Genomic DNA, 72,089 nt, shown 5'->3' with positions numbered 1-72,089 from the left:
GTGGGGTAAATTAGATACTATTAAAATGATGATTGTGCCCCATGTCCTCTATACATTATCCATGCTACCTTTTCGGATTCCTGCTTCGTATTTTTCACAGATTAATACTATATGTACAACGTTTTTATGGAATAAAAAAACACCCCCGCATTGCCCTTATTAAACTCAAACGTCCCAAAACAGAAGGTGGTGTGCGTTTTCCTGATTTCAAATCATATCATTCTGCATTTTTAATCAATCAATTTTTTGCTTTAACTTATGAATTTGCTGTTATTCCCATCCCTCGTTCGATTGTATTTGAGCGTTCCCTATTAAAAGATTTTTCTTTTCGTCATATAATATATATGTCTAATTGCAACTTCATATCAGATAATCCTATTTTAAAATACTCCCGACAATTAGTAAATAATATTTTTTCTGATGGCCTAGATTCATATGAATATTTTTTGTCCTCCACTATTTGGTATAATAAATTTATCAAATATAAAAGTAAATAATTTTATTACAAACATTGGAAGGAGAAGGGAATTATTTTTATTCATCAACTAGTTAAGCATAATTCTGTTATTCCCTTCCATGTATTACAATTACAATACAATTTACCTGATTCATTTTTTAATGAGTATCATTTATATCAACAGCTTTGCAGGCTTATGTATCTTCCAACAATTTCCCTTTAGCTTCTCCTTTACACACGCCACCCTCTCCGTTATATAGTATTTCTCAGGTGCTTAGGTCTAAGGCAGCATTCATTTATGAGATACTGTCATCACCTGTTACTGAACGACTTAAATCCCATGTCGAAATACTCTGGGAAACAGTCTTATCGTTGTCTCCCTATCACTGCTTGGAATACATTATGGCTCAAGTTATTTAAGACTTCTATTGCCCCACGCATTTCTCAATCCCTTTACTATATTTATAATAGAGCAGTTATTACCCCTATTTATATTTCCAAGTGTTCCTCTACTTCCTCGTTCCTATGTTGGTCTAGTTCGAATTCCACTGGGACTTTAATTCATCAAATTTAGGAATGTTCGAAAGTACTACAGTTCTGGAAATCTATTTGGTCTAAATTTATGACAATATTTCAATGTAATATTCCATTAACAATACAAAATGTTTTTCTAGGTTCCTCCTCAACAGATCTTGATGTTCCTAATCATATTACTTTGCTGTTTGATTTGTTTATTGCTCTAGCATTTAAAGTGATTTTGTCCTGTTGGAAAGATAACTCTAAATTCTCACTATTAACTTGGTGGAACTATATTTGTGATGAACCCAGAATTATTACTGTTTCATCTATTTCTCTTTCTCAGAAAATTACATCTGACCTTCTTTGGGTACCTTTTGCTTCTTATCTCTCTACACATGCACCTGCATCTTAATTTCTTACTTTTTCTAAATTTCTAACTCTTTTTTCTTTTTTTTTCTTTTCTCTTCTTTTTCTCTCTTTCTTCTCTTCTTCTCTCCAATAGCTCTTTCTTTCCTCTTATTTTCTTCTCTTTATTTTTCACCCCTGTTTTTTCTTCTTTTTTCTTGAATTATTTGCTCTTGTTCTTTTTCCTATATATTAATTGTTATATTTTATTCATAATGTGTTTATTTGACTAATAAGTGTTCCTCTTTTTCTGAAAATTCAATAAAAAACATATTAAAATAAATAAATAAATAACTTACCTTTCCATTGTGCATCAACTAATTTGTATAGGGCTATGAGCATTTGAAATAGCAGAACTGTATTGTCTGCTTATTGTAAAATTAGATTTATCTGGCTGTAAAAGTGGACATGAATGCTCTTGCTTGATCCAGGGATGATTTCAGGTCAGCTAAATATAAATTAAATAGCAGTGGGGAGAAGATCCAGCTGTGCTTTAGGCCCTTGTTTGTAAAAATCGTAACCCAAGTTGCACATTTTGATGATACTTTGATTTTAACCCAAATATCAGAGTATAGGTCAATAATTGTTTTCAAAAGGGATGACTGAATGCCCCACTTCTGCAGTTCTGCCCATATAATTACTCTTATTATGCTGTTTGAATGCAGTAGTAAAATCAGTGAAAGTCGTATGCAGTAGTTTATCCTTTATCACCAGGGTTTCATCGATCAGTGTTGCTGGACAGAAAGAAGAGGTTGTCTTCAATCATACAACATTTTTGAAACCCCATCTAAAATTAGGGGATCAGTTATTTTTCTAAAGCCCATTTTTCCAATTTTTTTAATTTTGACCTCCACACCTAGAAGCACAATTAGTCTGAAATTCTCTGATGAGCTATAGTCTCCCTTATTGTGGATTAGAAATAACAAAGACCCTCTCCAGCTTTCTGGAATGCTATTTCCAGAAATGCGTCAATTATATAGAGGGGTTAGGATCTTAGCCCACATCACTGGAGTAACTGATGCCATAAGACTTTTCGGGCCCGGAGCTCCACTTTTCTTAGTTAGTCTGCCTTTGAATTAAAATGGCTTAGATCATTCGGGACCTCCATGACGGGTTGCTTTCCCTCTTTTAAAGTCAAGCCGTAGTTTGGATTGTTACCCACATTGCGCTTTCTGTACTTTCCCGGCTAACTGCAGTGATATTAACTGTGGCTAATTGGGATATGCAAGCTGAAATTTCATTGATTGTACTCCAGAGGTTGGGGGTTCTTGGCCCTAGATGCAGTGTGAATTCTGAACCACATACTTTCATCTTCAATTCACTTTTTTGCCACAGCTTTTTGCTGTATCAAAATCTCCTTGTTTTGATGGACTTAAATGCAGTGGTTCTTAATGTCTTGTTCACCTATACTTCCAGTTGTTTTATTTCTTTTCCAAGAGGAAAGGTAGCGTTTAATCCTTTCTGAAGGGTTGATTGTCATGATATGGCCTTGGAGGCTTCCTGTATCATTACATTTGACCTGCATCCACCTATTGAGAGAACTGATTGGCAATTCAGCCTGGGCTGGAAGATATTCCAAATGTTGCTCAAGTCAGGTGGAGTTAGTATCAACATGATCAGTCTGCCACCTAATCCTTTTGATTGATTCCAACTTGTCTTATTCACCAATAAGTTTCTGATAGGGCTGACATGTGGCTTGTAGTTCAGGAAGGACTCTAACATTTCATGGTCACTCGAAATACTGGGCATCACTTTAAAGTCACCTAATCTGGCAGACGTTTCCAATAGATATTCACAGATAGTCGAGTGTTGCAAGTCTATGTGGTGAGTATATGAAGCTGGTTGATCATTTGGCAACCTGCCATTCAGTAATCGCAGCCCCAGATCTTTACTGAGTTACCCATTTCTTGCCATGTGTATCCTTTCTTTGGAATTGCATAATTTTTTGGGCAGAACTTACAATAGCAATTGTCAAGTGCCTGCCATGTAAAACTGGTTGCTAAATCCAATAGGAAGATAATAAAGTCTCCAACAATTAACCCTATTGTATTTTCATGGTCTCTCTTTAATGTGCTTACTGTTGATATTCAGTTGTCAGTGCTCTCTTTTGATTTCTTGATGCTGGGATGAATGTGTATGCTACTAATTATTAGAGAGGGGGTGTTTTACCTCATATTCCTATTAGCTATTTTATTTTCTTGAAAATATGATCGCCCTTGCCAGAGCCAATTGTGGTCCTGTCTGCTGCCAATCTGTTTTTGACGTAAATCGATGTCCCACCTGATGGCTGGCCACTGAGATGTATTGGGATGGCTGGAGACCAGGGGCCAGAGGCCATGTTTCCTGGAGCCAGATGATGTCATTTTTTGATGAATAGGCAATGGCCTCTTTTATTCTCTGAAAAGCTCATTCCTCTGATGGTTTAACCCCAGACCATTACTGGGCCAGTTTCTGTTAGGTTTGACCAGTTAGGGCCATTGATATCGAGAACCTTGAAGCCCAATCTGTTATTTTTGATTTACTGATTGTGCACCTTCTTTTACTTTGGCAGCAAAGGCTTTAACTGTAATTATGCTCGAAACTGTAGGAGTTTTTTCTGCTGGACAGTGAATTGCTTGCGGCTATACTCCATAGAGCTACTCCCGTCATGGCCTTATAGATGTGTACACTCTGCCTCGCACACAAGACTTCAAAACTGTGCTCCACAAATCCTTTCTAAAGTATCGAGGTGTAATCAATGACTTTGTCATCACCGTCCATTTATACAGATTCAAAAGACAAAGCAACAAAGATGTTCACTTCAGCATGTGCTCCATGGTGATCTGAGAAGAGAGCAAGGCTAAATTTGCAGAACTGACTGAAACATATCTCTTTAGATTGTTGCCTCTATAAAAGTATTTATGATAGACTCAATCTGAAGACCATAAAGACCATCCTACTTGAACTATGTTCATTCTATCCATGTTGTTTGAATTTTACCAGACATGTCCCTAGGCTGATGCAGTTTAACAAACCTAGCTTGCAATGGTAGTCCTCTAAACATCTACACATTAGGATACCACTGTCAAGCCAGACCTACCTACAAGTCCCATCTACCAATGCCATCTCATCCTGAATCTGCTCAGAGTTGGCTTACAAATGTAAACAACGTGTTACAAACAAACTAAATAAAGTAATTAAGAAAATGCTCATACCAAAGGTGTTCTTTACAAATAATATTAACATAACATATTAAACAGCTGTTTTTAGTGTATTGCTTATATGAATATTTAGTGCATTGTGTTAGTCTCTGTATTATTCAAAGGAAGCTAACAATATGTTGTCAATTGTGTAAACTATAGTCACTTCTGGTATAGAAATTTTGGTTATCGTTCATAATTTACAATAATGGTCAAGGAAAGCTCGTCAAATCTCACGCTATGCATGATGCTAAAGCAACATTGAAACACAAGGTGACAGATGCATTGGCCATCACCCAAGCAGCATTCCAAGTCATCAAATTTCTTAGGCCATTATGCTCTTTTAGACAGCCAAAACCATATTGAGATCAACCTTGGTCCGACTCTGCTAGGAACAGTTCAGTCTAAAGGTCATGCTACATCTGAACAGCCCCACAAGAAACTCCAGAGCAGTTTTACCTTCCACAGGCCTATCTAGTGAGGTGCATTATGGATTCTGAAGCACAGCAAGTATGTCACCCTCCACTTACAGTGTCATATTAAAGAAATAAATGAAGGATGAATTCCTTTTAAAAGTCTCACTCACCATCAAACACTATAGGCACATTCAAGTCCATTGTATTTTGCCCACTGTTGCACAGAGAGCAACAATATGCAAATCCGTATTGGTTCACTTGGAGCAGATCAACATTGATTTGGATATTGTTTGAGGCCTTCTGTAGTTTTGAAGTTGGTGGGGAATGGCCTGGCTTGCAACCCAAGTTAATGGCGGTAGATACCTCACGGGGCTTATTTATGAGAGGCTTCTTTTTCTGACACCTCAGCAACGGAAAACTCTCAACCATATCTATGAGGACACACAAAGCCACTTTGCATGGCCTCGTAGATATGGAGAGATACAGAGCAACACAAGTCGATGCGTTGCTGTACGCTGGTCTATGGAGGCGTTCTATGGGCGTTGCAGTGGGTTTTCCACGCAATACCCATGGATTTTGATGCTGTCCCACATTTACTTAATCACTCCCCCAGATTTACTTAATCATATAAACCTTAGGCAGCACCATACGCCTGCCCAGAGCAAATGAAAGAAGGAGAAATATTTTTATTTCTCTTCATTTTTTTCCTTTTTCCATGAGTGCTGCATTCTGTAGCAGACATAGAAAGAGTAAAACGTCCCTCTGGATTGTTTTTGTGCTGGAAGGTGCCCTTTCCTGCACAAAAACAATCCTGCATGCAAAGCAGACACACTTGCACTATGGTGAAAGGGTGCCTAGGCAGCAAATTGTGCACCAGCGCAGGGGGAAAAGACAGGAATGCACAGTATTTCTTAAAGACAAAGCATGTCTGCCCTTTCACATCGGCCTAAGGCAACACAGCAAAAGGACTTGTGGTGCTGCCATTTCCCCGTAAATGAGGGCCTCGGTTTTTGGTAAATGAATCATCCACAAGGTTCCTGTTTTTAGCCTTGCAGATTAATTAAAGTATCTGCCAGAAGAGCAATATGTCAATGTAAGATAAACTATTTATCTTCTTCTTACCAAAATAATTCTGTGTCTATTGACAGTATTAAAATCTCTGACACATCTCATGTTGCAGGGCATCCCATGTGTTGACTGTTTGCAGTGGCGTAGGAGAAGCGTAGGCCTAGCCATCGAGGGCCTTGCAACCCTACACACCTTGGCCACCCTTGAGGAAGTCGCAGGTGATCCACTTGACACATTCAATTCCTCACACACTGCTGAAATATCAGATCTCCTAGGATAGATGTTGCTGAAATTGCCTCTACTGACTTTAAAGCTAAATCTAAGCATGTCCCCATCACAGTTAAAGATAATACCAATATTTTCAGCGACTTGGTAGCTCAAGATTTCCTTGAACTTCTTAAAAAAAAATAGAAGTAGCAATATGACCAAAATCCAATGGGAGGCGGTCTCTAAACTTGTCATAAAGCGCTCCGATAAACGAGGCAATGTGATTCTTATGACTAGGACCATGCATACAAAAGAAGCATACCGCCAACTCAGTGACTCAACATGCTATGGAAGGGTTCACAAAAAATATCTCATTGACCTTAAAAACATGTATATGGGCAAACTTCAAATTTGGAAGGAGAAAGGTTTACTTTCATAGGATGAGACACATTTTCTAAAAAATGACACACCCACCACACCTACCCTGTACCTCCTCCCTAAGGTCCACAAAAACCAAAGTGACTCACCAGGCAGACCTATCGTGTCCTCAAAGAACAGCCTCCTAGAAAATACCAGCAGTTATGTTGACCACTTTCTCTTCCCCTATGTGAGGAACCGTTCATCTTATCTCAGGGACACTGAGCATTTTTTACAAAAGATTAGAGATGTTAACATGGGGAGTGATCACTGGCTGGTATGTTTCGATGTGGAGGCTTTGTACACAAGCATTAGACATGATAATGGCATCAAGGCATGTCAGCACCTTTTAAAGCAATGCAGAGCAGAATTTTTAAAACACACTATTATGCTCTTGTTCATGATAACAATATGCTTAAAAGAGAATGTTTTCATTTTTGAAAAGGAACATTACAAACAGCTGCAAGGAACTTCAATGGGCACCTGCTTCACTCCCAGCTATGCCAATCTCATGGTAGGCTGGTGGGAGAAGCAGTTGCTCTGGAATGACCAGACAGAACACTGGATATTTAATGTGTTCACCCCTCCCTCCTTTCCCTTTTCTAAAAACACTCGCTCACCCCTCGTTTTCGTGTGTATGTTTTTTTATTCTATGTACAAACACAATGCCTTTCTTTGGAATAGTGCATGGAATTATTTAGTCTCTTGAAAACTTGGCTTTATCTTCATGACAGTTGTAACATAAATGTTGTCGGATCCATGGTTACCATGTTACTAATTTTTGGTACTTTGCTAACTTTACAGAATTGATGCTGTGAATCACCTTGACCTACACGTTGGCAATAAACTAATAAGAGCACCGGAGTTTTTCAGACGTCCAATCCAGCTCCTAGTCACTACTTGCACTGATCGGGGTACTTTATCTGCATCACTACAAATGATCAAGGTTGACAATAGCCACGAGGAATTTCCTCTAGTCACTATATGGATTAGCAACTAGGGCACTAGTCCCATTATTTTTATAAATAGAGCTGACAAACAGTAAGGGCACTGGTCCCTTTATTTCTTTAACTGAACTGTACTTTGCTATCGATTTTATTTCACTTCATTTTCCATCTATTCATCACAAACTGCTCTTGAGACTATAATATGCAACATGTCTTAACCTTATTCTGACTGCTAAACAGCTGCGTCTGTTTTCCCTTTTTTTTATCACAACACATGTGCTGTAACATTTCTTTAATGCTCATGAATAACTTTACGTGCACGTACATTTAAAAACAAACACAATGTTACTAAGACCACGGACATGGTCAAAACGCATCATCCTAGTTTGCTGTACTGATAATAAACTGCTTCAACTGACAGTGATGTCATTTGACATGTCATCAGTGATGTCACTGATCATGTCATGAATGATGTAATATATGACATCATCAGCAGTGCATTGCGGGGGTGTGAGTTATAGTTAGTGAAATGTCCAACTAACTATAACGTCCCTGAAACCTATGGTTTTTTCAGTGAATTTCGACGTTTTTTTAAATGCCAATTTCCAACTATAACGTGCCTGAAACCTACGTTTTTTTTAGTGAATTTCAAAGGTTTTTTAAATGCTAATTTCTAACTATAATGTGCCTGAAACCTGTGTTTTTTTTGGTGAATTTCAAAGGTTTTTTAAATGCTAATTTCTAACTATAACATAGCAGCCGCGTTGGCAGAGTGGTGGAAAAAGGTGAGTGTGGCGTTCAAACACCTTTTAGCAATCCCACTGTGTGGGATTCAGCAGATGTAACAGGAGAAATAGTTAGCCCCCAACGTCAACCTTGGGGGCCAACTACCTCTTTTATTACATCCAGTAAGTCCCACACAGCAGGATTGCTAACTTGTTATATCCGGCCCACCCCGTCACATGACTGGGAAAGATAATGTGAATTTACAGAAAATATGCTCTCAGTTTAGCTTATAGATCACCATCCAAACCTCTGTGGGAAAACCATGAGAAAATAGTTTTCTCTCAAACAAGATTCATGATATCCCAGCAGAAGGCTTTTTCACATGGTAAAATCACCTTAGAACACACCACAATTCCTAAAATGAGTATGGTACCATCAACAAATGATTTATAATGTAACTAAAGTCTTAAAACCTTCTATTAGCTGCAATGCTTTTTAATGATGGGCTATCATGTATATTGGTCCCAAGATGGCTGCCAACACTTCTTGGATGAAGTGCTGACAGCCAATCAGATCTCACAATGAGATATGTGGTTAAGCTCCGCCCAGATATATATGTGATTTTACTTTTGATTTTCTCAGGAACTACTGAATGGATTTACACCATTTAACCAAAAGGCATGACTCTGAACGAAGGGCTACCTTTTTGCCAAAATTGGTGTAATTCCGTTTAGCAGTTCGGGCTGTAGCTGCGATTAAAGGTTCCTATGGAAAATTGCATGGGAAAACACGTTTTGGGCCCCCCCTTTTTTCTTGATCCCCACTTGACGAATCACCCCGAGACTCTCCGGATAGGAGCGTACCGGAGTTCCCTACCAGTTTTGAACATTTCGCGAAGATTCATCAACCGGCGCCAAAGTTATTCCAAATAGAATGTTGCGGATTTCCTATGGATAATAGGTCCTAACTATAACTACCTACTGGCGACCGCCAGTAGGTAAGATATATATATATATATAAATATATATTACCTACTGGCGGTCGCCAGTAGGTAGTTATAGTTAGGACCATGTTTCCATAGGAAAACCTCAACATTCTATTTTGAATAACTTTGGCGCCGGTCGACGAATCCTTGTGAATTTTTCAAAATAGGTGGGGCGCTATGCTCCGCTCCTACCCTGAAAGTCTCGGGGGGATTCGTCAAGCGGGGGCTGAGAAAAAAGGGGGGTCCCAAAACGCGTTTTCCCCATGCATTTTTCCATAGGACCTTTAGACAGGGCTACAGCCCGAACGGCTGAACAGAATTACTAGAAATTTGGCAGAGAGGTAGTCCCCAGGTCAAGGAAGTGCCTTTTGTAGGTTTGGTGTAAATCTGTTCAGTAGATTATGAGAAAATAGCCTTTAAATCAATATATATATATCTAAGCGCGCTCCGTGCGCGCTGGGTGCGCGCACCTCGCCGTGCGCGAGCGCAATTCTGATTGGTTGTTAGATCTTAGTAAACATTCGAATCGGTGGAAATCAGGAAGCGGCGGCCGCCATTTTGTCTATCGCATAAAGAGGGGGTGATAAACAAAGGGGGAGAACTTGAAAAGGGGGCAGAGTGGGTAGAAATAGACCCAGTAGGCATTGTAAGGGGGTCAAAGTAGGACCTTGTAGGGCAAAAAAAAAGATTAATATTTTGTTAAAAAATATCGCCGAGTGCGCGCACCCAGCGCGCACCCGAAAAAAAACTTAATAAAACAAATTTAAAAAAAATCGCATTTAAGTGTTTAGATATAAGGTGGCTCTAAAAAGAGCCCTTGTGTTTATTGTTTGTTTTTTGGTACCTACAAGTAAGTACCGATGCAGAGTCTGAGGTTCAAGAGGAAGACTCTGTTGCCTTCATCAGTGAAGTGCACACCATCTCCTCTATAAATGTCTTGCATGTCGTAACGCAAGTTGTTGTTGTAAATGGAACCCATACCATAGTCTCTGAGGAAAGCAGAAATAGATTTGTTGACGTGCTTCCTTGCTTTGTCAATCTGCGGACAAAATTGGTTGGACCAGTTCCACTTTTGCCTTTGGCATATGTTAGAATATACAAAGGCAGTTTGTGGAAAAAGCGACATCAATTGCACAAAGGTGTCCTTAATAAGCATTTCCAGACCTACCCCAGTTAAAGTGCCTAGATCATTACCACCACAGTGCACAATAATAAGGTTAGGCTGTGGGAGATGTTGAAAGGTTTTCACCAAAGGCATTAATTGGTGCCACTTTAACCCTCTCTGACCAATCCATTTGATGTCTACATTTGGCAAAGCAAGGTCTCTCACCATACCTCTTTTCTCTGCAAATTTTTCACTCCAGAAGACATAGCTGTGTCCTACAATCCACACTGTGAACATCTTCAAAGGAGATCTGGATGCACTCAGGAGGTGTAATTCAGTAGAATGGTAAAAAGAAATGAAAGAGTTTGGAAATGGAGGCATACATATTTTTTTATAAAAAAAAAGAACTGATTGGCTGTTTCATACCATTCTACACTAAAAACTAGGCTGTATGTGTAAAATAATAGAAGCATGTTTTGTATTGGTACAGAAAAATGTGTTACCAAAGAACAGTACTATGGATTTGCTGTAAGGTTTGAAAAGTCAAGCACTCTTGCTCTGTGGAATTGAAACATTGTGTGGCGAACTTCTGACCTAACTCCACACAGCAGTGTTCCATGAGCTGTTGCTATGGTAGCAGGCAGAAGTCAAGTTGGGGGAAGGGTACTAGGCAGAAGTCAAGTAGGGGGAAGGGTACTTTTGGAAAAGGGTTGGTTTTCAACCAATAGAAATGTGTGATTACATTTGAAAAAAAGGGGGAAGCAGTGAGATTTGAAATTAACATGTATATGTGTGGAAAAAGAGAGGGAAAGTTTGCCATTATCTGGTTCTGCTGAGAGGAGAGAGGTGTAGAGAACAGAGGTCCTGGCTCTGATAATCTGCTGTATGAGTGCCACATTTCTATCACAACTAACTAATTTTGGTTAGAGTTTGAGAGGAGATGTATATGGTAAATTAAGAAATGAATAATAGAAATGTAATTCTTTTTGTTGAAGTTGTGTTTATTATTTTCTGTTTTGGGAGAAATTTAAATGTGAGGAACATGTAAAATAATATGGACTATGTTTTCACGATAAATTAAGGTGTATTGGTCTGGACATGGGCTTTTTAAAAAATCTGAAAAGTGGATTTATAATGTGTCAGTCTGTAAAAGTGAATATTACTTGTCAAAAAAAAAGAGCAGTAAGTGTGCTTTCAAATTGGCAAAGAAATATCGTTTTGTGACTAATGTGAAAACATGACTCTGTGTGCAAAGAGGAATTACAGGCAGAGATTTATTGCGTTTTGCTCTGGTGATTTCACAGTTGCATTAGTAGGAAAAAGGGGGAACCATTTTTTGGTGCAGAAGCAGACTCTTAGCACACACCCAGCTCCTTTCCATGTATAATCATGCACAGTATTCACAAGCGAGTGGGGTTTGAGGTTTCAGTCTGTAATGCAAATACATTCAGCATCACTAAGGCTGGTTGCCCTTGCTGGAGTGTAGGCAGTCACCCAGCATACACATGGTGGTGGTCTGAAAAAGCAGTCTGGACATGGGCTTTTTAAAAAATCTGAAAAGTGGATTCATAATGTGTCAGTCTGTAAAAGTGATTATTACTTGTCAAAAAAAAAGAGCAGTAAGTGTGCTTTCAAATTGGCAAAGAAATTTCGTTTTGTGACTAATGTGAAAACATGACTCTGTGTGCAAATAGGAATTACAGGCAGAGATTTATTGCGTTTTGCTCTGGTGATTTCACAGTTGCATTAGTAGGAAAAAGGGGGAACCATTTTTTGGTGAGGAAGAAGACTCTTAGCACACACCCAGCTCCTTTCCATGTATAATCATGCACAGTATTCACAAGCGAGTGGGGTTTGAGGTTTCAGTCTGTAATGCAAATACATTCAGCATCACTAAGGCTGGTTGCCCTTGCTGGAGTGTAGGCAGTCACCCAGCATACACATGGTGGTGGTCTGAAAAAGCAGTCTGGACATGGGCTTTTTAAAAAATCTGAAAAGTGGATTCATAATGTGTCAGTCTGTAAAAGTGATTATTACTTGTCAAAAAAAAAGAGCAGTAAGTGTGCTTTCAAATTGGCAAAGAAATTTCGTTTTGTGACTAATGTGAAAACATGACTCTGTGTGCAAATAGGAATTACAGGCAGAGATTTATTGTGTTTTGTTCTGGTGATTTCACAGTTGCATTAGTAGGAAAAAGGGGGAGCGTTTTTTTGGTGCAGAAGCAGACTCTTAGCACACACCCAGCTCCTTTCCATGTATAATCATGCACAGTATTCACAAGCGAGTGGGGTTTGAGGTTTCAGTCTGTAATGCAAATACATTCAGCATCACTAATGCTGGTTGCCCTTGCTGGAGTGTAGGCAGTCACCCAGCATACACATGGTGGTGGTCTGAAAAAGCAGTCTGGACATGGGCTTTTTAAAAAATCTGAAAAGTGGATTCATAATGTGTCAGTCTGTAAAAGTGATTATTACTTGTAAAAAAAAAAGAGCAGTAAGTGTGCTTTCAAATTGGCAAAGAAATTTCGTTTTGTGACTAATGTGAAAACATGACTCTGTGTGCAAATAGGAATTACAGGCAGAGATTTATTGCGTTTTGCTCTGGTGATTTCACAGTTGCATTAGTAGGAAAAAGGGGGAACCATTTTTTGGTGCAGAAGCAGACTCTTAGCACACACCCAGCTCCTTTCCATGTATAATCATGCACAGTATTAACAAGCGAGTGGGGTTTGAGGTTTCAGTCTGTAATGCAAATACATTCAGCATCACTAAGGCTGGTTGCCCTTGCTGGAGTGTAGGCAGTCACCCAGCATACACGTGGTGGTGGTCTGAAAAAGCAGTCTGGACATGGGCTTTTTAAAAAATCTGAAAAGTGGATTCATAATGTGTCAGTCTGTAAAAGTGATTATTACTTGTCAAAAAAAAAAGAGCAGTAAGTGTGCTTTCAAATTGGCAAAGAAATTTCGTTTTGTGACTAATGTGAAAACATGACTCTGTGTGCAAATAGGAATTACAGGCAGAGATTTATTGCGTTTTGCTCTGGTGATTTCACAGTTGCATTAGTAGGAAAAAGGGGGAGCGATTTTTTGGTGCAGAAGCAGACTCTTAGCACACACCCAGCTCCTTTCCATGTATAATCATGCACAGTATTCACAAGCGAGTGGGGTTTGAGGTTTCAGTCTGTAATGCAAATACATTCAGCATCACTAAGGCTGGTTGCCCTTGCTGGAGTGTAGGCAGTCACCCAGCATACACATGGTGGTGGTCTGAAAAAGCAGTCTGGACATGGGCTTTTTAAAAAATCTGAAAAGTGGATTCATAATGTGTCAGTCTGTAAAAGTGATTATTACTTGTCAAAAAAAAAGAGCAGTAAGTGTGCTTTCAAATTGGCAAAGAAATTTCGTTTTGTGACTAATGTGAAAACATGACTCTGTGTGCAAATAGGAATTACAGGCAGAGATTTATTGCGTTTTGCTCTGGTGATTTCACAGTTGCATTAGTAGGAAAAAGGGGGAGCGTTTTTTTGGTGCAGAAGCAGACTCTTAGCACACACCCAGCTCCTTTCCATGTATAATCATGCACAGTATTCACAAGCGAGTGGGGTTTAGGTTTCAGTCTGTAATGCAAATACATTCAGCATCACTAAGGCTGGTTGCCCTTGCTGGAGTGTAGGCAGTCACCCAGCATACACATGGTGGTGGTCTGAAAAAGCAGTCTGGACATGGGCTTTTTAAAAAATCTGAAAAGTGGATTCATAATGTGTCAGTCTGTAAAAGTGATTATTACTTGTCAAAAAAAAAGAGCAGTAAGTGTGCTTTGAAATTGGCAAAGAAATTTCGTTTTGTGACTAATGTGAAAACATGACTCTGTGTGCAAATAGGAATTACAGGCAGAGATTTATTGCGTTTTGTTCTGGTGATTTCACAGTTGCATTAGTAGGAAAAAGGGGGAGCGTTTTTTTGGTGCAGAAGCAGACTCTTAGCACACACCCAGCTCCTTTCCATGTATAATCATGCACAGTATTCACAAGCGAGTGGGGTTTGAGGTTTCAGTCTGTAATGCAAATACATTCAGCATCACTAAGGCTGGTTGCCCTTGCTGGAGTGTAGGCAGTCACCCAGCATACACATGGTGGTGGTCTGAAAAAGCAGTCTGGACATGGGCTTTTTAAAAATCTGAAAAGTGGATTCATAATGTGTCAGTCTGTAAAAGTGATTATTACTTGTCAAAAAAAAAGAGCAGTAAGTGTGCTTTGAAATTGGCAAAGAAATTGCGTTTTGGGACTAATGTGAAAACATGACTCTGTGTGCAAATAGGAATTACAGGCAGAGATTTATTGCGTTTTGCTCTGGTGATTTCACAGTTGCATTAGTAGGAAAAAGGGGGAGCGATTTTTTGGTGCAGAAGCAGACTCTTAGCACACACCCAGCTCCTTTCCATGTATAATCATGCACAGTATTCACAAGCGAGAGGGGTTTGAGGTTTCAGTCTGTAATGCAAATACATTCAGCATCACTAAGGCTGGTTGCCCAAGCTGGAGTGTAGGCAGTCACCCAGCTAACACATGGTGGTGGTCTGAAAAAGCAGTCTGGACATGGGCTTTTTAAAAAATCTGAAAAGTGGATTCATAATGTGTCAGTCTGTAAAAGTGATTATTACTTGTCAACAAAAAAGAGCAGTAAGTGTGCTTTGAAATTGGCAAAGAAATTTCGTTTTGTGACTAATGTGAAAACATGACTCTGTGTGCAAATAGGAATTACAGGCAGAGATTTATTGCGTTTTGCTCTGGTGATTTCACAGTTGCATTAGTATGAAAAAGGGGGAGCGTTTTTTTGGTGCAGAAGCAGACTCTTAGCACACACCCAGCTCCTTTCCATGTATAATCATGCACAGTATTCACAAGCGAGTGCGGTTTGAGGTTTCAGTCTGTAATGCAAATACATTCAGCATCACTAAGGCTGGTTGCCCTTGCTGGAGTGTAGGCAGTCACCCAGCATACATATGGTGGTGGTCTAAAAAAGCAGTCTGGACATGGGCTTTTTAAAAAATCTGAAAAGTGGATTCATAATGTGTCAGTCTGTAAAAGTGATTATTACTTGTCAAAAAAAAAGAGCAGTAAGTGTGCTTTTAAATTGGCAAAGAAATTTCGTTGTGTGACTAATGTGAAAAGAAATGTAGTAATATATTTAAATGAAATAAAGGATTTTTTTTTTAGTTTTTTTCAGGTATTGCTGAAGAGCAGTGAACAAAATTTAAGATGCCTACAAAATCCAGAGTTAAAAAAACCCAGAAAAAAAACGTATATTTGAAGACAACTGGAGGACCAAAGTTAGTAGAAGATGCTCATGTTGGGAAAAAGAAAAAATCTTCTGGTAAGCAGAAAAAACAATTTCTTAAAAATATATTCAAAAGAAGGAAAAATGTACAAAATGTCTGTACTGGAAAGAATGTTATGAAACGAAAAGGACAGGAAAAAATTGAGAATTTAGTTAATGCAAATATACCTTCTGCAACTGAAAAGATTTACATAAACAGAAAAACAGCGTTTAAAGAGATACGTAGAAAAATGTTTCAGAGAAGAGTTATGTCCAATTTGATAAAGGATGTGAAGAAATATAAGCAAAAGAGTACGTTTTATAAAAGAAAAAAAGAAATTGAAGTCATTGCAGCAAAGGCATTAGAATTAAAAAGGAAACTATTCATTTTAATTTTGAATAGGATGCGTACATTAGACAAAATGGTTAATGTACTGAAATCACATAGCAAAAGGAAAAGAGTAGTGAACAGAACAAACTTTTGTAAAGTGTTTTTAGGAAAGTGGATGCATAGTTCAAGTAGTGAACCTTTTTTTAATGAAGAGAGCTATTTTCAAAGTAATAGTTTGCTGCATGCAGTTGACACCAGAGGTCGTGGTTACGAAGTGACAAATGGTTGCATAATGGAGAAGGAGATAATGGTTCCAAGAGATGAGGTACAAGTGATGGCGGATGAGGCTATGGGGAGACGTCCTAAAGCCCCAGTGTACACTTGGAATTGTAGTAGTATTTGCACTGTGCGTCAGGAATCTATTGACAAATTTCGTGAGTTTCTAAGAGAATATAGTAAAAAAAGTATAAAACAGAAGATTAAGGTGCTTCAAAGTCTGGATCCATGCAGAGTGAGAGAGAATACTGGTTTGCAGGGTCATTCTCTGGCTTGTCTATCTAGAAAAGTGTGTAATAGTGTTTTCCATCATTTTAGGATGCTGGCTGTTCATCATACTGAAATGAGAAAGTTTGTGAGACGGTTGTATTTTGCAAAAAGTCCAGCAATAAAGTTAAATGAATTGAATAGGGCTCTGTTCCGAGGAACGGTATCAGATGTAGAGAAGGTTGTTGATGAAATTCAGTTTTGTTACTTTGGTCCTGAACAAAACAGTGCAGAGAAGGACACAGTAAATGAGGAAGAAGTGGAAGAGAATGTAGAACCCTCTGTAAGTAACACATTTAATGATCACATAACAAAATTTGCAATAATCTCTAATGAAAGACCAAATTTTACTTGTATTTGTTGCCGCAGAACTCATTATAGAAAACAAACTAGGAATGTTGATCTCTACAGAAAGAGTGAAAATGAAGATAATTATAAGTGGAAGGATTTTGCCACATATATATTTCTTGAAAATTGTTTTGATTTGGGTGAAGATCAGCGTATTTGTAAATACTGTTACAACAAGTTAGAGGAAAATAGAATGCCGACCAGAGCTGTACATAATAATTTAGAATTGGATGCTATTCCTGCTGAACTTTCTGAATTAAATACATATGAGTCTATACTCGTTCAATGTGTTCATCCGTTCCAGACCATAGTACGTATGGAGCCCAAAACTGGTAAATTAACTCCTTCAGATTTACTGAGAGGTTTAAAAGGTAGAGTGGTGTATTTGCCCTTGGATTTGAAAAAAAATATGGAAACTATTGATGCGGATACTTTGGAAACTGAACCATTAATTATTCTGGTTAATGGTGTACCTACAAAGAATAAGAAGATTTGGCAGGAGCTGGTAGATGTGCGGAAAGTACAAAGAGCAAATTTGTATTTGAAAAGGAATAACAAATGGTATGAATCAATTTATATAGAAGAAGAAGAAGAAGAAGAAGATTTACAAGAAGACACAGAAACACCAACTGGACAAATTGAAAAAGTGGACAAGTCAAAGGAAGAAGAAATATATGAACATTTTAGCATACATCCTCTCCATTCAAAAGAAGTTATGGGAGACAATATTGATCTGTTTCAGATGAAGAAAGCAAAAGGAACTCCCGTGAGTGTATGGGAGGAGAGCTTGGAAGCTCGATGTTTTCCCCAGCTGTTTCCTAAAGGAAAAGGAGGACGATACGATGAACGTCCGGAACAGATTCCAGCTTCTGAGTATCGGACTACAAGACTATATGCTGAAGATCCCAGATTTCGACAAAGTATTCCTTATTTGTTCCATCTTTTATTTGAAAGCGACTTGTCTGCACTGTCTTATGCAGTAAATCACATTTTAAAAAGTGGAGTACATTTACAAAATGTGTCTGCTAAGGATTTTATGGAGAAAGTGCAGCACCGAGATGATCATTTGGAAACACAACTGATCAATCTGATGGCTTGTCAGCGTGGGACAAATGAATATTGGTACCGACGCCATGGTGAATTAAAATGCATGTTACGGAATTTAGGAACACCAACATGGTTCCTTACCCTAAGCTGTGCCGAGTACGCTTGGGATGATTTACTGGATTTTCTACGAGAGGCAAATTCAAACATTAAAAACATCGAATACAAGACAGCAGGAGAACTGTGCTCATTGGATCCAGTTAATGTTTGCAGATATTTCAATCATAGATTTGAGGCTATGATGTCCTTCATCTGCAATAAAAAAAATCCACCTCTTGGAGAAGTTGTAGATTTCTTTTGGAGAAAAGAGTACCAGGCAAGAGGTGCTCCTCATATTCATATGCTGTTGTGGATCAAGGATGCCCCAAAGTTTGGAACAGATGCTGATGAAGCAGTGTTATCTTACATTGAAGAATATGCAACATGTGCTATACCAAAAAGCACAGAAGAGAAAAAGTTAAAGGAGCAAGTTTTACGTTTCCAAAGTCATCGGTGTGGAAAGTACTGTCGACGGAAATACAAGAGCAAAGATAAATACTACACTAAATGTCGATTTGGATTTCCTAGACCTGTTCTTTCAAATGGAAGAGTAAACAGTTTTATGTCAGCTGTGAGACATACTATCACAAGAAAATCACCTAAGAATACCTACAACCTAAAAAGAAAAGAAGAATCAAAAAATATAAATGACTACAACCCAGTCATTTTATCCATGTGGAACGCTAACATGGATATACAGTATGTAGCTGACAATTCCATTGCTGTTGCTCGATATGTAACGTCTTACATTACGAAATCAGAAAAAACAGAATTGAAGGAAATGTGGGAAGAGATTTCTCACGAGAAGACTGTCAATAAGAAGCTGTACAGTTTCAGTTTGAAGATGTTATCGCATCGAGAAATTGGATCCTACGAATGTTCAGATAGGTTATCTTCTGCAAGTCTCTACTCGAAATCAAGAAGAATAATTTGGGCAAGTTTAGGCCTTGCAGCAATGAGAAATCGGGTACTGAAATCTGTTGGAGAAATTGAATATTTGGCCGAGAATGACCCACAAAGTACAGATATTTTGAAATCAAACATGTTGGACACATATTATCCAAAAAGAAGTCAACATCTGGAGAACATGTGTCTCTATGAAGTGCTGCAGAACTACATTTATTCACGGAAAGCCGCAGAAGACATCAACAATGGAAAATATAAAGTGATTGGTGAGGAAGGATGTTTGGTGAAGCAAACAAAAGGAAGTTTGATAAATCACAGGAAGCTGAGTTGCGACACTACTGACAAAAAGGTATTTTACTACTTGGCTCTTTTACAGCTGTTTAAACCATGGCGTTCAGAGGACGAACTACTGGGAGAATTTCAAAGCTATGAAGATTCTTTTAATGCTTGCAAAGACAGCATACAATGCAGTACATTCACAACTTATCTGCAAATGTTAAATGAAGAAATTGAACAGGAAACTACAATTGCAGCAGAAGTAGCTAGAGACAGTTCTCAAGACAGCCAAAGTTCAGGAACACTCAGTCAAGATCCTCTAGGACAACCAATCGTTGAAAATGAAGCATCAATAGCCATGAATGAAGTGGAAACGGCTATGAATCAAGCTCAAGAAGAATTTATAGACTTACAAAATTTGGAAAGACAACTGAATGAAGAGCAGCAACAAATTTATGAAGAGATCAGAAGCAAAATTGATCACGGATTTCAACATGAAAAAAAAGAGTGCTCATGCACATCATTTCATCCAATCAGGATGTATGTAAGCGGACAAGCTGGAACTGGGAAAAGTTTCCTTATAAAAGTCATCAGAAGCTACCTACAGCAAAAAACGGATTCTACTTTGTCTTGTGTGGTTACTGCTCCAACTGGGTTAGCAGCATATAACATAAAAGGAATCACTTTACATCGTTTGCTAATGTTACCAGTGGAGCATGAGAACAAAATACAATACAACAAGCTAACTGGAGAAGCATCCTTGGAAGTTTCAAGAGTATTGAAGAAGATGAAAGTTCTCATTATTGATGAGGTGAGCATGGTATCAAACTTAATGCTTGCCTTTGTGCATTTAAGAATGCAGCAAATTTTGAAGACAGACTATGACATGTTATTTGGTAGAAAACACGTCATAGTTTTTGGAGATCTTTTGCAACTTACTCCAGTTAAAGGACAACCAGTGTTTAATACTGTCACACATGAAGACACGAAGAAGTCATTGGGAAGCATCGGTAATACAAATATTTGGTCCTTCTTTGAGTACAAGGAACTTACTACTAATATGAGGCAAGCAAACGATGAAGAATATGGAAGTATTCTGAAAGATATCAGAATTGGACTACTCACTGAAGCTGGCACAAAAGCATTACAGAGTCGGCTGCTACATAATTTATTTCCAAAGGAAGAAATAGTTACAGAGAAGATATACAAGAACATTGCAGAAAACAAAAGTGTCATCTGCTTAATGCCAACTCTACGTGAATGCTCAATATTCAATGAGGAGCTTTTGAAATTGGAAAAGGAGGAGATCAGGAAATTGGAAGCAGTTGACAAAATTGAGGATGGAAGAATTACTGTCACAGTAACAGGCACACTGAAAAATAAATTGAATTCACTAGAGAAGAACATTTCCAAAACAGCTGGATTAGAAAAAAATCTATATGTTTGCATGAACTGTAGAGTATTTTTAAGGAGAAATTTGGATGTTGAAAAAGGTTTAGTTAATGGAGCTATGGGAAGAGTTGTGGGTTTTATTAATTATCAGAAAAAAGATGGAATTGAATGTTTAAAAATAAAATTTGATCAGATAGAAGAAGTTAAAGATATTTGTCGTTGTTCAGTTCGTTTCATGCTTGTGAAAGACTTATATGTACGTAGAAAGCAGTTTCCATTTTCTCTAGCATATGCTGTAACTATTCACAAGTCTCAAGGATTGACTGTGGATTGTGCATTTGTGAACATTGGTTCAACTGTGTTCAAAGAAGGTATGGCTTATGTAGCTTTGTCACGAGTGAAAACATTATCTGGTTTATTCATGATAGACTTTGATGATTCAAAAGTTAGTGCTGATACAAACTGTGTAAAGGAGTATAATAGATTAAGAAGAACCTATGCTCCTCATTTAGGTCAGTATCCTGTGTTGGAGAAACATGTAGTTTCTCGTAAAAGGAGAAATGAGAATATCTGTAATGAAGATGTAGAGAGGAGGAAAAAAAAGAGGAGTGATGTAATTGCAAGCAAAAAGAAAAAGGAAAATGAAGAACAGGTTGTAGGATGTCATTTTGAAAATAGCTCTGGTGTCAACTGCTACGCTAATGTAGTGCTGAATGTTGCATTTTATCTTGAAAGTTTGCAAGAGCAGATAATAGTAAATCAGGGAAAAAGATTCTGTTCTGAGCTGAGTCTCCTTTTTCATAAGCTGAGTAATGATAAAAGTCAAATAGAAAGTGCTACTGAAATTAGAAAACTTTTAGATGTATGTTCAGGACGAACACAGTTTTCTCAAAATGAACAGCAAGATGCACATGAATTTTTGATGTATTTTCTTCAAGTACTGGAAGAAGAAGAAGTTGCAATTGATATTTTATTTGGTCTCTCTTATAAATGGGAACATACTTGTGAAAACTGTTATAATATATGTGGCTCTAATGTTGATAATGAAAGGTTTATTTATTTGACATTACCAGAGAGTAAAACAGTCACTTTTGCTAAATTAGTTAAAGATGCTAATCATAGCATGCAATGCGGTGAGTGTCAATCTGACATGTTTTCAACATTAATTTTAAAGGAATACGGACAGTATGTAATTTTAATGATGCAACGATGTAGAGCTGATGGTTCAAAATTGGATACTTTAATAAAGAAGTTTACAGGACAGCAATTATCAATTTCAGGAAAAACTTTTGTAACTGTTGCAATAATTTTCCATGAAGGACCTACTGTTACTTCTGGACATTACACAGTTTATCTTAAATGTGAGAAAGGCTGGACACTGTGTAATGATTCCCAATTGGTTTTTAAGCAATGTTTGCCTTTTGATTTAGCAAATTCCTATCTAATCTTCCTGAAACCTAAATTTTAGAGAGACTTGGCAAAATCTGGACAAAACAATTTTACCATTTTATTGGATTACCATTTGGCCTAATGGAAAGATAACCAATTGTAATGTGGACTTTTATAATTTTTTATGAAACTTTCAAAAACCAAAAATTTAGATAAAATTGGTAACATCTGCACAATTCAAATTTTGGAATGTTATTGGAGTGCCATTGGAAATTTTTTCAAAAAAGAATTTTAAAATTACTATTTGGCCATGCGGAAAAGTAACCAATTCTATTGTGGACCTATTAAAATATTAATAAATCTTTCGGGAACCAAAATGTTACAGAGAATCGGTGAGATCTGTACAAATTTAACTTTAGAATTTTATTGGATTACCATTGGGAATTTAATCGAAAAAGAATTTTAAAATTACTATTTGGCCTAAAGGAAATGGAATCAGATGTATTGTGGAGTTATATGAGATATAATATTGTGATTATACTTCTGAAACAAAAATATCAGACGGTATTTTAAATAAATAAGTATTGTTTTTAGATGATATTTTTTTAGAATATTATGCATTTCTATAATGTTAAGTTTAAGTGAGAAGAGATTCTGGGCTTTTTTAATACAATCTTTGAGATTGTTATTTTTTTTTTGCCCGCTGTTAAATGATGAATGCAATTGCTTTCACAATTTATAGTGAAATGCAATATATTCTGAAAACAGCAAAAAAAAGGCAAATTTTTTTTTTGATAAATATGTAAATATGTGTACTGTATTATAAAATGTTTTAAAAAATATTAATACTTTTTTCTTTTTTTTCAGATTGATATAGAAAATTTACGAAAACTAGAACCATTTTTAAAGCAATTTTTTAGAAAAATAAATGAAAAAATATTTTTTTGAGTGGGTATGGTAAGTCACCAATATCATGGTTCCTTTTTTTCTACTTCTCTACAATCACATTTTCAATTTTTAATTGTAGTCTCTCAAAAAAAAACAAAAAAAAACCTTGGGTGCGCGCAGGGTGCGCGCACCTCAAAAAAATTTCAAAAAAATTTCTAAAAAAAAAATTTCTTTGGTTAAGTTTATAAGTGGCTCTTAAAAGAGCCCTTGAGTTAATGGAGGGAAACAGGAAGAGAAAAACGCAAAAAAAGAAAAAACATCTATGGCCTAGTGCACGGATGCGCATCAAATTTTCTCTGAAGGAGATCAAGACTGGTCTCCCCCACAGAAATAAGAGAACCGCAATCAGTGCACCGTGTAGACAACCTCGCCAAACAAGGTGGACCAACAAGAGGTATAGAAACAGGTGAAGGCACCATCGCAGCTGAAGTGCTCCCCTGAGCTGCCGAAGATGTGCTCGGCTGAGCTGCTGCTGATGTCGTCGGCTGAGCAGGTGGAGGGTTTTCTCCAGAAGCTCGACGATAAGTTACTGGATGCATTTTGTAAACATGTCTCAACATAGTGTGAATGCTAAAAGAATATTTCTTGTTAGGATTCCCGCGAGATAAGACTTTTTTATAAAGTACACATGTAACTTTCGGTGCATTTACCTTTTTCTCACCATCTGGAAAAGAGAAAAACTGCCATATAAAGCTGTCTTTCTGCTTCCTGTTCCTCTGCCTCTCAAGAGTGTCCTGGTCACTGTCTGAAGTAGGTTGCTGTTCAGCCATTGTCTCTCAACAACAGAATAGCTCATTCTCCAAAGGAATCAGAACTAATAATGAGGGGAGTAGGTGTGGTTTGGGAAGAATCTGGAACAGAAAGTACTTCAAACCAATCAAAAGTGATGATTCTTGATCACATGACTTGCCATGAGGGGATTGGGTGTGGTATTGAAACAATTAGAAACTGAAAGTAATGATAACCAATAAGAAATATTGTTTTATTATGTATAAACCCGAGGTGCGCGCACTGCGCAAGCTCCGATCGCGCACCCCGTGATGACGTATGCACGAACGCGTAAACGCGCAGGTGCATACGTCATATGCGCGTACCTAGCGCGCATACGTTGAACACGCGTATACGCGACCGTTATTGCGCATAATTTTAGCGTATGCGGAAGTAAACCGCGTCGAGCGCGTAGGACGCATGCGTACGTACGTACGCATACGTACTGGGTGCGCGCTCCCAGCGCGCACCATGAAGTATATTTGCGCACGTAAATAACGTACGCCGGAATTCATAAAAAACTTACGAAATAGTACTAGGAGCGCGCTCAGAGCGCGCACCCCAAGAATTTATAAAAAAAAAAAAAGTGGACATAAAATAATTTAAAAAATTAAAAAAAAAAATATATATCCTAATTGAATTTTTTAAAAAAATAATTTATAAAAAAATACAGATAATATATAAATGAATATATAGTAATTTTATTTTAATAAAAAAAAATATCTTTAATTAAAAATACATAACTTAGCATATAAAAAACCATACAAATTCACTGAAAAAACCAAAGGTTTCAAAAACGTTATAGTTAGGGATTAGCATTTAAAAAACCTTGCAAATTCACTGAAAAAACCATAGGTTTCACACACGTTATAGTTAGGAATTTGCATTTAAAAAACCTTGCAAATTCAATGAAAAAACCAAAGGTTTCACACATGTTATAGTTAGCTGCACATTTCACTCGTAAAAAACCAAAGAAATTCCCCCGTTATAGTTAGTTCAGCTAACTATAACTCGCGCGCCCGCAATGCACTGCTGATGACGTCACATATTACATCACTCATGACATGGTCAGTGACATCACTCATGACATCACTGATGACATCTCAAATGACATCACTGATGACATCACTGATGACATCATCCTTGTGTAAGAGTGACAGACCACCTCTTCCCCTAATATAACCTTTGATACAAACACTTAAAAACAATGGACATACCAATACCGGTTACAACAACCTATACAGTAATTCTAAGATCCACATACACATCCACTCATTCACCAACAGCCCTATACAGTCACTCATACATGTACTCACTCATCATATGTACTCATACACCTATACACCCTGTTACACATTGCCACTCATCCATAGAGTTACTCACACACATAGTCACTCATGCTAATAAAGAATCAAACATCCATTTACTTGCATATACAGTTATACACACCACCACACTTACTTCTACGGAAACTTACACATACTTAGTCTTTTAAACAATCACTTAACAAAACACATACTTATTCATACAGGAACTCTTTCAATCTCTCACTCTCACATATACTCGCTTATATACACCAATAGTCACATATACTAGTTTAAAACATATGTAGTTACTCATAGAGACACTATTGAGACAGTCATTCACTCACTAACACACCCATGCACACACTCATGCACCCATAGAGTCCTGCACACATGCTGTCTTCAACACATACAAAGACTGAGTCATTCATTCATGCACCTATGCACTACGTAATACCCCCCACCAAACCATACAGACATCAGACACTGATACTCAGAAAACCAACAAATAACCTATATAGACACTCATGTAGCTACTCACCAACCCATGCAGCCACTTATACACAAAGAGAGAGACTGATACAGATATTTAAATATTTAAACATTACTCACTAAGCCATGTATTCACTATGATACACTTAATCAGTCAGTTACACAATCAATTTTTCAAAAACAAATCATCCATTTAGACACTTATATACCCATTTATTCTTCCATCGACCTTGAGATATACATATATAAAACATATTTAATTTTCAGAAAAACACACATTCACTGGATGATGTCATCAGTGATGTCATCAGTGATGTCATTTGAGATGTCATCAGTGATGTCATGAGTGATGTCAGTGACCATGTCATGAGTGATGTAATATGTGACGTCATCAGCAGTGCATTGCGGGCGCGCGAGTTATAGTTAGCTGAACTAACTATAACGGGGGAATTTCATTGGTTTTTTACGAGTGAAATGTCCAGCTAACTATAACATGTGTGAAACCTTTGGTTTTTTCATTGAATTTGCAAGGTTTTTTAAATGCTAATTCCTAACTATAACGTGTGTGAAACCTATGGTTTTTTCAGTGAATATATATATAGATAGATAGATATCCAAATCTCAATAACGAAATAACATGCGCTCTCAGTAGAAATCGGTAAACACACAGATACTGGTTTGAAGTGTTTATTTCACACAACGCGTTTCAGCAGACAGCCTTGTTCACATGTGAATGTGTATCCAATAGCAGTCTTTAAATATCATTTACACCATTACCGAGTACATAGTCTAAATAGACAAAGGGCTTACACAGGCTACTCCAATTCGTTTTCATCTGACGACCATCTTGGAGAAGAGAATTACAACCAAAGATTAACGCCCAAATACGTAACAGTTGAAATAAGTCTTACTCTATACAGTGTAATACTGAAACATAGAAATTTATATATGTCTCATCCTGTCTGGCAACGATGATGCGCTAAGACAATTGCCCTTTACACATGGAATATACATTACATGCTGAAAGAATGCGGCCGCCATCTTGGAATGGTACGATCATTATAGATGGTGTGCACATATATATTTTGACAGAACAATTTTTTCTTATCTGGGGGGCTGCTTACTATGCATTGCTTGTATTGCTGTTCCTTAGTGATGATTTTTTTAAAACACAATCAAACCCAGTTTGAGTTCACTTTTTTAAACTTTCACAGACTGCATAAAATATAAAAGCATGCTCATTTCTTTTTGGTGATTTCTACATCACAAACATTAATTATCTGTCAAGGACACCATTATATTGTTTTTAACTGAGTTGTTTTTACTGCTTTAGTTTCCTTGTTTCATAATTTCTCTTCATGTATATAATGCGCAATTTGTGAGGAAGGCAATCCAACTTGCGACAAGCTACCAGCAGTCAGCATAGGATTCCTCACAGAAACCAGAGTTTACTGATAGTTGCAAAATTATTTTAAACATGTGGGAGTTCAACCACAAATTATACCATATCAGAGGCTTCTCATCATGGATTCTGAACCTGATTTCCCACAGTCTCCATGGTTCCCTCCCTCCACTTGTGGAAAATGCCAGGGCAACTATTGAAGTTTTACATTTCAAGGTGCACATCACTTAATCATAAGACTTAGGTTATTCAATCAATAACTGAAGTGCTTGAGGGATCCCTTATGAAATATAAAGTAAAAATTCCCCCATGTATTTTCAGGTGTCTTCTTTAATTGATTTGCTAGTTTGAAGCATCCCTTCAAGAGAACTATGGGCCAGATGTATGTGGCTAAATACCAGTCGGTAACGGCGAAATTCGGTAAATTTCAGCGTTACCGACTGGTATTTAGCCATGTGCGATGTAGGTAAGGAATCGGTAAATAAGGAATCGGTAAATACCGATTCCTTATTGCTCTTGCATTTAAGGAATCGGTAATATCGATTCCTTAAATGCAATGTAGAAAGCTCTGAAAACAAAGCACCTCAGCCTTAAGGAATCGCTAGTTACCACCAACTTCAAGTTGGTGGTAAGTAGCGATTTCCTTACAAAAAGCACTTTTTTGCTTTTTTTAATGTGGCAGTGCCACACATCTATGCCCTTAAGGCATGTATGTGCGCCACATGTGCACACATGCACATTTCAGGGGTGCACCCTGGCACCCTTGAAATACCTCCCGCTATTAACAATTCGGTAATACCGAATCGCTAATAGTGAATGTCTTCACATTCTTTCCTATGGGCCACCAAGCCCATAGAAACGAATGGGTAGGTATTCCTTATTACCGGATCTCAATTACCGATTCGGTAATAAGGAATATTAAGGATTCAGTAATTTTTTACCGAATCTTTACCTACATAGGAAATACCGATTTCTTAATACCGAATCAGTAAAATTCGGTATTAAGGAATCGGTATTTCACATATTTTGAATGGAACATCATTCCCTAAACTTAAATCAAAACAGTGGATGAGACAAAGACTGAATTTCAGAAACAAGGTTTCTCTGAAGGAATCCTGCCTAATGAACATTGCTGAGGCCAGTCCTCTAAGGGGATTGACTCTACCAGGTGTGTGCATGGGCAATATGAGAATGCAGAGTATGCATGATCCGGAGGTATCTATAGTTTTGCGTGGCCATTAGCTGGTAGTTGCTACTTACGCATGATCACTAGTTGCCCAGCCTCGAGATTCCAATTGTGTCCCGACTTTAGGTTGACCACCTCCTTAAGTGTTTCCCTATAGAGTTTTTCTCTGTGAGGGTATCTTTCCATTCTAGGCATGTTGTTGCTTCTCTCCATATGGAGACCACTGTGTCTGTGTGGAATGACAGCGTCCCCAGGGGTGGGGACCTGTTCAAGAGTATGGGATAGCCCCTGGCATCCATGGCATGCCTATCTGCCCTGAGTCCTGGCTCATCTTGGAGTACAAACATCCAGGCATTAACAGTTCCTAGTTGCACAACCCAGTAGTACTTTTTAATATCAGGCACAGCTATTCCTCCAGCATGGATCTCCGTGTAAGATTTTGAAGTGCTAAGAATGGAGAGTCACCTCTCCAGTGGTGCAGCCTCAGTTTCATATCCAGTTTATGGAAGAATTTGGCTGGTATTCTGTAGAGGTGTTCTGCAGGACGTATAAGATTCTGTGCAAAGCCATAATTTTAAACAGGGCCACTCTTCCCGGCAGCTGCAATGTCTGCAGGTTTTTAATTTTTTGTCTGTGGTAACAAAGCAAGGGGATAGAGAGAATGAATTAGTAAAGCTTGTTCCAGGTCATTGTGGCTAGAGAGGGGAAGGGGTGATCCCCTCTTTTGAAGCGGTGTTTCCAAAGCAGCTGACTGAGCAGGAGATAGGTGGATCAGGGGTGTCTGGATGGATCCTGGAAGGTCATTCAATTACTAAGGCAGAGGTCGGTCAAGGTGATTATGAGCCTTGTAAATATGACGGAGAAGTATGAAAAGAGCACAATTGTGGACGTAAAGCAAATGGAGGCTTTGAAGATGATTCAAGACTAAGGCACAATGAGGAAGATTAAGTTCTAGCCTGGATGTCATGTTCTGAACAAACTGTAGCCACTTGAGAAGATGGGCTCAGAAACCCACATAGAGGGCATTACAGTAATTTGGCCTCCTTGTAATAGGTACTAGAGTGGCTACCCTGAGTCCAGTGGCAATCACTTGAATATTTTCAGAGCATCACATAGATGCTGAAACAGCAGGAGGAGACCTCTATCATCTGGTTGTTCACTGTAAGCCAGCTGGCAACAATAATGCCTTGGTCCCTAGTGAATGGAGTCCACTGAGGAAGTGGCCATTCATCTACAGGCCACCAGGTGTTAGACCAGAGAGTTGTGACTGCTGGAATAGGGCTACTTCAATTGTGTCAATGTTAAGGTTGAGGCAATTACTGTTCATCTATTCAGCTACCCTTATCATAAAAAGTAAAGATGGCCTGGATATTTTAAATGTCCAGCTCAATAGCCATTAAATAGAAAGACCTTAGAAGTAGGGTTTAAATAGGTGCAGTGAGATGAGATAGCATGCACAAGAGTAAATGTAGCTATGTTCTGCATACAACTAAAAGTGAAATGTTTGATGGACAAGCAAACTATTTAGAAAACTGCTGACACACTTGCCAACAACAGGCAATCAATTATCTTTGTGCTTGGCACTGAATATTAATAAAACTGCTAGTAAAACAAATGACCATTTTTGCTTGTCACACTGCTTAAACTCACTGATTGCAGATGGTGATTTTCCTTAAGTGTTGTAAGCCCTGGTGTAGTGTCAAGTCCAGATTGTGTTACCTCTGCCTACATTGGGCTATGGACACCACTGTCTTCACTTTGAAGGCAGGCTGCTTCCTGAAATTAGAATTATCCAATGTATCATTTCTGCAACACACTGACTTCCACTACCTTCACAGACACACTTCAGGGGGTCTACCTTGTTTGAGGAGCAAACCATCTCTTCATCCCAAGGATCTTTGGAGGTGCTGTTAGGGGAGTATCATGACCACAAGGTCCTAGACGTCTGAAATCCAGAATTGCAAAGTAATGAATGAATGAATGAATGAAAGATTTGTAAAGTGCATACCTCTGCCCGGAGTTGTCTTGGCGCTGAGAGACAAAAAGGCGTTACAGATTCTGGTGTTCTGGTAATAGGTCATGACACCCCATGGCAAGAGCACATCTTCTATTTTTGTGCAAAGAGCCACATTTTCAGAGATTTTTTGAAAACGGATAATGACGGGGCAGTTTTGAGTTCGGTGGGGGCTGGCATGGTTCACGAGTGGCTGGGCGGGTGTTGGGGGGCGGGCTTGAGGCAGGTGGGGGAGAAACAATGCGCAATTTAAAAAAATATATATAATAAAAAAAACACTTAACTTGCAGCGCAGAACCCGCTTTCCTGCTGTCCTCATTAGCCTGAGACACACGAAGCACAGCCAGCTCCCCTAACCAATCACAATGCTGCAATGCAACGTTGTGCTTGGTAATCACCCAGGCTTCCCTGGCCAATCACAATGCTGCAATGCAGCATTGTGATTGGTTTTGCACGTCCTAGTTCAATGCTCAACCAGGACATGGGGGCCTGGGCTTGTTCTCCGCACAGACTGTAATGAAGCCTGCATGGAGAACTTGGAAAGTGCACCTGACTGTTTCGGGTGGCCCAAGAGGGCTGACCAAACAGTCATTTCACACTTAGGAGTGGGAAAACCACTCCTCCCCTGCACTGTTCCGAGAGCAGAGCAGCCCACCCACCCGCAAAGCAGCAGGTTTCCTTTACTTTGCCGTGCACTGCTTAAAACCAGTGGGGCAACACTCCTCCACCGTAGCGGAGGAGACACACCTGTTCAAGGTCCAATGGTAGGCTATTCCAGAGTAGGGTTTTGGTCGTAAAAAAGCTTTTTCCACCCCAGGTTGTTTTTCTGAAAGAGAGGACTACTAAATTCCTAGCTGAACCTGACTGCCAGGTCCTCCCTGGGATATACCACCTCAATTAACCTTGAAAAGTAATGGACCTTGGTCTTTGGTCTTACAGTTATTTCTAGGTTATAACCTTTTCTCTGTTTCAATATGGACATTTAAAGTCAATTTAACAACTACACTGCTCTCTTTGATTTAACTGTTATGGCTTTAGAGTTTAATTTGCCATTGGATACATTTTAAAATGATACTTGACTCCTTATTTGTGTATTATGTTTGTATATTGAATATCCCTTTTGATTTTTTTCTTCACCCCTCCTAATCCTAATTAAAAAATAAAAAGAATACATTAAAGCTGCCCATGTATTCCCCTGTCAATATTTACCTCTTAGTTTGTGTACCCCTTAGAGGTCATGTCTCCAGGTTTACATCCAACCTTGATGGCTTAATCTTTGCATCCATGGAGATACATGTTCTAGTCCACCATCAGGGATCACATCCCACTGCGCTACAGCACATGGAGAAATGGTTTATAAACCTGCCGTGAACAAGGCACTGAGAATATTCTTTCTTATTAAAGGTGAATTTTTGCTCTTCTGTGTATAGTTTAACTTTACTTAAATAAAGTCCCTCCTGGTGTATCATCTCTAGCTGAGTGTCCTCCTCTCTTCTATGTGTACATGGAGTTGTTCAGTGCAGGCATCACCATTTTCATGGATTCCCTTGGCAGGGCTTGCTCGGGGAACTAAACACATTATGTTGTTTGCCTAAAGGTAAGGAGATCAGCTGTGGAAGACATACGATGTATATAGTCGCTGTTGTTTGTTTACTTTAATTTGCTTTTCTTTAGGTGTTTCGAGGTAGGATTAGTCATTTTGTTTAGTCGTTTTCACCCATTGATTGTTTGTACTGAACGTTACCTACGCTGCACATGTCTCGTACATATGGTCCAATCAGCCATAAGGTAATTTCACTTTAAACCTCAAAGCCTTTAGATCAGATTAAGAGGGAGAGGTTGGTGTGAAACTGAGAGCAGTTTATAAAGCATTGCTCAATTTACCACCCACCTTGTGCTGTCAGTAGGACATGCCCAACAGAGATTTTATATGTGCCCTCTGTAGCACCTGACTGGGTAAGGAAGCTACCAACCCTAGGCCTTATTTAGGAGACCTTGTGACACTTTTGAGCCAATGTTGCGTCACTTTTGGTGACGCACTGTTGGCGTAAAAATGTGCCAAGGTGCGCCCTATTTACAAAGTGACACATTTAAGCAGACTTTGTAAAGTCCTGCGCTACATTATACCTGCATCAGGTTTAATGTATGCAGGGTGAGCATTACCCTGTAAAAAGAGTTGTAGAACTGGTGCAGTCAAATCTTTCAGATTTCACTGCGCCACTTCTAGGACACCACTGCGTCAAAATCTCACACCTACCCCACAACAGGCATAAGACTGATGCAAGCACATTTAACATGGGACTTGCCTATGTGTAATGACACATTGCTATAATTGCATCACTTTTGCGACACACTCCAGCAGTGCATTATTACTGACGTATCTGTAACTCCTTGCAACATGGAGCGCCGTACATTAAACACAAGGAGGGCGCAGTGAAAACTGTTGCATTGCTATTTTCACGCAGCGATGCAACAGTTTTCATAAATGAGGCCCATATTTTTTAACATATAAAGCGAGCACTGGGAGTTAGGCCCAGGGACAAATATCAAATATCGAGGTCTGTGGGCGCTAAGTTTAACTCCGGGGTACTTGTGGTAAAAACTCATGCATTGTAGCGCATCTGCTGTGTTGCATTGCATACAGTGGCGTAGCAAGCACTTTGGCCGCCCGCGGCGGTCCCCATGTTTGCCACCCCGCTGCAGCCGAATCAAAGAGTGGGAGGGGGTTGTGCTGGCGGTATTTGTTCTATTTGCCGTCCCTCGGCGGCAGATTGAAGAGTGGGGGTGATTGCCGCCCCAAGAACCGGCAGGTAAGAGCGAGGGAGGCTGCTGTCCCAAAACTCGTGCCGCCCGGGGCGCACCCCCCCCTTGCTACGCCATTGATTGCATAAGAGTAACAGAGCAGGACAGGGCCATGTCTACTAAGATATCCTGCTCTCCTAGAGCAGCTGCACTCTCAGGCTGCCTAGCACCATGCACACACCTTTGCGCCCCAGTGCAAAGCGTATGTGCATCATGTCTAGCATTGGATTTGTTGTGAAAAGGTAGCTTTCCAGTACAAAATACCATTACAAAGGACTATGCCTACTCAAACATTAAACCTTTTCCCGCTTTTGATGTGTGCAGCACACAAGCAAAGTCACAAACGTGTGCAGAAATAAAAACATTTCTCCTTTTAAGACCTGCCTCAAAGAGGAATTAATTTTGTTTCAAAAGCCTGCCTACCAGTGTTTATAAATAGATTTAATCATCAAAAGGCAAGGGGAGTTATGTAGGAATGCCCGCTAACAACACATAGAAGGTCATTTACTGTGAAGTGTGCATTATTTCAGGCATTGTTTCAGTGTAAAACAGGTTTTGTGGAGGAAAGTGCATCTAATGCAAGCATTTTGTACTTGGTTTGCGTCACTTTTCTGCTGCAGCCTGGTGCAAAATGAAAGTACACCTACCTCACCCTTTGGGCTGACTGGTATCATAAGTAGTTGAAGAGCTGGGTGGCACTTTTTTCCGTAATAGATGTTGGTAAATGGTTGCCTGTCAAAGGAAACACATTTGAAACCTAACATAACAAATCACAAAACAACATTTAAAACAGAATGAAACGTAATACTGCAGCAAAATACAACAAAATCACGTTACAATAATGCACATAGCGAAAAAACAACACAACAAAATGCACAAACTTTCTTGTCACAAAGTACCACTCAGGGCATCCCTGGTGCCAGCAGCAGTCAAACACGTTTAGTGATCTGCCGCCTTGTGTTCACCTACAACGGGAGGGGTGCTAATAACTCTAGGCTTGCCTTTCAATCACTGCTTCCCTGCATCCCTGCAGTTTGACATGCCTGAGGAAGCAAGGGTGACCATCTTTTAGTAAAGAAAACACAAGCATTAGCCAGTCTTTATCTTCTGACACTTGCAACTGTACTGATGGGTCGATTCATGTCATACTAGTGAGGCTGACGACAGAACACACATGTTGAGAAGAGCCGTGCACGGGTTTGAGGAACTCATGCCAACAGCTCGCCAGCAGGAGAGGTGAAGCAGGTTATCAGGTGTCAGTGGTAGAGGATGGTGCTGACACTTCTGACTCACAGTAATCCCCCAACACATCACGATGCGTATTTTACACGATTGAAATAAGGGATGCTCACAAGGGCGGCCGCAAGCATGACCTGGAAGATGTGTTCACTTTCAAAGAACTTTCCTGGCCATGCTAAAGTCTATGAGCACACGGCTCTTTGAGATATTCTCAAGAATGCATGATCATATAGAACTGGTACCTTAAAGAATGGCGTCCTTAACCAATCAGAGGGGACACCTTGAGAAATGAAAACTGAGAAATTGAACATAGGTTTAAAAAAACAGGGATACGTCATAACCTAGCAGGAAGAAAGTTCTTTGCAAATCAAATGTGGTGTCTAAAAAGATTAGTCGCACATTTAACTGATCTCATAATTGAAGCACCAGTGAGCTAGAATCCTTCATTTTTTGTTTATGAATTAATTTATTTCCCACCTTCACTTACCTTATGTGGTTTGTCTTCATACATCACAGTACATTACAAAGAAACGATAAATAACCACAGTTTAACAGTTTAAAAGTAGAAGACAAACCCTCGGGAAGTTAGCCACATTTTCTTTGTGAGTGTACATGTGACACCCAAACGAAAGATCTTTCAAAGAAATCTGATTGGATAACGGAGGTGCGGCATTAGAACTATTTCAGTCAAGTGGGAGCTTGTGCAGTGCCCCTTCCCTCACTCGCCTTCCACTCATTCTGCACCCCCCTCTCACTAATCCCTTTCCAAGGTGGCTTTGTCTCCTTGGATCTCCACCCCTCTCCTTCCACCACACTCGCTCCTGCAAACAGCTGGGGCTGTGGATGCTTCATCGTGTCCGACGTGTGGTCCAGGGTCCCAGCCCCAGCTTTAATGCAGTGTGTGGCTTCTGCTGGTCAGCCAGTGAGCACACCAGGTCCAGCAGCAGGATGAGGTGTTCTGTGGATGTGAAGTGGTCACAGTGTCATTATCTATGCAGTGATGCATTGCTCAGGATGGAGGTGGCGGTAGGCCCAAACTTCATGATGGACTGTGGGTTCTGCACTCACCACCCCGGGCATGGCTGCTCACTTTAGCCTCACTGAAGAAGATCTGGAAGCAGCTGCCACAGAGTCTCCTGCTGGTGGACATCTGCACGATTTCCAGCAGGCATTGCCACTCTGGACACAGGTTGTGGCCAAGGTGGGCGTGGACCTGTGCATGGGGGGTGGACGAGAGAAAGGTGAGGGGGGTTATTCTGAGGCCATCATTCCAAGGGCCTCACTGTATGAATATGGTAATAATGAGCGCCTGTGACAAAGTACAATCCAGTGTGGCTTTACCTCCCTATTCCAGTCCAGAGTTTGCAAAATGACCCATGAAGACGTGAGTTGCTGACATTTGTGAAAGTGCAGTTTCTGTTTTCCCCTTAAATCGAACGTATGTGCTTCCTGCTTTCTACTTGTTTACGGTGATACCGGATAGATTGAGAGGTAAAGCTATCAGCAGTGCAGCAGGTGCAGTGGCACCGGAGCAAGGAGAGTGAGGAGCCTACTGCACCCCAATTATAGCTTTATTTTATTACCAAAGTGGTGGCAGGGTGGTGTTTTTCTTGCACACATAAGGGCCCATGAGTACACATCTGCACCACTGGACAGATGTGCACAAACCTTTGTGCCTACACGTCTATTTTGTTAAAGGTCTTTCGAACATATTTGCTAGGAAACTTTCTGAGCGCGATATTAAGCAAAGAAAGCTAACGCCGCACTCTGACAGCTTCCAAATGCAGGGATGCACCATATTCACAAGAATACGGTGCCCCCCTGCCTTTCTCTTAGCACTGGTGCTAAGTGTAGCCACCTAATGCCAACACAGGCGCTCTTGCAAGAAAAGATTGTTTATGTGCCTTCTTGCACATATACAATCAGTTATGGCATTTTTTAACTTCTACGTGTGCTGCAGAAAGCAGCACACATTGAAGTTGCAAATCATAACTTGTTTAATGGTTGTTTATGTGCAGGAAGGGACACCTTCCTGCACATTAACAATCCTTGGCATTTTGCTGTTTCTATGTGTGCTGCAGCCAAAACAAAGAGAAATAAAGCATTTCCCCTCATTTCTTCAGGTTAACACCAGGGCTTCCCTGGTCTTAATTTTGGCGCCGACCCATGTTTATGCCACCCTTGTAAATATGGGGCAACATCAAAATCAATGGGGGTTGCGGCAGATCGCTCACCACTACACCCATTGCACACTCCTTTCACGCTACGTGTGGCGTGAAAGGGCGTCTTATTCACAAAGTGGCATTAAGGCACGTTAAGTGACTTAACGCTCCCCAGTGAATAAGATGAAGCCCCTATCACCACAGGAACATCAAAAAAGTGACATTCCTGTGGGGATAGGGGCTTGTAAAAATGGCATTGAAAATCACGTGTGTGAACTTCTGTCCGATCACGTGAATCATTCACTTCATTTTTACTTAAATGAATGATCACACAGCGGTGCATTCTCTCTCTCTACTGTACTTACATGACCAACTTGCTCACCGGGCTTCTGGGTTTGGGTGCTGATCCACCAGTGTTGACTTGAACATTTCTAGTAAAGCAGCAAAGAATCCTTTCCCTGCTGCCCCCCACTTAGCTTTTATTTTAGGCGGTCCCACGCCCCAAGCAAGGGCCGGGGCCTCGCTGAATGGCAATGGGTATCCTTTGAAGTGCTTCTTGATAGTGGTACTGTAATACATCACTATAATGCAAGGGATCCTGCAATCTTTGTATCAATAACAAAGCTGCCCACCTGTAATAACTTACTACAGTTGCATTCTGACATTGCAATGCATGCTGCCAGCACTGGAAGCCTGAGTGAAAGGCAGGACACACAGCATAAAAAAATTGCCTTTTCGTTCTTCTGTTCTGTTTTCCCAGATGAACAGTGATAAGCAGAATGGAGATATTTTTGGGTTTATTTTTCACGAATCTTAGGTAATTATAGAAAAGATATAAATTCCCTGCATACATCCATACATTCTGGACAGAAGTGTAATTGTTTCAAATTGACTTGATCTGATCCTCATATTTTTTTGCAACAAATATCAAATAGCCTTTTTGGTGGTTATTTGCACTAGAAATTCTACTTATATTCTTCTTTTGGGCAAACATGCTATTTCCTTCATATGATAGAGCAATGTATCATTGATTTAAGTAGTTTGTGGGAAAGGAGATGGTGTGACCATGCATTATAGGAATAAAGTACGCCCTGCCATACATTGTAAGGATATTGCAAGTCATCATCACTTAAATGCAAATCAGGCTCTCCCAATGATCCCTGGCCAGCCAAGCAATATAAAAAACTTGCTCCCCTACTTAATCCCTACCTGAACCATATCTGGAATGACTCCCTCAGAACAGGCAGCTTTCCTGCTAAATGGAAACATGCCTCTCTGGTTCCCATTCTTAAGAAGCCCAGTCTGGATCCGGACCTCCCCAGCAACTATAGGCCTATCTCTCTCCTGCCTGCCCAAGCTAAGATCCTGGAGAAGCTGGTGCACTCCCAGTTGGCGAATTACATCGAATCCAATGGGCTTCTCCATGACTCCCAGCATGGCTTCAGGTCAGGCCACAGCATGGAGTCGGCCCTTATTGAAATGGCTGACTCGGTGAGGTGGACGCTTGACCGGGGGGCGAGGGCGGTGTTAGTGCTGCTGGATCTTTCAGCGGCATTTGACACCGTCTCCCACAGGATCTTGCTGAGAAGGTTGAAGGACTTAGGTTTGGGTGGCGCTGTGTTGAAATGGTTCTCATCTTACCTTTCGGACCGCTCACAGCAGGTTTTCACCCCTCCTTACATTTCCCTTGCCAGACCACTTAAATGGGGAGTTCCACAGGGCTCTTCCCTGAGTCCGCTTCTATTTAATGTTAATTTTACCCCCTAGCCAAGCTGATCGCCCAGACTGGGATTAAATCCACCTCCTATGCTGACGATATTTAGCTACTTTTCACTTTTGATACCCCCTCCGTTTCTGCTTTCAATCCGCTGAAATCCTGCCTTTGAGACATTTCTAGTTGGATGGATGCCAACTCCCTCCGACTCAATGCAGGTAAAACGGAGATTCTGTTCTTCAACTCTCCATCTCCTCTGGATTCTAGCCTATGGTGGCCAGTTGATCTGAGCCAAGCTTCCATCCCCAAAGACTCGGTTAGAAACCTAGGAGTACGTTGGGATAGCCACCTCAGTTTCAGTACCCAGGTACAAACAGTAGCAGCTTCCTGCTTCGCAAAGATCAGGACTATTAAACGCCTTATCAAGTATTTGCCAGCGGACTGCCGTAAGACTGTGATCCAGGCATTGATAACATCCCATCTTGACTATGCCAATGCCCTCTACCTTGGTATCACAGCAGGTCTTTGTCATAAACTTCAGACGGTCCAAAACGCCGCTGCACGGCTGGTGGAGAAAGTTCCCACTAGACATCATATGTCCCCACACCTTCGTAAACTGCATTGGCTACCTATTGCCAAAAGATGTGTTTTCAAAGCTATGACACTGGCCTTTCGAGCGTCCAAAGGCAACGGGTCGGCCCATTTGAAAAACACCTTGCGACCGTATGTCAATTCCAGGACATTACGTTCCAATTCCCTATTTTTCCTGGACACCCCACGATTCAAACGAGCTCGTGCAGGTGGAAAAACCTTTGAGGTCTGTGCCACTCAGCGTTGGAACAAGCTCCCGCTAGCCTTACGCACCTGCCAAACTGAATCTGCATTCCGTAAATCCCTGAAGACACATCTCTTCTCTTCTTAAATCAGGCTTGCTAAATCCTTTGCTCTCTGTTTTCAGAGTTTCCAGCGCCGGGACGCCCCGCTGGGGCAGCTGTGCGCTTTATAAAATACACAAATAAATAAATAAATAATCATGAAGTCAATGACCTTATAAAGGAACTTAGTCTTCAACCTTGTTTCCTTTACATGGTCACAAAACTCTTAAGTGACTTGTAATATCCTTATAATATATGGCAGGGGGGACTTTCCCCACATGCAATATCTTTTATTTTTTATTGAGCAGAGTAGAAAAATATACGTTAGAACAGACATGAATAAGCATATATATACATCTTAATACAGTTAATGCTGTTCAATACATAAAATCGCCAGTTTTTTATATAAACGTGGGAATAAACCAATCATCAGAATTGAAGTGCATTTAGTAACATGCTACAGACTCAGCAAGCTTATTTTCAACATTAGCAGGAGTCGTCACCTAAATCATATATATTCAAGAGAGGGCCATACTCCTAAATAAAAGTGTGAATGCAGTTTTAATTGAGGTCAGAGAAATACAATTATACAGAGAGAATTGATACAGTTAACTAAAGTGCAAGTGCAAATTCAAGTATACTTTACAATTCTTTCCTTCAAAAGAGGCGTACATACATCTCGAAGACTAATACTTGAGATACAACTACAAATGGAAGAATTAACCTAGATGAAAATACTTAAGAGAAAACAACCATTCTCTTCAGCTGAAGTGTACATCAGATTAATATCGCTGGAGTAGAATTAAACCAGCAATACCACAAACATAATCAAGTTATCCCTGCTGATCCCTCTCCATTTGATCAAAAAGTTTCCACACCGAGACTAATTTTTGAACGGCGCCAAACCTTTTCGCATATACTTCTTCATATGCTCTAACTTGTTTCATTTTTTTATACCATTCAAAAAAAGTTGGAATTTTTGTTGTCTTCAAGTTCAGCAGAATCAGAGAGCGTGCCACCAGAAAGGAGATTGATAGAAACATTTCCCCCCCTTTTGTTATAACCTGGTTTGGGCTTCGTTTTAATAGACTGAACAGTGCCATCTCTGGTTCTAATGGTATATTACTTCCCAGAGTGTGGCTAAGCCAAGCGCATAATTCCATCCAAAATTAACTCAGCTTAGAGCATGTACAGGCAATATGGAGCCAGCTGCCCTCACCAGTTTGCTGACAGCAAAAACAAGTTTTTTCAATCTAGGGATACATTTTATGGAGTGCATATGGGGTATGGTAAGCCGACCATCAGGACAGAAAAGCCATCCTTTTGAAATTTGCAGCCCTAAGCGCCTGAGTGATTACCATACTGCAAAATCGCTTGCCGTTCTCTAATTGAGAGGTTGCAAGACAATTCATGTTTTATTTTTTCCAGAAAGTTGGTGACAGCAGAAGGCTCCCCTTGATTTTGAAAGATTCTATACCAATTCCCTATACCTGTCACTTTAGTTCTAAACACAGCCGAAAGTAACAAAGGGGCGCCTATGTTGCCTAAAAGTAAATTTGTATCTATCAAAGATCTTATCTGGAGGAAACTAATGAAAAGGATCATACTCCGGGTGCCACATCTAGACTGAACCTCCTCCCAGGTGACACATCTGCCTCTTATTAGAAAATAAAAAGACACACAATTGATGGACAGAATTCAGAACAAATCAAAACATTCACCCCAGTCAAGAGATCTGGGTTACATCCATCATTCTTTTGCTCACCACGCCACCCCAGTTGAGACCTGGCCATATGCAAATCAGTCTTGATCCTGTGCCTCATGGGAACAGTCCAGCCCGAACTGCCAAGCCAGGTCCTCCCTGGACTGGAAACAAGCATCCGAGGACCGGTTTCGGGGTTTCACCCCTCTTAAGCCAGGATAGCTTGATTCCAGTGGCACAGTGAGCCCAGGACCCACATCTGGGCATACCTGGCGCACTTAGGACGAGAAAGCAAAAGACACACAATTGATGGACGGAATACAGAACAAATCAAAACACCCCCCCAGTCAAGAGATCTGAGTTAAATCCATCATTCTTTTGCTCACCATGCCACCCCAGTTTAGACCTGGCCATATGCAAATCAGTCTTGACCTGGTGCCTCATGGGAACAGTCCAGCCCGAACTGCCAAGCCAGGTCCTCCCTGGACTGGAAACAAGCATCCGAGGACCGGTTTCGGGGTTTCACCCCTCTTCAGCCAGGATAGCTTGATTCCAGTGGCACAGTGAGCCCAGGACCCACGAGAAAGAAAAAGACACACAATTGATGGACGGAATACAGAACAAATCAAAACACCCCCCAGTCAAGAGATCTGGGTTAAATCCATCATTCTTTTGCTCACCATGCCACCCCAGGTTAGACCTGGCCATATGCAAATCAGTCTTGATCCTGTGTCTCATGGGAACAGTCCAGCCCGAACTGCCAAGCCAGGTCCACCCTGGACTGGAAACAAGTGCACTAAGGGCGAGAAAGCAAAAGACACACAATTGATGGAAGGCGAAGATTAGTCCAACGTGCATGATTTTCCAGTTCTTCAAGTTTCAGTTCCACAGCATTCTTTAGTTTTTTATCCTCTGAGACCTGTTGATGAATTGAGGTCATCTGATCTTCTAGCTGGGAAATTCGGAACTCAGCTTCCTGCAGTCGAGTTGGCATAGCCTCCACCACCTCTTTGATTATCGATAATCGTGCATGCAATGCTGCAATTTCAGTTGCCTGGGTGGCTTCATTTCAGGAAGTGCACAAGTAGGGGTTAGGGAAGAAGAGGAAGGCTGGGGTTGGTCAACTTGGGGAGCCCTCACGTTTTGAGTGTCCAGCTTGAGAGGCTGTTGCGGGGGAGAAGGTAGAGACTGTGTTGAAGGTTGAGAGGGTTTAGTTTTCTGGAAAATCAAGTACTCCTTGTTTTTGCTTGCCAATAGACTGGAGGGGTTTAAACACGGGTCCTCTTGGTTTTACGTTAAAAGACTTTTGTCCTGGTTCACCTGGCTCTCAATCTCACAAACTGTATCGACAGTGCTACCTTCTATGACCAGTGTAGTTGAGCTTCTCAATACCTGGCAAGCATTATCTAATTTTCCTTGCGACCCCCCTTGCTCACCTTCACCTTGATCAGTAAGTTCCTCCTCAGAGCTTGAACAATTAGCTATGGGGGTAGACCCTCATTGATTTTTCTGAACTCGCTCCCACTCAGCTTTTGAAGTACCCTGGGTCGTTTTCATTTGTATATTACAAGTTCTTGATTTTAGGGGTGGGTTAGAGTCCAGCTGAGACAGGGTAATAGGATTTTTAGTATGTCTCCCCATTGTTTTGAAGTTTTGGAGTTGATCAAAAAAAAAAATCATCTTCAGCTCCCTTTAGTCAAGTTTAATATCAAAAACTGGCGTTTTTCACTAGTGCACAGTCAATTTTGCCAATTTGCCAGAATTTCACTGGATTTACCTTCTCCCTTGGTCCCTCAGTCCTCCAAATGAAATGCAGCGGTAGCCCACAGGAGAACCGCCAGCAACTGGGCCAGAGCATTAAGCGCAGGAAGTGGAACCGGGACTCCAAGGCTCAACACCAGCCGCTCGAGTTACCCAGCCTTCTTGGGAGAATCCAAAGAATCTGGCGAAGCCTGAACAGCACGAGCCACAGACAGACAGCGGCTCCAGCACAGCTGCGGCCTCGCAACTCCAACCACTCTGAGGTCCAAGCATTGAAGGGAGAGCACCAGCCGAAATCGGAAGGCAAGAGCGAAAAACACCGAACCTCACACCGCCATCAGAGCGTCATCGGTCCACTCGCGTTTCCAGGTACGGGGCGGGGCAACAATCACCAAGGCTACGTGGAGGCGGGATCTCCCATAGCCTACCGCCCCCCACATGCAATATCACACTAGGTATCACTAATATGCACCTTTAATAGGCCCTAAAATCTTAAGCCACTGGAATGGGGAAGGCAGCGCAAGAAACAGTGGGCCTCATTTTTGGAGATTTTGCATAGTGCACTTTGCTGCGCTTCTATGCGTCAAAGTGAAAGGGAAGGAATGCACCATATTTATCTAATACTGTGCATTTCTGTCCTTTCCCTCTGCACAGGCACCAAAACAAAGTTTCCATAGCAAAATCATTGTTTGTTTTGCCAAAACCATTAGTGCTGCTTGACGAATCTTCACAAAACTTAAATGTTTTGTTTCAGCTGCTGTGTTGAAAGTTTCGAGGGCCGACAAAAAAGGGGGTCCCAAAACGTGTTTCTCCATGCAATGTCAATGGGTATTTTTAATTTTTTTAACACAACTACAGTCCTAACTGCTGAACGGAATCACACCAAATCTGGCAGGAAAGCTAGATGTTGGTTCAGAAAGAGTGCTTGTGTGGTTTGATATAAATTCGTTCAGTATTCCTGCACTATTTAGGTTTAAATATATATATATATATATGGAAGCCCAAAATCCTACTGAAATTTGATTGGCTGCCAACACTTCAACCAAGAAGTGTTGGCAGGCTTCTTGGAGCCTGCATGGAGAAGGGGAAAGTTTGCATGATTGCTTTGAGTAGCCCGGGAGGGCTGACCAAACAGTAATTGTGCACTCAGGTTTGGGCAAACCACTCGCCCCTCCCCTGCTTTGTAAGCAGAGCAGTTCCACCCATCCGCCTGCCAGCAAAAAAACCCATTGAAATGCATTGTATTGAATGGCAGGTTTTGAGGGTCACAAAAAGGAAAATGTATAAAGGGTGTTAACAGATTTTAGTTACAATATAAATCATTTGCTGATGGTACCACGCACATTTTGGGAATTGTGGTGTGTTCTAATGTGGTTTTGCCTTGTGGAAAGCCTTCTGCTGGGGTTTCAAGAACTTTTGAGAGAAAACTGTTTTCTCATGATTTCCTATAGAGGTTATGGAAGGTGCTCCAGAAGCTAACATGAGAGCATATTTTCTGAAACATCACACTATTTTTCTCAGCCATATGAAAATGAAGTCTGACAGTTGATTCCCTTGTGTTCTACTGCAGCGTCCCAGAGTGTTCTAAAGAACAACTAGATCGCTACTAGTGTTCCTTATGACAAAAGTATGGCACACCTGAATCCATGTTGATTGAATCAAACTGGTAAAACTTAAAACATTTACTTTAGAAAGGAACAAAATGACGGGGCTCAGTTTGTCATAGACATTATAGTTAGTGCTGTAGAATGTTCTCAAATATCTTTATCTTCTATTTCAGTAAAACATTCTGACATGCATACTTAAACATGCAGACTGATACAAGGACATTCAACCCAAGCAGACTGAAACATGCACTGTCATCACCAGCAGCAGACTGCCAGTTAACCCCATGGTGTTTAGCAGTTTAACAACAGTGTTCTAATGAGCAACTAGAGTGCTAACATTCTGAATTCATGCCAAAGGTGTGGCACACATGAACACCACCTTGATGGAATCAAAGTAGAAAACTGAAAACATTTACTTCTGCAGAGACTGCAGTAAATAATGAAATTAGGAAACTTCACGACAAATAGGTCTCCCAAAATGGCCGCCGGAGAAAAAAGGGCCAAAATATACCACAAATATCACCCAAATGTAGCCCAATGACAGAAGTGTACAAAACACTTATTTTGCCGATATACATGGCGCAGAATGACCCAAAGTTATAGGAGTGCTTTACATGAGCATCAGTTACATTACATAATTATCGCTGGATTTTATCGCAGAGATACCGCGCTATAAGCAACACTTATCTCCAATGCGATAATTAATCCAGCAATAGCTGCAAAATGTGCGATTATCGCTGGAAATCCAGTGATAATCGCACAGCGATAGGCGATACGTTCATAATAGGGCAGGGTGGTCTCATCATTATGATCCACCTCCCATAGACTATAATGGCTTAGTCAATTTACAAGCAGGCGTAAGCAAACTTGCGATAAGCGCGGTTGGCGCTACTTTTCTCATCACTACACAGGTTAGCGATTAGCTTGATAATTGGAGAAATGTCTGTTAGCCACATTCTCCATGTTAGTTTAGCAGGGTACGCCCACTTTGCATATCATTGGTGTTGCAAAGATGGGCGTTAGGGAAACTGGCGCAGAGGCATGGGAACACGCATTAGCGTGTCCTTGCTGATAGTGCGATAAAATTATCGCCGCTTTTTGCCTGAAAACAGACGCTAAAGCAGTGATAATTTTATCGCGGCGCCTTGATGATATGCCCCTTGGAGATTAATTTATTTCCCCAGAATCACCGGATGTCGAGCTGACGCCAAAACTCAAACTTGGTTCCCCAATTTCAAAGTCTGCAGCTCTGGCTGTAATGCCACATCTCTCCCTTAACTGAAACATATAATCAAGTGATCAACTGGATAAAAAAAACACAAAGAAAGCTAATTATTTAAATGTACTTTGTGTTATTTGTGAACTCAGAAAATATGACCTCATTTTAGTTGTTTGGAGCACTAACCTTATTTTCATGAGAATAAGACCGTCTGATGGAGGAGGGTGCAAAGTCAACAAGTTGACCGCACTGTGTAGGCGGGGGGGGGCAGTGGCAGCGCAATGGAGCAGCGAGGTCAGGGAAAAGGGGGGCAGGAGCAAAAAACAACCACGCAGTACAGGCGACAGAGGCTAAAGCAATAAAAGACCATTGAGGGCAGAAGGAAGAGGCAGTGGCAGTACAACCATACATACCAACAGACCCGATTCATGCAGGAGACTCTCGATGTTTTGAAGGCCAATCAACCTTTATTTTATTTGTCTCCTGCTCAAACCTCTTCTTTTTCAATGTAAGTTAATGGGGAAAATCAAATACCCGGATTTTGTTTCCAAAATCTCCCTCTTATCAAGTTCAAAATATTGGCAAGTTTTTCACATTGGATCACGGAGGGCAGGAGGAATGGGTAGTGACATGGACTCTGCTAAGAGAGGGCAAGACCAAGGCTAAGAGTGGGCAGGGGCACCAAACTGACCTTACAGTGCAAGCATCAGGGGTTACAGCAGCAGAATACATCAAGCAGGGCAAGCGGGACGGCAGTGCAGGAAACATACCATGGAAAGCAATAGGGAGGGAATAGGGACTTGCACATGAACAAGAGAGAGCAGAGGGGACAGAGGTAATGGCAGCAAGCTAACCATAGCAGACAGACAAGAGGGACAGTTGCAGTATAAGGGTATGTGTAGAAATAGCCTGTTGTTTAAAACAAATATAATATTATTAGAAATAGGTTCTTGTATGGATTCACAGCTCCACAGCAACACTACAGTGCGGCACGGCAGTGGAGTCGTGACTCCATAAAATTACAGAACTAGTTTGGCCACTTTTACAAAGGGTTAATATGTCTAACCAATAGAAATCTGTTTCACAATATGAAATGATGTAGAAAGCAATTTGATTTGTTACTTACATTTATTTGTGTGCAGATACAGAAGGAAAGATTGCCATTACTGGTTTGATCTTGTTGACAGTGGTGCATTACATTAAATGGGTGCAAAAGGACATCTTTTATGAGTTTCTTGTCTTCAATACTATTTGAAAGGTGAGTTACACATGTGTAAGTTGTGTTATATATTATGTTTAGTGGTCCAGTCTTTGTAGGGATATTTTTAGATTTGAAAAGCTTTTTTTTTAAAGTTTTTAAATTATTTGAGAAGTGTGATATTTGAAATATGTTATGAAATGTACAGATGTGTGTTGCACTTTGTTTCATTGTTCTGAAATTATGATTCTTATAGTTTGTGCATAGAAATATGTGTACATTGGTAGATGGATAAGTGATTATGCTACTTTATGAGTCTGTGAAAAGGTGAAGTTGAGGTATACCGCATAATTTTAGGTGTGTCTTTCAAATGGGAACTGCATTCTGTGAAGTTGTATGGTCTGCATGGTCTTGTGACTGAGGTATGTGTGTATCTGCACATCTATTCTCATACGTGTTATGAATCTGAAGATGCTAGATGAATGACACACAGGTGTACATCTATTTGTATGTTTATATGATGCCACCAGGAAAAGGTGCACACATGCATGCATTGTAGCAGGAATATGGTGAGAGTTGCAAGAGAGACATGCAAAGAGTTACTGCTTTTTAATTTGCATAGGTCAAGACCCTAAGTAGTGGCAGAATGGTGAACGTGCAGCTCAAAAGTGAGATTCAAGACATGTTAGTAGAGGGATTAGTGATTAGGCGACTTTGTAGGAGTGAGTTAAAAGGTAGAATTGAAATACGCCACATAACTTTAAGTGTCTTTGGAATGGAAAGAGCATTCTGAGAAGTTTTAATATTTTCATGGTCCTGTGACCTAGGTATGTCTGTACTTCCACAAGTATTCGCATATGTGTATGCATCTGAAGAAGCTACATGTATAAAGCACAGGTATACATCTATTTGTATATATATTTATAAGATGCCAGTAGGAAAAGGTGCAGACACTTGCATGCATTCAGAAGTATGGTAACACTTACAAGAGACACATGGAAAGGGTTGCTGCTGTATATTTGGCTAGGTCCAATATCGTAACTAGTTGCAGAATGGGGCATTCTGTGAAGTTTTAATGTCTGCATTGTCTTATGACTGAGGTATATATCTTCTTTACCTGTATTCGCCTACATGTTATGCATCTGAAGATGCTAGATGTATAAAACACAGGTATACATTTATTTGTATGTTTCTTTTATAACAGACGCCACTAGGGAAAGGTGTAGACACATGCGAGTATGCATTATAATATAGCATGAGACTTACAGGAGAGACATGCAAAGGGTTACTAGTTTATATTTGGCTAGCTCTAACACTCTAAGTAGTTACATAATGATGAACATGCAGCTCAAAAGTGAGGGTTAAGACATGTTGCTAGAGGGATTAGTGATTAAGATCATTTGTATGACTGTGTGGAAAGGTGTACATGAAATACGCCATATAATTTTAGGTCTCAACTTGAAATAGTAACTGCATTCTGTGAAGTTTTAAGGTCTGCATGGTCTTCTGACTGAGGTATGTCTCTTTTTGTACATGGATTCTCGTACATGTTATGCATCTGAAGATGCCAGAGGTGTAAAACACAGGTAAACATCTATTTGTATGTTTCTTTTATATATGATGGCACTAGAAACAGGTGCAGACACATGCATGCATTATATCATGAATATGGTGAGAGTTACAAGAGAGACATGGAGAGGGTTATTACTTATATTTGGCTAGGCCCAACACCCTAAGTAGTTGCAGAATGGTGAACGTGCAGATCAAAAGTGAGGTTTAAGACATGTTGCTTGAGGGATTACTGATAAAGCTACTTTGTATGAGTGTGTGGAAAGGCATACTTGAAATACACCATATCACTTTAGATCTCAACTTGAAATGGGAACTGCATTCGGTGAAGTTTTAAGGTCTGCATTTCTTTCTGACTGAGGTATGTCTCTTCTTGTACATGTATTCCAGTACATGTTAGTCATCTGAAGATGCCAGACGTATAAAACACAGGTATATGTCTATTTATATGTTTCTTTTATATATGACGGCACTAGGAAATGATGCAGAAACATGGATGGATTGTATCAGGAATATGGAGAGAGTTACAAGAGAGGAATGCAAAGGGTTGCGGCTTTATATGTGGGTAGGTCCAACACCCTAAGTGTAGTTGCTCAAAGTGAGGTTTAAGATATGTTGGTAGAGGGATTAGTGATTAGGCTACTTTGTATGAGTCTGTGGAATGGTATATTTGATATATGTGACATCATTTGAGTTGTCTGCTTGAAATGGGAACTGCATTCTGTGAAGTTTTAAGGCCTGCATGGTCTTGTGACTAATGTATGCCTGTACTTCCACATAGCTTCTTTTATGTGTTATGCATCTGAAAATTCTAGATAAATAAAATACAGATATACCTTTATGTGTATGTTTATTTTAGATATGGTGCCACTAGGAAAAGGTGCAGACACATCCATGTATGCTTTCTAGAATTGGATGAGACTTACAAGAGACACATGCAAAGGGTTACTGTTTATATTTGGCTAGGCATAACACTGTATGTATTTGCTGAAATGGTGAACATGGAGTTCAAAAATGAGGTTTAAGCCATGTTGGTAGAGGGATTACTGATTAGACTTCTTTGTATGAGTGTGTGGAAATGTACACATGAAATACGCCAGATAAATTTAGGTGGTTACTGGTTTATATTTAGCTGGGCAAAACACCCTAAGTAGTCGCAGAATGGTGAACGTGCAGCTCAAAGTGAGGTCTAAGACATGTTGGTAGATGGGATTACTGATTAGGCTTATTTGTATGAGTGTGTGGAACGGTACACTTGAAATATGTTACATCATTGTACGTGTCTGCTTGAAATGGGAACTGCATTCTGTGAAGTTTGTCTTTACTTTCACATGTATTCTCACATGTGTTATGGATCTGAAGATGCTAGTTGGTATACATGGTATATGGATATTTGTATGTTTCTTTTATATATGATGGCACTAGGAAAAGGCGCAGACACATGCATGTTGCTAGAGGGATTACTGAATAGGATACTTTGTTTGAGTGTGTGGAAAGGTTCACTTGAAATACGCCACATAATTTTTAGTGCGTGCTTGAAATGGGAACTGCATTCTGTGACATTTTAATGTCTGCATGGTTTTGTGACTGGGGTATGTCTGTACTTTCACATGTATTCTTATAGGTGTTATGCATCTGAAGATGCTAGGTGAATAAAACATAGGTATACGTCTATATGTATGTTTCTTTTATATATGATGCCACTAGTAAAAGGTGCAGACACATGCATGTTGCTAGAGGGATTACTGAATAGGATACTTTGTTTGAGTGTGTGGAAAGGTTCACTTGAAATACGCCACATAATTTTTAGTGCGTGCTTGAAATGGGAACTGCATTCTGTGACATTTTAATGACTGCATGGTTTTGTGACTGGGGTATGTCTGTACTTTCACATGTATTCTTATAGGTGTTATGCATCTGAAGATGCTAGGTGAATAAAACATAGGTATACGTCTATATGTATGTTTCTTTTATATATGATGCCACTAGTAAAAGGTGCAGACACATGCATATATGCTTTCTAGAATAGGATGAGACCTACAAGAGACACATGCAAAGGGTTACTTTTTATATTTGGCTTGGCAAAACACTGTACGCAGTTGCTGAAATGGTGAACATGGAGTTCAGAAGTGCGGTTTAAGACATGATGGTAGAGGGATTACTGATTAGACTTCTTTATATGAGTGTGTGGAAAGGTACACATGAAATACGCCAAATAATTTTAGGTGTCTGCTTGAAATGGGAACTGCATTGTGGGAAATGTTAAGGTCTGCTTGTTCTTGTGACTGAGGTATGTCTCTTCTTGTACACATATTCCAGTACTTGTTATGCATCTGAAGATGCTAGACGTATAGAACACAGATATAAGTCTATTTCTATGTTTCTTTTATATATGATGGCACTAGGAAAAGGTGCAGATACATGTCTGCATTCTATGAGGAATATGTTCAGAGTTACAAGAGAGATATGCAAAGGGTTACTGCTTTATATGTGGGTAGGCCCAACACCCTAAGTAGTTGCGGAATGGTGAATGTGCAGCTCAAAAGTGAGGTTTAAGATGTGTTGCTAGAGGGATTAGTGAATAGACTACTTTGTATGAGTGTTTGGAAAGGTACACTTGAAATAAGCCACATAAGTTTATGTGTGTGCTTGAAATGGGAACTGCATTCTGTGAAGTTTTATGGTCTGCATGGTTATGCGAGTGAGGTATGTCTGTACTTCCAGATGTATTATCACATGTGTTATGTATCTGAAGATGCTAGTCATATAGAACACAGGTACACATCTATTTGTATGTTTCTTTTATATATGATTCCACTAGGAAAAGGTGCAGACACATATGCATTCTATCAGGTATATGGTAAGAGTTACAAGAGAGACATGCAAAGGGTTACTGCTTTATATTTGGCATGCCCAACACCCTAAGTAGTAACATAATGGTGAACATGCAGCTCAAAAGTGAGGTTTAAGACATGTTGGCAGAGGGATTAGTGATTAGGCTTCTTTGTATGAGTGTGTGGAAAGGTACACTGGAAATACGCCAGATAATTGTAGGTGTCTGCTTGAAATGGGAACTGCATTGTGGGAAGTTATAAGGTCTGCATGGTCTTGTGACTGAGGTATGTCTGTACTTCCACATGTATTTTCATACGTGTTATACATCTGAAGATGCTAGACATATTAAAAATAGGAATACGTCTATTTGTATGTTTCTTTTATATATAATGCCACTAGGAAAAGGTGCAAACACATGCATGTATGTTTTCTGGAATATGATGAGACTTTCAAGAGACACATGCAAATGGTTACTGCTTTATTTTTGGCTAGGTTCAACACCCTAAGTAGTTGCAGGATGGTGAACGTGCAGCTCAAAAGTGAGGTTTAAGACTTGTTGGTAGAGGGATTACTGATTAGGCTACTTTGTATGAGTGTGTGGAACGGTACACTTGAAATACGCCAAATAATTTAAGGTGTCTGTTTGAAAATGAAACTGCATTGTAAGATGTTTTAAGGTGTGCATGGTCTAGTGACTGAGGTATGTCTGTACTTACTCATGTTTTCTTACGTGTTTGTGCATCTGAAAATGCTAAACATATGAAACACAGGTATACCTCTATTTGTATGTTTCTTTTATATATGATGCCACTAGGAAAAGGTGTAGACACTTGCATGTATGCTTTCTAGAGTAGGATGAGACTAACAGGAGACTAACACATGCAAAGGATCACTGTTTTATATTTGGCTAGGTTCAACACCCTCAGTAGTTTCAGAATGGTGAACTTGCAGAGCAAAAGTGAGGGTAAAGACATGTTGTTAGAGGGATTACTGATTAGGCTACTTTGTATGAGTGTGTGGAAAGGTACACTTGAAATATGTCACATAATTTTAGGTGTGTGCTTCAAATGGGAACTGCATTGTAAGAAGTTTAAAAGGTCTGCTTGTACTTGTGCCTGAGGTATGTCTGTACCTCCACATGTATTATCATATGGGTTATGCATTTGAAGATGCTAGGTGTATAAAACACAGCTATACTGAGGAAATATGAATTTTATGATCAGTTATGTCCCCTATCTTAGACCCCAACGGCTCCATGTACATGCTACAAGTACATGTATGTTCCCTCCAGTTCCAGTTATGAAGACGCAAATACATGTGCGTCCACCGTCAAGATGTCCTCTTTCAGATCCGCCATGAATGGGTCGGATATTCCATTCCTAAGTATGAAAGGCCACCGACTTTATGAGGTTCACTTTCCACGTTTTACAGTTCAGGCGGGTAGGCCCTGAATTCTGCCATCAAGCCTTTTTCTGCCTTCTGCCTTCTGCCTCTGAAAGCTCCAGTCTGAGCCCGCATCTGTATCCATGAACTTTGTCCTACTCCCTGCGCGGCTAACGGTGCCTGATCCGGCCTGTTGCCTGCCAAAAACTGTATTTCACCTTCAAGATTATCTGCTCCGCTCCTCATCCGATGCATTCCTGTCTAGTAGTTTAGGTAAACATTCTTCCAGCTACCGAGCAAAGGGCCAGGCCCCACTGTCCTCATGCAATAATTCATAGCCCCTGTTACCATGGAAGATTCCTGCCCCCTCGCATCTCATGTAGACACTCAGACGCTTGTACACGCACTAATAGTCAGTATAGAATAGATTCTGTCCGAGAGACCTTTCCTTTTGGATAAAACAGTTCTCTAAACATAAGATATTAGATATGATTTGGGATTAGGTTGACATGACCCCCCAGACTTCTGTCTCCACATGTAGAGCTAAATGTCAAGTTCCCTTCACCCTCTAGTTGCACGTCAATCACACGTCATGCGGCTGCGCACGCATCTCTGCCAAGTATTTCTGCTGACACTGCAGGATTCTCTTATGGATCTACCCACTTGTGACATCATGTTTAAATGACGTTTCTAGTCTACGCCTATGTTTACGCCTTTTTCATTACGTATGTGTATTATTATCTGTATTATCAGCTGTTACGCCTCCTGCATCTGTCTTAATGTAATGCTTCTCATATAAATATCTTTACTTGTCAATAATGTATTGCCTTCCCTTCCTGAACCCTCGTGGTGATGGAATTTGATGCCTATGGTTCGAACCATAATTCCTTTGTAGAGGAATAAAGCCTTTCAGAACCTCTAATACCACGGATTCTGCCTCTTATTTTTACTGAGTTATTCCTACTAGACTTTACCGCATAAAAATAGTACAGGTAATTAAATATTTACCACATAAATTGGCGCCCGAACAGGGACACTTTCTCATCTCACGCGCCGGAGGTGCGTTGCAGGCCCGGTCTCCTGCCACAGCTGGACGGACAACAACGCGTACCTGCAGGATTTCCTGTATCTCCCTCAGGCCAACGGGGGTGACTGAGGCTGCGATCAACACCCAGACGAGGCGGTGAGAAGTGCGAAGTATCCCGACCAGAGCCTAGCTGAGAGAGCAAGATCCGAGGTATACAGAGGCCCACCAGGTTCCGAAGTTCCGAGTCGAGTCGAGTCCAGTCCGGTCCAGTCCAGTTCAGTTCCGAGGCCTTCCGTTACGTGCTACCCGGTGAGTACCGTTGCCGGGGAGGCATTTAGACGTGCACATTGGTTTGTGCCGGTCCTGACGGGTTTGGGTACACAAATCCGGTCTGCACTGTTTCAGCAGTGTATCTGTACTGTTTAGCAGTATATCTAGTATGTCTTGCATATAATTCAGTATTATCTAGTGTTAGTATTATGTCAGTAACTAGTTTTCTATTAGTTATCATCGTTCGTTAACTGTTAAATGTTAAATGTTTTAATACGTTCTACATATTGTGGTGTGAATGATTGTTCATTATTGTGTTTATTGTATTAAGTGTGTTCAAGATTAAGTAATAAGGTCTAAAAATGCCGCTCTTTTCAAAATTAAGACAGATCAAAACCAGAAAAGGGGTACTCGAAGAAGCTGTTCCCATTCCACCTAGGGACACTCCAGGGTACTTTATGTATCATAAGCATGGCCTAGATGCCGTATTATTTCTTGATTTATGGGTGGACTACACCAAAGATTTACCAGAAAGTCAGAGGTGGCCAGCAGCTGGGACCTGGGATGCAGATTGCATCATGAGAGTAGAAGAAGAATTATGGAAAAATAAAGCCAGACAGTCACAGAAAGATGCCATTGAATTATGGCGTAAAGAATCATATAGACGTACAGAAAAAGCGCTCAGACAGGAAGAGAAAAGTAGGGAGAATTCGAATAAAGCCCGAGAAAATATATTAATTGGGGAAGGTACCCGAGTAAAAATAGAACAAGTAGACAGACAACGAAACACTCTTATGAATGGTATGTATCCTCTTCTGGCCGAAGGGTTACCTCAGGCCACCCCGGAAATACCGAAAGACTTGACACCTCCATTACTCCCGATAAAAGCACATCCCAAAACAGCAAAAGATGTTTTCCTTTCTTCCTATTTAGATGATGTAGCTCCTGAATATGCTAATGTTCCGCCACATACACCGCCTACCGATGGTGCTCAACGCCAAGATCATCCGTCTGTATCCCCGCAACAACAAACTCCTACGCACATTCCCACAGGTCCATCTGTTTCTACCGCTTTTCCTACATCTACAGTTTCTATCTTACATCCAACAAATCCTTTCGTGCCTAGCACCTCAGACGGTGCGACAGGAGGTACGACAGAAATTTTTGCCACGCCACCCCGAGGAAATAAATTATCCCTTAGAGATTTAGCATACGAACGTACACCCCAACTAGCAACTTCCGACATGTTTAAAGAGCATCTAGTGGATTGTAGATATGATCCTGTGCCCGGTAGACGGGACGGTATGCTGCTGTCATCACTACGTATACGACGAGCTTCAAGGTATTTAGCGACGCTACCAGGAATGATGGCACATTTAGACAATATATATCACTTTGTCCAATCAGGGCGAGGCCCTGAAAGTATTGACGAAGCCATGGAATACCAGAAAGTAGATGTACAGAGACAACTGTTACGCTTCTTCATAAACTGTGTGATCAGAAACCAAGACAGGCCTGAGGCAGAGCAGAAGGAAATGCAAGCACTTACCAGATGGGGTCAGAATATATCAGAAGGGAAACATGATAAACAGACATGTATAGTAGTTATGTGCCGAAAGATCCGCAAAGAAGTAGAACGAATACATAAAGAAAGATTAGAGACAGACCAACATGACTCAGAGGGAGAGGAGGACGAAGAATCAGAAATGCCTACAGGACAATTAGAAACGATGGCTTATGTAGGTAAAGGAAGATCTTTTAATAATACCAGATGCTTTAATGATCCAATACGTCCGATACGTCCAGAATGTAACAGAAATTTTCAAGCCCCTATGTTAAATACAAGGTCTCCTGAACACCTATTCCAAGCTGCTGATAAATTACTCCGAGACCGAAGGGGGTACCATATGCTCGATTCCATGGATGAACAAGAATTAGCCAGGTCAGCAGTACAGTGGGCTGACAGTCCCGGCAAATACAGTGATGACGCACTAGCACACACGTTTCTGAATCTTAACCCAGACGAACAACGATTAGCTGGTATATACATGATTCAACACCTCCTTATATTATATAAAAGCCAACACTCCGATCCTGGACCCCTACCCGACATATTGACAGAATTACTCACGAATAAATGGAGAGGTTCAGGTACTGATTTAATTAAAGAAATTCTAGAATTCCGAAACCAGTATATAGTTTTCGTATACCCAGAACATGTTCCAGTTCCCACTATGGGAAGAAAAATGTATCACATAGATAGACAGAATCCGTTACGCGAAGTGCACCCAATAAAAGGTGACGACAATAATTTTAAACGCGTGTTTGTGTACACGCCCATAACTAAAATTGAATTATTAGAAATGAAGAAAGTAGTACCCAGCCATGACAAGGATCCAGCAGGTTTCCACCGTGAGATAAAAGACATGTTACTCATGGGAGAGTATACCTACCCCGACATTATGAAAATATTAAAGGTATTAATGCCTGCCGGTATTTACGAGAAACTCAAAGAAAAGGAATGGGAGGTGGGAGACCAAAAGATAGATTGGACAGCATTAGAAAACGAAGAAAAGGCCCGAGCTGCAGGATCAGGGCTTGGGGAAAAGACTACAGCACTACCAGGATTACTAGTGCAGGTACTGCCACGTTTATTAACTACGAAAAAGGAGGACTGGGGTGCAATCTCAGCCTGTAAACAAAAGCAAGATGAAGACACTAGTGATTTCTATTCCCGATTTGAAAAATGTTTTGGTATTAATAGTGGCATAAAAGCAAGTAGCGAGTCATATCCACATCTGTTTGTGACAAAATTAGTTGAAAATTCCCTACCGCAAGTTAAGAATAGAGTATTGAAATTCGAGAGTACCTGGCAAGGTAACACCCCGTCACAGATGTTACAGATGTTACAATATCACCACAATAGAATTAGAGAGGAACAAGAACATGAACAAAGACGTATGAAAGACACGAAAATGAAAATGCTTGTTGCCCAGTCAGTTCCAGCTGACAGTCATAGAAAGGGTACGACACAGTCCAGTGATTCAGTAGGTCCTGTAAAAGGGACATGCAACTATTGTAAACAGCCAGGTCATTATATACACGATTGTGCAGTTCTGAAACATAATATCTCCACGGGTAAAACCCAGGAGAGACCACGTCCACCTAGACAGGATCAGAACCAACAACAAATCCCTCAGCATGCACAATCTAGGCCAGCTCCGCAACAGGCAGCTCCACAACAGACCGTAGCAACATCACAGCAGCAGCCTATTGCTGCCACACAAGCTACGACACAACAGATGTATCAGTATGCACAAGCAGATTATCCAGATTATCAGCGATACACATGAAATAGCCTAGAGAGGGAAGTTGGCTTACCCCTTATCGAGGTTCCTGTAGATCAAGAGGGTCCTTATGTACATAGTGAACTATTAGGGGAAGACAGAAAGTTTTTACTTGATACAGGGGCAAGCAGAACAACTATACGACGCAGTGAAGTTCCAGGGGCACCCCTCTCAGGCTCACAGAATATTTCCCTTGGATTCTCAGGAAAGCCTATCATTAATGAAGTATCGCAACCCCTTCCACTTACGGTTGGTCCATTGACACGAACTACAGATTTATTGCTTACTAAATCATGTCCAGAAAACTTGTTAGGTATAAAAACATTGAAAGCTCTAGGAGCTATAATATGTTGTTCTCCGGAAGGAGTACGATTATTTTTACGTGACTTCAAAGGTCACTACGTGTCCAGAGACATGGATCGCCGGCTGCAGAATTTACCTACACATTTATGGGCACAAGGCCCCACTGATGTTGGTTGCATGAACATTACACCATATCGAGTCACACTAAAAACAGGAGTGGTACTACCACGAATGCGACAATACAAGTTACCACCAGATGCTGTTGTGGCTTTGCTGCAAATCATTGACGAGCTCATTGCACAAGGAGTGGTTGTGGAAACCGACTCCAATGTATGTAATTCCCCGATAATTCCGATTCTTAAAAGAACGGATCCAAAAGCACCGCCAGTATATCGATTAGTTATTGATCTGCGCGAATTAAATAAATGCATTGTACCACAATACCCTGTGGTCCCAGATATCTCTTCATTATTAACAGCTATTGATTCAGAAGCAACGTTCTTTACTGTAATTGATCTCAAGAATGCCTTCTTTAGCGTCCCAATAGATCCGGAAAGTCAATATTTGTTCGGATTCAGTTTAAATGGACGAAGTTTTAAATTCACACGCGCACCTCAAGGATTCACAGAAAGCCCCAGCATCTATAGCCAAGCACTGAAACGAGAACTTGACAGTATCCACATGCCAGTTAACACTGCCCTGCTTCAATATGTCGATGATCTGCTGATCACCGCCCGAAGCGAACCTGAATGTGAAAAAGCATCACTGACGGTTTTACAATTTCTGGCCGACAAGGGGCACAAGGTGTCCCCTTCTAAGCTGCAATTCTGTGTCCAGCAAGTTGTTTATCTTGGGCACTTGCTGTCCAAGGAGGGAAGACAGCTTACACCTGACCGCATCCAGTTAATTGCTAACATGCCACCACCGAAGACACAAAAGGAGGTGCGGGCTTTTATAGGCCTCACTTCATACTGTAGGCAGTGGATCCCTCAATATGCATTTCTAGCAAAACCACTCATTCAGTTGACAACACAGGAGGCAGCCACATCGACTGTCCTCCCTTGGACTCAAGAACATACACAAGCCTTTGAAAGCTTAAAGAAAGCCTTATGTCAAGCACCTGTTTTAGCAACACCATGTTACAGTAAACATTTTACACTCTTTGTTACAGAACGCGAAGGTACTGCCTTGTCAGTACTCACTCAGGAACAAGCAGGATCACACAAACCATGTGCTTATTTTTCTAGTACATTAGATCCCGTAGCTCAGGCTCTTCCTGCGTGCCTGAAATCAGTGGCAGCAACAGCTTTAGCAATCAGACAAAGCGATGCCATAGTATTAGGACATCAATTGACAGTACAAGTACCACACGCAGTAGAGGTTCTCTTGAACCGCACACAAACACAACACTTGACTATAGCAAGACTCACCGGTTATGAATTAACATTGTTTCAGCCACACATAGAAATCAGACGTTGTAATACATTAAATCCTGCCACACTTTTGCCAGTAAACGGAACAGATCCATTAGCACATGATTGTATTGAAGTCATTACTATCACGACGAAACCCAGACAAGACTTGACAGATATCCCTTTATCAGATCCGGACCTGACATTGTATGTAGATGGTTCATGTATGAGAACAAGTACAGGAGAGTTAGTGGCCGCTTACGCAGTCACAACAGACACTGAAGTGATCGAAACAAATTGTATTAACACTTTGTCAGCTCAAGCAGCAGAGCTCATCGCTCTGACACAAGCCTGTATTCAAGCCAAAAATAAGAAAGTCAACATATACACAGATTCACGTTATGCATTCGGAGTCGTCCATGACTTCGGCGTACTGTGGCGAGAGAGAGGTTATTTAACTTCTCACGGTACCCACATCCAACACGGACCCCTCATTCAAGCTCTATTAGACGCGATTCATCTACCTACTGCAATATCGATTATGAAATGCAAGGCCCATACGAAAGTTACCGATATCATTTCCCAGGGTAACGACCTAGCTGACAGAACAGCTAAACAGACTGCTCAGAACCAGACTCATACAACTGACACGACAAAGACAATAGTTCCGACACCAACACATTGCATGACAGTTAAGGACCCCGCCCTTGATGTAATTGACATACAGACACATGCTACACCAGAAGAAATAAAGAAATGGACTGAATTAGGAGGGATCCAAACGGATCAAGGATGGATGACGAAGGGAAAATCTATATGGTTTCTTCCCGACTCCATGGTTCAAGTCATCATTAACACAATACGTAGTCCAGCGCACCTAGGAGAAAAAGCTATGCTAGATAGCATTCAACACATATGGTTCAACAAACACTTACGAGCAGCAGCTAAACAAAAAGTACGTACCTGTATGATATGTTGTCAGTTTAATCCAGGTAAAAGCATTCCCGTAGAGCAAGGTGGATTTCAACCTCCCGATCACCCTTTTGAAGTCCTCCAGATGGATTATATCCAGATGGAACGATGTCGAGGATTCAAATATGTTCTCGTAGTTGTCTGTGCTCTTTCCCGTTGGACAGAAGCCTACCCGGTTTCAGATTACACTGCCCCGACTACTGCCAAACAGTTAGTTCGAGAATTCTTCCCACGATACGGTTTACCACGTGTTGTATACTCAGATAACGGCCAGCCATTCTCATCCGAACTAATGAAACACGTTTCACTTCTGTTAGGTTACCAATGGAAATTCCACTGTGTCCGACATCCCGAGGCAGCAGGTCTCGTGGAACGCCATAATCAAACTCTGAAAATTAGATTGTCCAAAGTATGTAGAGAAAAAGGTGTCGATTGGATAGTAGCCTTACCAGTTGCGCTCTTTTACATGAGAATGGTAGCACATTCTCGAACAGGGCTATCCCCGTATGAGGTGATCTTCGGTAGACCACCAAATATGTGGGGGACGCCTATACCTCGTAAAATCACTGATGTTGACTGTAATATGCTGACAGATTACCTGGCTTCCTTGATGTCTGCACTACAATCTTGTCGTTCACAGGTAGCTGCAGTTTTTCCCGATAACACTGAGGTGAAGCCCCATGACGTGGTTCCAGGTGACCTGGTTCTTGTGAGGAATTTCGACCGGAAGACCCAGCTGGAGCCCAGGTGGCAGTCGCCCAAGCTCGTCTTGCTGACCACAAGGACAGCCGTGAAGATTGAGGGACGTGAAGGGTGGTTGCACTCGAGCCATATCCAAAAATTTTATGGACTACCGTCCGATGTGAACACTCAGCCCTGCATTCCCTCACAGACAGACTCAAAGCTCCCCTTGGTTGAAAGGACGGAGCATGAACTCTATAAACTGAAACTAAGGTCTAGCAAGTCAGACAATTTGATTGTTTAAGTCCTCTCCAAGGTGAATCGGTTGAATTTGTCTCTGACATGTATCCTCTAGACCGAAATAGAGAGAGAAATAGACAGATACAGCTTAAAAAACATGCGTACTGTAAATCGCTTCGTAGTCACTGCATAATGACATTATTAATTTTGTTTTTTCTAAGTCTTCTGATCATCATTTCTAGTGTATTGCTGCATATGTATTACCCTATTTCTAAGCGTGCTTACAATGCTACTGCTGAACATTCTTTTAGCGAACTACCTCCGCATGAGTTGTCCTATAGATTTGCGCTGCGCAACAACACTTTCATAAGTATGTTACATCATTCCCATCAGACCAACAATGCTACCAATTGTTGGATATGTGGCCGACTCCCTCCCTATCAGAACTATAAGGGAGTTTTGCCTCTTTTTCCGTATCCGTTCACACACAATGGCTCCTGTGGAGCATGGTTTAGTTTGATTAATTCTCTAGATTCAAATTCAGTAGTTTATCAAGACAACTGGGTATGGGGAAACCTGAACCTAGTTTTGCTTAAAGTCTGCTACCCTAACAAGGAGGGACTTCCCAAAAGAACAGGAACTGATCTAGAAAATGAAGTATATGGATTAGGTAACTTTACACTTAACCTCATGATTCTGAATGTTGAATCCGAAGCTACACCAACCTTGCCCGTTATGTCAGTATTTCCAGTTAAAGGTGAATTATGTGTAAGAAAGAATGGTTCCATACACATGGGCCATAGTAAATGTACCACTGTAATAAAATTCAGTGATCAAGGCAAGTCTACATTCAGAGCTTCTCGTCATTCCTACTTCATATGTGGCCAGACTGCATATATACGTTTACCTCTAGATTGGGATGGTGCCTGTTACATAGCATTCCTTCTGCCACCTGTTTTCCTAGCCCCTCCTGATTATCACAGAAATACTCATTTAGTACACAATAGACAGCAGAGAGATCTCCCGATTGTCGATTACACTGAAACGGCATGGGAGCAATACACAGATTTCAATAAAGGTTTCTTTCCCTATATAGGTACAGTCACTAATAGTAAACTGATACGTAGATTAACTAGAACCCTTGAAGCAGTAGTGAATGAAACTACTTCCGCCCTAGGCAACTTAACAGAGGAGCAGTCTGCGATGCGGATTGTTGTGCTTCAAAATCGTCTTGTCCTTGACGTCATCCTGGCCGATAGGGGCGGAGCTTGTAGGGTCATCGGATCAAGTTGCTGTGTTTTCATACCAGAAAACTCGCCGTCAGTATATAAAGCCATAACTCGCCTTCATAAGATTATAAGCCAGATACACCAGAGTCCAGGCACCTGGACTTGGTCCGGTTGGTTCTGGAGCGTGTTGTCAGCCTGGGGATGGAGGATTCTATCCTTCCTAGGTATTGGCTTTCTCATACTATTCAGTTGCTGCTTATGTCTACAATGTGGGCCAGCGATTTGTGATCTGTGTGCCACATCGTGTATCCCGCCTTCAAGTTTTCGTTTAAGATCCCGGAAGAAGAAAGAAGAACAAATGATGCTATATGAACAGATTGATGGATTAATGAAGATCGATATCTCCTGAGGGTCCGTAGGGGACAAGGAGGGAATGAGGAAATATGAATTTTATGATCAGTTATGTCCCCTATCTTAGACCCCAACGGCTCCATGTACATGCTACAAGTACATGTATGTTCCCTCCAGTTCCAGTTATGAAGACGCAAATACATGTGCGTCCACCGTCAACATGTCCTCTTTCAGATCCGCCATGAATGGGTCGGATATTCCATTCCTAAGTATGAAAGGCCACCGACTTTATGAGGTTCACTTTCCACGTTTTACAGTTCAGGCGAGTAGGCCCTGAATTCTGCCATCAAGCCTTTTTCTGCCTTCTGCCTCTGAAAGCTCCAGTCTGAGCCCGCATCTGTATCCATGAACTTTGTCCTACTCCCTGCGCGGCTAACGGTGCCTGATCCGGCCTGTTGCCTGCCAAAAACTGTATTTCACCTTCAAGATTATCTGCTCCGCTCCTCATCCGATGCATTCCTGTCTAGTAGTTTAGGTAAACATTCTTCCAGCTACCGAGCAAAGGGCCAGGCCTCACTGTCCTCATGCAAGTAATTCATAGCCCCTGTTACCATGGAAGATTCCTGCCCCCTCGCATCTCATGTAGACACTCAGATGCTTGTACACGCACTAATAGTCAGTATAGAATAGATTCTGTCCGAGAGACCTTTCCTTTTGGATAAAACAGTTCTCTAAACATAAGATATTAGATATGATTTGGGATTAGGTTGACATGACCCCCCAGACTTCTGTCTCCACATGTAGAGCTAAATGTCAAGTTCCCTTCACCCTCTAGTTGCACGTCAATCACACGTCATGCGGCTGCGCACGCATCTCTGCCAAGTATTTCTGCTGACACTGCAGGATTCTCTTATGGATCTACCCACTTGTGACATCATGTTTAAATGACGTTTCTAGTCTACGCCTATGTTTACGCCTTTTTCATTACGTATGTGTATTATTATCTGTATTATCAGCTGTTACGCCTCCTGCATCTGTCTTAATGTAATGCTTCTCATATAAATATCTTTACTTGTCAATAATGTATTGCCTTCCCTTCCTGAACCCTCGTGGTGATGGAATTTGATGCCTATGGTTCGAACCATAATTCCTTTGTAGAGGAATAAAGCCTTTCAGAACCTCTAATACCACGGATTCTGCCTCTTATTTTTACTGAGTTATTCCTACTAGACTTTACCGCATAAAAATAGTACAGGTAATTAAATATTTACCACAATACATCTATTTGTATGATTTTTTTATATATGATTCCCCTATGAAAAGGTGTATACACATGCATGTTTGCTTTCCGGAATAGGATGAGGCTTACAAGAGACACATGCAAAGGGTTACTGGTTTATCTTCGGCTAGGCCCAACACCCTAAGTAGTTGCTGAATGGTGAACAGGGAGCTCAAAAGTGAGGTTTAAGACATGTTGCTAGAGGGATTTCTGATAAAGCTACTTTGTATGAGTGTGTGGAAAGGTATACATGAAATACGCATTATCATTTTAGGTCTCAGCTTGAAATGGGAACTGCATTTTAAGGTCTGCATGGTCTTCTCACTGAGGTATATCTCTTCTTGTACACGTATTCTCGTACATGATATGCATCTGAAGATGCTAGACGTAGAAAACACAGGTATACAGATATTTGTATGTTTCTTTTATATATGATGACACTAGTAAAAGGTGCAGACACATGCATGAATTCTATCAGGAATATGGTGAGAGTTACAAGAGAGGAATGCAAAGGGTTACTGCTTTATAGTTGGCTCGGCCCAACACCCTAAGTAGTTGCAGACTGGTGAATGTACAGCTCAAAAGTGAGGTTTAAGATATGTTGCTACAGGGATTATTGAATAGGATACCTTGTATGAGTATGTGGAAAGGTACAATTGAAATACGCCACATAATTATGAGGGGGTTGAAACGGGAACTGCATTCTGTGAAGTTCTACAGTCTGCATGGTGTTGTGAGTGAGGTATATATGTACTTCTACATGTATTCTCATGTGTGTTATGTATCTGAAGATGCTAGACATATAAAACACAGGTACACATCTATATGTATGTTTCTTTTATATATGATGCCACTACTAAAGGGTACAGGCACATATGCATTCTATCAGGAATATGGAGAGAGTTACAAGAAGTTTTATGCTCTGCATGGTGTTGTGACTGAGGAATGTCTGTACTTCCACAAGTATTCTCATACGTGTTATTTATCTGAATATGCTAGACGTACAAAACACAGGCATACGTCTATTTGTATGTTTCTTTTATATAAGATGCCACTAGGAATAGGTGTAGACACATGCATGTATGCTTTCTAATATAGGATGATACTTACATGAGAGACATGCAAAGGGTTACTGCTTTATATTTGGCTAGGCCTAACACCCTAAGTAGTTACATAATGGTGAATATGCAGGTCAAAAGTGAGGTTAAGACATGTTGGTAGGGGCATTACTGATTAGGCTTCTTTGTAGGAGTGTGTGGAAAGGTACACTAGAAATATGCAACATAATTTTAGGTGTCTGCTTGAAATAATTTGAACTGCATTCTGTGAAGTTTGTCTGTACTTTCACATTTATTCTCACACGTGTTATACATCTGAAGAGGCTAGATAGTATACGTTGTATATGCATATTTGTATGTTTCTTTTACTTATGATGGCATTAGGAAAAGGTGCAGGCACATGCATGTTGCTAGAGGGATTAGTGAATACGATACTTTGTATGAGTGTGTGGAAAGGTACACTTGAAATATGCCACATCATTTTTAGTGCATACTTGAAATGGAACTGCATCCTGTGACATTTTAATATCTGCATGGTTATGTCTGTACTTTCACATGTATTCTCATAGGTGTTATGCATCTGAAGACGCTAGACGTATAAAACACAGGTATACATCTATTTGTATGTTTCTTTTAAATATGATGCCACTAGGAAAAGGTGTAAACACATGCATGTATGCTTTTTAGAATAGGATGAAACTTACAAGAGACACATGCACAAGGGTATTGGTTTATATGTGGCTAGGCCCAACACCCTAAGTAGTTGCTGAATAATAAACATGGAACTCAGGAGTGAGGTTTAAGACATGTTGCTAGAGGGATTACTGTTTAAGCTAATTTGTATGAGTGTGGGGAAAGGTACACTTGAAATACACCATATAATGTTTGGTCTCAACTCGAAATGGGAACTGCATTCTGTGAAGCCTTAAGGTCTGCATGGTCTTCTGACTTAGGTATGTCTCTTCTTGTACATGTACTCTTGTATGTGTCATGCATCTGAAGATGCTGGACGTTTAAAACACAAGTATACATCTATTTGTATTTTTTTTTTCTGTACGATGCCACTGGGAAAAGGTGCATACACATGCATGCATTATATCAGCAATATGGTGAGACTTACAAGAGACATATGCGAAGGGTTGCTGCTTTATATTTGGGTAGGTCCAACACCCTAAGTAGTTGTAGAATGATGAACGTGCAGCTCAAAAGTGAGGTTTAAGATATGTTCGTAGAGGGATTACTAATTAGGCTACTTTTGTATGAGTGTGTGGAAACGTATACTTGAAAGATGTCACATAATTTTAGGAGCCTGCTTGAAATAGGAAATGCTTTCTGTGAAGTTTTAAGGTCTGCATGGCCTTGTGACTGATGTATGTCTGTACTTCCACATATATTATCCTATGTGTTATGTATCTGAAGATGCTAGACATATAGAACACAGGTATACGCCTATTTGTATTTTTCTTCATATGATGCCACTAGGAAAAGATACAGACACATGCATGCATGCTTTCAGGAATATGGTGAGACTAACAACAGTGACATGCAAAGGGTTGCTGCTTTATATTTGGCTAGGCCTAACATCCTGAGTAGTTAGTGAATAGTGAAACTTAAAGAGAAAAGTGAGGTTTAAGACATGTTTGCCACTTGTTCTGAGTCTGTGAGAAGGTACATTTGAAGTACCCTGCCTAAATGTAGGTGTCTCCTTCAAATGGCAGTGCAGTCTCTCAAGTTTACGGGATTTCATGGTCTTGTGAATGACGTTTTTGTTTGCTTCTATATCTAGTGTCTGATGTGTTATGCATCTGAAGATGGTAGCTTGAAAACCTGGTCAGTTTCGCTACTGGTATTCAAATCTCTTAGTTCTGGTCTGTAGTTCGGTCGCAGAGTCTTTGATGTCTTCTGAATGAAGGTATTGTGGAGCCTTCCACATCGCTTGTCCAATGCCCAGATGCCATGTTTTATGAGCAGAAAGAAATACATACAATTTATTTTACATACATTTGGACAGCATGCGTTCTAAAGTACAGGTATTCGACTATATCACTGTTTTGAATCTCAGCATATTTCTCAAAGCATACATACATCAGTCTGTGCATTTTGGATAACTATGTTTCACAGTGTATGGTCTTTAACTCTGTGTAAAAAAAGTCATGGCACATGAGTATTAAACAGGCTATTTGAGAGGCTCCATAATACCTATATACCTATATACAGAAGACATCAGAGGCTGTGCGACCGAATAATAGAGCAGAACTGAGAGATGTGTCCACCGGTAGCCAAACAAACCAGGTTTTCAAGCTACCATTTTCAGATAAATAACACATGAGACAATTGATGTAGAAGTAGACACATACTTCACTCACAAGAGCACATAGAGTTATACATTTGAAATAATACATTTCTCATTTCAAGCAGATACGTAAACTTATATGGTCTAATTCAAGTGTACATTTCCACAAACTCATAGCAAGTAGTGTAATTTCTAAAAAAAAAATCAACATGTCTTAAACCTCACTTTTCTCTCGAAGCTTCAGTTTTTACCAACTGCTGAGAATCTTGGGCCTAGCCAAATTTAAATCAGCAATCTCAACTATGTTACAGTTTAAAGGGGCGTGTTCTTGTGCCAGGTTTGCTATTGTGTAAAGTGCAATATTCTAAATATTGACATATTATAGAGACATTTGGAATGTATTTGAAAGTATTGCATGGCATGACCAAAGTAGAGAACAATTTCCTGCGGCAGTTGCTCTCGCTTCCTTAAAGTACACCTCTTTTACCGCTAAGGCTTGATTTGGGTATATTTCCTATCCAGGAGAAACTAGCCATTAAACCTCTTAGGTTTTGGAGGAGGCTATGGCTGACCCCCGAACTCCTGCAGTACAGAATTGAACTACAAGAAATATTGAGTCTAAGCAAGGTAGTGGATATTCCCTGGCTCTCTTATATCAAAGATGAACTTTTGGAAATGGGCCTTGTGGATATGTGGCTTAATCCGGTAACAGCCTGCAGTGAGATCTCAGGGAATCGATTCACGGTGTACTATAGATCACGCTGCTCAAGTGTATGGCTGCATGATTCGCAGAATGGGTCCATGACAAAATCATTCTTAGAGATAAAATCTGTCTACTCTTTTGAAGATTATCTGGATGTAATATTTCCTGTTATGGCCAGGAAGCTCTACATACAGTGGAGGTTTGGTTCCCTTCCTTTAGCGTGCCTTACCAGCAAATGGTCTCCGTCCAGGGCCTCCAAATGTCCAGGCTGTGGTATGAATAATGAGGATGAATGCGACATTTTGTTTTTCTGCCCTCTCTATAGTAGAGCAAGGAAGAATTGGATTGTACCAATCTGTAGAAATTTAGGATTCAGGAAATGCTCAGATGCTTTAAGGATTCTTAAAACCGACACTGCAGGTCATATTGTGTTTGCACTATCGAAGTATCTGCATGCTATTTGGATCAAAAGGAGTTTCATAATTTCAAATAGTGGCTAGTAGCTCTGATTTACATTAGATCATGAAATTGTAGCTATTGCTTCATTACTGTTCTTAAATTGTACAAACTATTTTATGTGTTCTTTTATGGCTGAAATATTGCCGAAATAAAGATTCATGAATGAATGAATGAAAGTATTTATTTATGTATTGTTATTAATATTATTATACAATTATTTCAAAAGTATAGAATTATTTATTAAACTATTGAAACTTATCTTTGTTTTTCAGATATTTACACACAAAAGAAAGATCAAAAGAGAAGACAAGGAAAAAGCTAATATTGAAAGGAAGAAAAAAAAGAAATGAGATGAACTGCAAAATGTTACACTGAAGAAAAAGAGTTCTAGTCAAATAAGTATAAGTTTGTTAAAAGTCTTTAACTGAATTTTAAGCAAGTTGAAAATCTTGAAAAGAAATAGGCAAGTTCCACAACAAATCAGAAGGAATGGCAAAAATGAGATGATCAATAAAATGTTATGGGAAAACAATGCATGTTGAAAAGAGGCTGAAAGAACATAAATACATAAGGATTAGAACGTATAGAATTAGAGTTCTACAAAATGTATTGAAAGATTGTAAAAAATGTAAAAGAAGATCAGCAGCTTGTAAGAAAAAGCAACGGATTGTGTAGTATAGTAGATAAAGCTTTTGAAATAAAAAGAAAATTATTTATATTAATATTGAAGAGAATGAAAACATTGGATAAAACAATGCTGTTTATGAAGGAGAAAAGAAAAAGGCTGGTTAATAGAAGTAACTTTTTAAAAACATTCACTGTTGAATGGAAGCAAGCTTCTAGTATTCAGCCTTTCTTTAATGAAGAAAGCTATTTTCAACAGAACACATTAGTTCATGCAGTTGATACTACTTGTCGATACCATGAGATGAAAGATGGTTGTCACATTGAATGGTTCCAATAGATGTGGAAGAAGTAATAGCTAAAGACGGGATTATAGTAGTATTTGTAGTATTCAACAGGAATCTATTGACATTTGATTTTTTTATGAGAATATGCCAAAAAAAGTCTTAAACAGAAGGTTGAGATTCACCCTGGGCACGGTGCTACGCTCCGGCCGCGGAGTGTGCATATCTTTGCCTACTTCGCGATCCGTGAAGTAGGCATAGGGCATGCAGGCTACGCACACCCAAGGCGTAGTGAGTTGCCCGCCACCTGCCTCCCTCCCGCTTATGCTTAGAAGATGGTGCAGAAATTTCAAATGGCCAAATAGAATAGTGGAAAGGTCCATGAGTGAAGAGATTTATGAGCATTACACTATACATCATCTTCTTTCAAAAGAAGTGATAGTAAACAGTATAGTATTATTTCAAATGAAGAACGCAAAGGCAACTCCCATGAGTGTATGGTGAAAAAGTTTAGAAGCTGGCTGTTTTCCACAGCTATCCCCCACTGGAGAAGGTGGACAAATTGATGAGCGATCTGTATGGATTCCAGATTAAGAATACCGCTTGACAAGATTGTACTCTGAAGATCCAAGATTTCTACAGTGCATTCCCTGGATATTTCATATTTTGTTTAAAAGTGATTTGTCCACACTTTCATATGGGTTGAACCACATATTAAAAACAGTAGTTCATCTTCCATGTTTCTGCAAAGGAATTCATGGACAAAGTGCAACAAAGAGTTGAACATTTAGAATCTAAGTTATTTAATTTGATGGCGTATCAACGTGGTACCAATAAGTATTGGTATCATCGTCACGCTTAATTATTAGGGAGGTTTATAAAGCGCATGGTTACGCTAGAAGCGTGTCCCCGCGCTACACTTGAAAACTCAAAGCAGTAGTGGGGAGAAGGCTCAGTTATCTTGAGAAAAGGTGTGTTTTTAAGTTCTTCCGGAAGCTGGATTCCGATGGGTCTAGGCGGAGATTAAGAGGCAAGGCGTTCCAGCACTTCGCTGCCAAATGGCGAAAAGAGCGTCCACCCATGCGGGACTTTCTGATCCTAGGGACCGCAAGTAGAACTCCGTGTGAAGAGCGCAAAGCACGTGAGGGTACATACTTGATGGCTAGGTTCTAGAGTGGTGGCGGCGCTTTCCGAGCAAGAATGCGGTGACAGGTGCAGAGGGCCTTGAATTCCACTCTGCTTCTTACTGGCAGCCAGTGGAGAGTGTGAAGGGCAGCTTTGGAATCCGATCTTTTGGGGACTTTTAAGATGAGGCGGGCTGCCGCATTCTGCAATACCTGGAGGCGGTTTATTGCCTTACAGGTGGCACCTAGATACAATAGGTTGCCATAGTCCAGGCGCGATGTCACGAGGGCGTGTACCAGTGTTCTCCGGGCGGACATAGGGAGGAGAGCAAGGACCTTGCGTAAGATTTTTAAAACGCTGAAACAAACACCCGCCACTCGGTTTATTTGGGGTCCAAAAGACAGATCAGCATCGAGCCATACGCCAAGGTTTTTGACTTCCTGACGGGGCATAGGAGCCTCCCCCAGACAAGGGGGCCACCATGCTGATGACCAAGCGGAAGGACTCCCCCCCACCACGAGCACCTCTGTCTTGTTGCCATTTAGCTTAAGGCAGTTGATGGACATCCAGGTAGCAAGGTCTTGCATGCAAGCCTTGAAGCTGTCCGAAGAAAGTCCGGGTCCTCGTGAGAGGGAGATAACCAACTGCGTGTCATCTGCGTATGACACAATTTTCAATCCATGGCTCACGGCAATCGAAGCCACTGGGGAGACGTAGAGATTAAACAAAGTTGGGCTCAGGGACGATCCCTGGGGAACGCCCTGTCCCAAACCCATGTCTCTCGAGTAGTGGTCACCCAAGCGGACTTGGAAGCTTCTCCCAGTCAGGAAGGATTGGATCCATTGGAGTGCAGCTTCAGATCTACCTCCGTTATTCAGACACTGTAGCAAGTTGGCATGAGCTACAGTGTCGAATGCTGCACTCAGGTCCAGTAGGATGAGGGCCATGGTATGACCCTCATCCGCCCCCCTGACGAAGAGCCTCCACCGCTGTTAAGAGTGTGGACTCTGTGGAATGACGGGGACGAAAGCCGAATTGAGTGTCATGTAGTAATGCCGCTTTTTCAACGAAGTCCATCAGTTGTAAGTTGACCAATTTTTCGGCTACTTTGGCCAGGTATGGGAGGAGTGAAATTGGACGTAGGTTCTCTAGTTTCTCGAAACTGATGGTTGGTTTCTTCCTTAGGGGTAGAACCACCGCCTTTTTCCAGTCTTTAGGTACAATCATGCTACTAAAGGATATGTTAAGTAGATGTCTGATGTAGGGTTCTAATACCACCAGACTGTCTGTCAGACGTTTAGGTGTGGTAGGGTCCTGAGGAGAGCCCGACCTCACGGATTTGCAAATTTTTACGAGATCTTCTGGGGGCGGGATAACAAAGTGGGTCAGTCTATGTCTATCACCCCATTCCCTAGGGTTTTCGACAAATTCTGCCCCAGTTATAGGCTGTGTTGGGAACGCTGCGTATATTTTAGCTATTTTCTCTGAAAAAATTTTTTGCAATTTTATTGCACGATTCGGGGCAACAATCATCTGGGACACTGGATGATTTTCTGCTCGAAAGAGTTTTGTAGAGCGAAAACAGCTCTTTTGTGGAATTGCTGGCTTCATTAACTCTAAGCGTATAGTATGCTGTTTTGGACTTTCTAATTAGACCATGGTAGAGTCGCCTCTCTATCAAGTAGGTGGCTCTAGATTCTTTGGAGAAAGTCTTGCACCATTCTCTTTCAAGTCTCTTCAGTGCGGTTTTCAAGGCTCTAAGTTCTTCGTTGAACCATGGGGCTGTTTTTTGAACAACTTAACTAAATGTATGTTAAGGAACATAGGTACTCCTACATGGTTTGTAACACTTAGCTGTGCTTAATATGCGTGGGACAAATAGGTTTCAAGCTATGATGTCATTTATCTGCAATAAACATTTTCCACCTCTTGGAGAGGTAACAGATTACTTTTGGAGAAAGGAGTACCAAGCCAGGGGTGCTACTCATATATACATGCTATTATGTATCAAGAATTCTCCAGAATTTGGAACTGATACTGATGAAAGTGTATTGTCTTTCATTGAACAGTATGTTACCTGTGCCATTCCACAAGAAGGCGGAGAAAAAAGCCTGAGGCAACAGGTTTTACGGTTTCAAAGTCATCGACATAGAAAATACTGTTGAAGAAAACACAAGTC

This window comes from Triturus cristatus, chromosome 7 (assembly GCF_964204655.1).
Source record: "Triturus cristatus chromosome 7, aTriCri1.1, whole genome shotgun sequence".
Classification (NCBI taxonomy): domain Eukaryota; kingdom Metazoa; phylum Chordata; class Amphibia; order Caudata; family Salamandridae; genus Triturus; species Triturus cristatus.
This window is presented reverse-complemented; position numbering follows the sequence as displayed.